The sequence below is a fragment of the Staurois parvus genome, unplaced genomic scaffold (genome assembly GCF_062004578.1).
Source record: "Staurois parvus isolate SC_StPar_1 unplaced genomic scaffold, SC_StPar_1.0 ptg000530l, whole genome shotgun sequence".
NCBI lineage: Eukaryota > Metazoa > Chordata > Amphibia > Anura > Ranidae > Staurois > Staurois parvus.
This window is the reverse complement of record NW_028318326.1, coordinates 4535583-4607671: the sequence shown is the minus strand read 5'-3', so window position 1 is coordinate 4607671 and position 72089 is coordinate 4535583.

Genomic DNA, 72089 nt, shown 5'->3' with positions numbered 1-72089 from the left:
TATATATTTATACCAGGCGGGGGGGGGGGGGTGTTTGTATATCATATATCATCATTGTGTGGAGTAGGGAGCCATCCATTGGGTGTTCACTACAACTGCACCTGTTTTAATTATTCCCTTCAACAAGAACAGGAAGTTTCTCATGTTTGTTAGGAATAAAGATTTCCCATAAAACCACTGCAGCCATTTTAGCTTTTAGAAGAACACCAGTGAAGGTCTCCTTCATTCTCCCTTTGATACGCATATGCTTGTAAGTTCTTTCATTGTATTTGTTAAAGTCACATACATAGCTAGGTCACATTTTAATGTATTCAGTGTGATTAGTATGTAATGTATTCATTGTATGCATTTGTGAGAGACCTGTACAAACCTATTGTGATTTCAGTTTTTATGATTGTATTGCAGATTTACAGAACTAGACACAGAAGTAAATTCAGTTTTGGAATGAAACACAACGCTGCTTCTGTCAGTTTTGTTAGCAAGCTGTCGGCTAACCGCTAGTAGGACAGCATATCTATCATAAGAAGAAAACAGAAGCAATGACCACTTGTTGGGAGAAGTAAAACAAAAGTCTACTGTAGATGCATTCCAATGTATGAAGCTGTGCAGTCCATATAAAAAAAACACTCTCAAGAGTTTAATATTATAGTCAGAGATGTATTTTTTTTACTGGTGTCTGTTTTAAAACTGTTAACAGCTCACTGCCCTTGATGATCAATGGGCTTCCAGCTGGGGAATGCTGTAAAACACAACAAAGAGCTTTTTTCCTGTTAAATTAAATACCGCCTGTTCATTCTGACTTTGTCTCTTCATCAAAACGCAGTACTGCCATGCAGAAAAAAAAAATCTATTTTAGAATCTGTTTATTTCTTTCAAAAAAATCAGATACAAACTAAAATCATATATACCATCTATGAAAATGACATTACCATTGTCCAATTACAAATCTATTTTCTTCAAATCTGCACTGAATATTCAACACAAATAGAACAATTTTCCTGTTAAAATACATTTTGCATAACTGCTGCACACCCAGCATCAAATATTTATTTTTCTTTCTACAACTGTCTGAAGATTTTATAGTGTGAATTTGTAACTGCAAAAATTTTAACCTTCGAATGTTCTATATTAATTCATCATTCCCAACTGCATGAATGTCATCTGACTGCATCATTGGTCCACTTCCATCAAAGAGTAATATAGAAGACCACTGAGCAAAATAATAAGGTTGACCTAGAAATAACACACACATACATATAGAACATACGTATATAAATAAATAAATAACAAGCAAACAGCTTTATAACTGCAGTAGCACAAGGTAATTCAACTTTCCCAAACTAGATCTAAACCTGTCTGGAAATTTCCGTACTCAATGATGCAAACATGTTGGACGGAGATAAATCACTCCTGGTAACGTTTCCCTCTTGGAAAACCACATATGAGACTAAATGAGACGTTTTATATATATAGTAGCAAACAGTCATAGGTACATTTCATTTTGAGCATCCCATCTGTCTTGCTACCAGAACACTTTGTGACAGAGAAGAATGATAGCAGCACTTCATGTTATATTAAAAGGAGAACTCATGTACATGCACCATTCTGACAGCTAAAAATATTGTAATTTTGAAATAAGTCCAGTCTTTATGTGAAGGGGAACAAATGCAATTAACACATCTAATGTATATGGTAAAGCAGAGGAATACACAGTACAAATAATTGAATAAAGATCAAATGAGGGCACAGATAGTCCCTCAGTAGGGGTTTAAAATAAAAAAGAGGCTCCAGCAGCAATATGCACCTCCTCCCTGGTGCTGACCCCCACATTAATTTCTTTCTGCCACTTGATATCCTTAGTATTCCAGGTTGACTGGTGCCCTGCATATTGTATGTTTATCATGTTGTATTGTTATCATGCATTATTTTTTATATACGTCTTAAGGGGAAATGTTGATATTACAGTTAGTCACATACAGTTTGTAGAATACCCATATCTGAAAGTCATAAAAATCTGTAGTCATGGTAAATAGACTAGCACAATAAAACTGCCCAAGAAGGCAAAATTAAATAAGGCAATCGTGTTGTTTACATTTAAACTGACCAGATATCAGAACTTTGAATGCTTTTATAGATAAATTATTATATACAGTAATTGTATCCTGCTAGAACCACACTATAGAATGCTATGCTGGTAATGTTTAGATTACAGATAATAAATAATAATACATTCTGTGATTTAAAAATGCTTACTTCTTTTGGGATAGCAATTTAAAAAAATGTGGTTACATGCTGGAAGATATAACCACTTAAGCTCCGGAAGAATTTACCCCCTTCATGACCAGGTCATTGTTTGCTATTCAGCACTGTACTACTTTAACTGGCAATTGCACAGTCATGGAACACTACACAAATGAAATTTATATCATTTTTTAACAAAAATAGAGCTTTCTTTTGGTGGTATTTAATCACCACTAAAACAATATAAAAATCATGAAATGAATAAAATTTATAAAAGTTCATAAACCAATAAGAACAGTTCATAAAGTGACTTTCAGTGCTCTTAAAGGTGCTTGTAATACTGGTACGTCTGTGCTTGTGCAGTGACATGAGGAGAATTGCGTACTCACCAGACGCGCAATTAATATGCGCCAGTATAAATATATACTGAAGTCATCAAGGTAGGTAAGATGTTAAGGTGACTTCCCTCTGAAGGGCAGGGTGGTGGAACGATCAGATCCTAGAACTTTAGGTGTTGACCGAACACAGCCAGAGTTCCCCTTAAGGGTTAGGTGGATGCTGCTTCCTGGATAGTCAGGAGGATCCCTCTGGGTACTGGGATGGATCGTAATCAAACTTAGGGTATCTGGAAATTAATACTTCACTTGGGAGTTCAAACATAGGAAGATGTCCATAGTGTAGTAAGTAAAATCCCCATTTATTGGAAAATCACATTAAAATAGACATAGTATAGCAGAGTATATTCAGTGAAAGACCAGGACTAACCGTCCTTCAATAAAGATGGCCGCCAGAGCTCCACGTTGCTCTGGCGGCATGACGTCACAGCGTAATTGGCTCCTCCTTACACGTTTCGTGCACCCGCGTGTCATCAGAGGGGATCGCCAGAATTGTTTGCTGAGCTCCAGCAGCTTTTTCCTGCAAATGCACCAATATTTGTACCTGGACCTTCACTTGATCCAGTGCTGTGCCCATCTCTAGTGGCTCTCTCTTCTCTTCCTGCATTCACAGGACAGATAGGCAGCAGCGGGAGCCATTGGCTCCTGCTGTCAATCAAATACTGTGAGCAGAGAGCAGGGGGTGGGGACAAGTCATGCTGTGTGCCAAGGGATGCACAGGAGCAAGCCCGCACAAGTACCCCTATAGGTACACAGAGAAGCGGATGAGCCAGGAGCACTAGTGGAGGACCCCAGAAGAGAAGGTTTGTATAAAATGTCTATTTTAATAAAATAAAAATACTTTAAAACCTGTTTAGTCCAGGTGATGGATTGGTATACTGGCAGTGAGCTGTAGTATTGTTTTCCATATACCAGAAAAAATTGGACTGCTTGTGTTTACATTGCTGAAGAAAGCTCTTTTATTTTTCTGAATTTGAAGGGACAATAAAGACTGTTTACTTATACAAATGGCTGTATAGTATGTGTGTATGTATATGTGTGTGTATATATATATATATATATATATATATACCGTATTTTTCGCCGTATAAGAGGCACCTGACCATAAGACGCACCTAGGTTTTAGAGGCAGAAAACAGGAAAAAATAAATTCTGAACTAATGGACTGCAGACACAGTACAGGAGATGACCAGAGACTGTGGACAGCACAGGGATGACCAGAGACTGCGGACAGCACAGGGATGACCAGAGACTGCGGACAGCGCAGGGATGACCAGAGACTGCGGACAGCACAGGGATGACCAGAGACTGCGGACAGCACAGGGATGACCAGAAACTGCGGACAGTACAGATGACTGCTGACCTTTGGGGAGGTGGGGAGCGGGTACCTGAATTTGACAGCTCTTACTTCCGCAGAGTTTTTGTTTGATCTTACCTGTTCCTCGATCCAGCCGCGCGCTGTCTTCCCGGCTTCTGTAATGGCGCTCGGCATGACAGCCGGGTGCCCAGTGCGCATGAGCGAGAAGCACTTGCGCTTTGTGATTGGTCCGGCGGCTTCTGGGATTGGTCATGCGTCCCAGGTACCGCCTTACCATTCACAAAAAGCACCTATTCTTGCGCATGCGCACTTGGCTGTCATGCCCAGTGCCCGCACTACACAAGCCGGGAAGACAGCGCGCCGCTGGATAGAGGAACAGGTAAGGTCCTGCTGCAGAGCTGAGCGGCCAGCCCAGTATTCTGACACGGCCGCGGTGAAAATACCGGACAGGCCGCTCCATATTCGCTCCATAAGACGCACTGACATTTCCCCCCCAGTTTTGGGGAAGAAAAAGTGCGTCTTATACGGCAAAAAATACGGTAGTATTTCAGTGACAAGGAAGCTGCACTTTAATGAAGGTTGTTACAAAGGGTAGCCGAGTTCATCTAGTAGGATCACAAGCAACCAATTGAGGTGTGATATCTTGGTAGGTGGGATGTCCTCTGGTAGTGAGGGGGCGCTATTCAGGCTGCTTCCCCTGCGGTCCATGTCTTGTAGCAGACCAGTGTCAGAGGTTCCCAGGCTGACCAGAAGATACGGAACAGTAGTTAAATGCAAGGCACGCAATGGAGCCATGCTACATTCTGGCAGGGTTTCATTCTGTTACTGGGAGCTAGGTAGTGGAGGTACACTGGCTGGTGGAGTGGCATGGTTTTGCCCACCACCATTAATGCAAGATATACCAAACACTGAGATCAGAAGAAGGAGCATTAGCTACATATTATTTTCAGTGTCAGCTCATCCCTAATTCGGGAATGTGCCTTATTATTAGACTTTTCACATTACATTGATGAGGATGCCTCTGGCGAGGTACCCCTAGTGCACCGAAGTGTTAGGCCCCTCCCACAATACTGTGTAGTCGGAGTAATTAAAAAGCCTGAAAAAATCAGCACAAGGGACATAACTTACAGTCAGTAGGTCATGTCCCTTTTGCTCAGTGCTGGGATAAGGTCATCCAGCATCCAGGCAAAGATTCCAAACTGCATTCTCCTGTCAGCTTTGTAACAGAAGGAAGGCACCCCCATCCCTACTGTAAACCATTACGCCCAGGCAGCCACCGCTTGTCCTGGCCCTGCTTGTGCATATGCTTTTTTTATTAATTAGGTGAAATCCTCCTCTGTCCATGGCTCTCCCCTCCAAGGTAGGATGGAGTTAGTGAAGTCAGAACATCAGGATGTATCAGGATGAAACTGTGTCCCTCTCATGCTGGCTGTGCGTGCAGCATCCTGACCAGCTCAATGTAGAATTGTAGTACAGAGTGTAAGTGTGCACAGTGAGAAGACACATACAGAAGTCCATCCTGGCAGCACAGGGGGCAGAGAATGAGAATTTAACAGTTCAGCTACAGAAAAATTGCATAAGGAACCTCAGAGGAGGAAATTTTATTGAAAAACATAAAAAGCATATGAGTTATGTTATTTTTATCTGATTTAGGGGAAAAATGACTTTAATGCTACTTTATTGACATTTTCACTAAATACCTGGACTTACAAGATGGAGTTTTTGGACTCCAAGATAGTATTGAGTCAGAATATTAGTGTATGGCGTTGTCATCATCGTCATCATCATCATCATGTGACTGATGATGATACCATCATGTGCGTTCATCTATATTTGTTATAATAATATTATACTTATGCTCTAGGGTGAAATCATAGATATACAAAGGTTATACACAGACCTAGACAAGTGTGCAATATTTATATGTTGTTATTCCCTCTCCTTGTTTCTGTTGTCATTAAGGTAATGTGTGTTTTCTTTATGTCAATGTAATTTGTCATAATTTGTGCACTTAGACAATAGTATTTGATTAGTATTTGCATTTTCATCCAGTATCATCTTTCTCTTTCATTTCGTGCACGGTGAAATGGTGCCATTTACCTAGCATTTAAATTTAACAGCTGGGGTACTTCCCTCACTTGGCTCTACACCATCTGTTGTAGTTTAGGTGAAAGTTTGCACAAAGATGGTCTTGAAGGGTTGCTGTAGAAAAGCGAATACTGCAGTTGATTCATCCTTTCTCAAACTGGGTAACGTCAAGCAGGCAAATCCTAAAGGTAAGGCATACTTTAAGAATCAAAGACAAATTCCAAGCATACATATTATTTACCCTGTATAAGTGGCCCTGTATAATTATTAAATCAGTAGGAGAATGATTTCGTTGAGAAAATGAGTTTAAAAACAAAACTCCAGCATAATCTAAAATTAGTAGAAAGGTACACTTCTTTCAGACATAATCATTATGTATCTATACTGACTCTGAACTCACACCCTAGTGCTGAATAACTAATTTTCAGTCTTCTGCAGTTGGCTGCCAGGTAAATGCTTGTGGTTTGTAGTATCCTCATACTTTGAATGTCCATGACTTAAAGCGGAGTTCCACCCAAAAGGGGAAAGATTTAAAGATTGGTCCCCTGCTCTCCATTAAGGATTGGCACCATTGGGGAGCGGGGGGACAGGTACCCGAATTTGACAGGTACCCGCTCCCACTTCCACTGCGATCACCTAGGTGATCAGAAACGGAAGTTGTCCTCCTACCCTCCCTCCTTGATGTCTTGTGGGACACGTGACAGGTCCCAGAAGACTACAGGACCGTTCATGAAGCGCAGCGCTACTCACGCATGCACAGTGGGCATCCGGCTGTGAAGCCGCAAGCTATCACAGCTGGGTGTCCACACTGAAGATGCCGGCGCCTGGAATACAGGATGGCAGGTGAAACAAGCTGTGGCGGGGGCAACTCGGGATTGTGGGACAGGTGAGTGGCCGTTTTTTAAAAGTCAGCAGCTACAGTTTTTTAGCTGCTGACTTTTATTTTTTAGAGTGAGTGGAACTCCCCTTTAATTACATGATTGAGTGTTCACTGATTCACTTTCTTGCACAGTACCATTCCATTTTAACTTTTTGGAACTTGTTTTGCAGGTTATATAGTCACATAGTTAGGCTGAGAAAAGACACAAGTCAATCTAGTGTAACCAACAGAAAAACGTAACTGAATAGAATGAATAGACAGAAAACCTCTATATACACAATCCTATACCCACAGTTAATCTAGAGCAGTGGTCTCCAAACTACAGCCCTGGGGCCGGATGCAGCTCTTTGCTGGCCTTTATCGGGCCCTAGAGACACTATTCCTGCCACTGACACCAACAATGGGGCATAATTCCTGCCACTGGCACCAACAATGGAGCACTATACCTATCACTGGCACCAACAATGGGGCATAATTCCTTCCGCTGTCAACAAAAATGGTGAACTATTCCTCCCACTGATACTTATACCAGAGATCGGGCATTGTTACTCCCACTGGGCACAGTCTACCCCCCTAAAGTCTGAAGGATGGTAAACTGGCCCTTTCTTTAGAAAGTTTGGAGACCCCTGATCTAGACGAAAGAAAAAAACCCTTTAACCACTTTCCCTCCAGAGGATTTACCCCCCTTCCTGACCAGGCCATTTTTTGTGATACAGCGCTGCGTTACTTTAACAGACAATTGCGCGGTCATGCAACACTACACCCAAATGAAATTTATGCCCTTTTTTCCCACAGATGGAGCTTTCTTTCGGTGGTATTTGATTGCCTCTGCGGTTTTTATTTTTTGCGCTATAAACAACAACAGACCAACAATTTTGAGAAAAAAAACAATATTTTTTACTTTTTGCTATTAAACATGTCCAGTAAAAAATTTTTAAAATAAAATTTTGCCATAAATTTAGGCCAAAATGTATTCTGCTACATGTCTTTGCTAAAAAAAAAATCGCAATATGTGTAAATTAGTTGGTTTGAGTGAAATTTACAGTGTCTACAAATGGCGGTATATATACTGCGGCGGGCATTCTGACACTGGGGGGAACTGACTGTCACTGACATCCCCAGTGACACTAGTACAGTGATCAGTACTAATAAAAAGCGCTGAAACTGTACTAATGACACTGGACAGGAAGGGGTTAACATCTGAGCAGGGGAGGACTGACCATTCGAGCACTGCCCGAGGGCCCAGGGTCAGTAGGGGGCCCCATGAGATGCCCCTGGTACCTTTCATTGGCTTTTTCATAGGCTTTTTTGGGTGTGGGCGAAAACACAGGGGCCCCATGATCCCCTATTGCCCAGGGGCCCCATGAGTTGTCAGTCCGCCTCTGCATCTGGGGCGATCAAAGGGTTAACTCTGTGCTGTTTTACTGTGTGCGTTTTACATTGTATTGCTCTGCTATAGCAGGGGGGAGCTGAAGACCAGTCAGCACTGAATGAGCATCAAGGTGCTCTTTAAATAGCCCACCCAGCGCCAACAGGCGCTTGGGTCCTAGTGCCCGCCTGCCTGTATGCCTTGTCAGGATCCTGCACATGCGCAGATTCATGCGCTGCGGCGATCTTCTTGTTCCCTGACATTGCCCCCCCTATGGGCAGCCTCCGGATGCCCACTAGAGCTCATTTCTCAGGATGACGACGGAGGTAGGCTTGTCCCAACCCCCCACTCTCTCCTCACTGACTGTGATTGACAGTAGTGGGAGCCAATGGCTCCCACTGCTGTGTTTCAGCCATTAAGGAGGGGGAGTCCCAGGACAGCCAAGGCTCTCATGCACATTACTGGATCAAGAGGGGGCTCAGGTATGTATTGGGGGGGCTGCGGGGGGAGCAACACACAGAAGGCTTTCTACCTTCATGCATGAATACATGAAGGTAAAACCCTTCAACCGTTACAAACACTTTAGGGATGGGCTCCAACATTAGCCAGCTTAAATCTGCTAGTTAAAGCACCAGGTACTTTACAGCCATTCCCAGGTGCACCCCTCTCAGGAATATGTACACCCACCCTTTTGAATAGCATATTGCCACGAGTCACTGTGAGAGTTTTCTTTATGCCATTAATGCTTCACGGTTGATGCTGTTTTTGCCAATGCTGTGTATACTAGTTTAATCGGGTTTAGCCTTAATGTGGTGTAAGTCAATGGCAGTGGATGAGGCTAATATTCATTGTCTTGGTTACTGTTCTGATTCATACATTGTTTAACTTACCTTGCCCTAATATATCTATTTTATCTTCCGTCAAGCTGCTTTTGGCTAATTTTTTGTGTACTGTCATAGAATGGTAACATACTAATGCATAAGGTACACAGGTGTGAGCAGCCTACAATTCATAACCAGGTGTGTTGGTGGTGGTTGAGCAGTTTAAAAATCTGTGGCAGAAGAGACGACCAGTTGTTCCAAGCGGCTCTTTCGGGGGTAGTGGTACATCTACATGTTTCTGGACCATCAGAATTTACCCATTGAGGTTATCTTGGGGCTATTTCAATGCCTCCCCCATTATGGACTTGAGCTCCTCTTTTCCTTTGTATACACAGAGCTGAAGAAAGTATTTTATACATTTACCTTCTCTTTATTCACAGTCACAAACGCTAAATGATCTTGTGAAGAGCCTACATGCTCAGATATTACCTTTTTACTATTAAATATTCAAATATTTTTTTTGTGGGGGAAGGGGTTGTCCTACTGCCTTTTGCAACCTGCTGTTTGTTTTGAGTTTTTGCAGCCCTTGTTAGTTTTTTACACATTTTTTGTGTTCTTTGTAACCTTTACTTTAGAAGTTCTACCTTAGTAGTGACTTACTCACTCAAAATACCTTAAGCCGGGTTACGTAAAATCTAAAAATGATTAAAGTTAGCAGGTTTCCCCACTGGGTAGAGCTGCGGCCTCTTGTCAAATGATTTTATGCAAGGCACCCTTCTTGATATGCTCAGTTATGTCCTGGCATGGCATTACACTGAAACACACTGACCTGCAGACTTTAGCAAGGGGAACAGCTGGCAGCACAAAATGAATAATAGGATGAACGCCAGTCTTTCATCAAGTAGTTGGACATCCACTGAGTCAGTTTAATTGCAAAATTATCATTTAAAATTGGAGTGTAGCTTTAATGGCTGGCATTTTGAGATTAGCAAATCAATCAAATTTCCAATCTCTGATTTGTGTAAATTAGACTACACATTTATTTTGCTGGCAAAAATCTGAACCTGTCAGTTGGCAAATCAGCAAATAAAGGTATGAGGCTGCTTGTGTGTGTATGTGGAGGGAAATGCTGGCTAAGGCTCCTTTTTCTTTTCTTTTTTTTTAATTTTAAGTTTTTATTTCACTCTTCACTTTACAGAACAATGATATTAACCTGTCAAGGAGGATCAATGACAGTCAGAGTGTACACAAAAGTAAAAACGAAAGATAAAAGAAGTGTACATCCAGAACCGCAACACTTTGTACAGCTCTCAGACCATTAGAAAAAATGGTTACATGGAAAACATCAATGTAGATAAAGGTATGTATCCATAAATCACATAGTTTCATGACCACCCAATATAGGTGCATATGTGGGTGTCCAACCCAGGCAGGCCTAGGCCAAAAGAGCGTTTTTTGAGGGATATTTAGATATGGGGACTGAGTAAGAAATGGAAAAATGTAGGAAAAAAGTAAAGGGAGGGAAAAAAGGGGGGGGGTAGGGGGTAAAGGGGTTGATGTCCATTCAGAAGCATACCAGAGGCATCTTGTCTAATCAATCACTGTGTCTGAGCCTGTAAGACCTGAGGAGTTATAAACATGGTATTGTTTTGTGAACATTGGATGTCGTACCAGTGAAACCACATTTTGCGAAATTGTTCCTCTTTACATTTTATGGCCGCTGTTAGGCATTCTATGTCATTAATCTCGTTTACCAAAGCTATCCATTAACAGATCGTTGGAGGGTCAGTCTGTCTCCATTTTTGTGGGATGCAAACTTTGACTGCATTAGGTAAGTGGATCAGGAGGGACTTTTTGTACCTACATCTTGAGGGAGGTGTAATGTTTAGAAGGAATATCTCAGGGCGCATCTCCTAAGAAAAATACATGAGCTTGTAAATCAGCCATTCAGTATCTTTCAAAAAATTGGTATTAAGAAAAGCGCCACACCCTCCAAATGATATAGCAGCAACTCTAACTCCACAAAGTATGGAAAAACAAATCAAATCAAATATAAGAGTGCTCTAAATAGACATATGCAATGTCCATACATCAAATATGTGAAAGTCCAAAAACTCATGTGACAAATATAACAAACTTTGTGAACAATCCACCACCAAATCAATCAAATGCACTCACCAGAGCTAAGTGCTGATTTGCAAAAGCGCTAAGGCTGGTCTATAATTTGATCAGCACTTAGCTCTGGTGAGTGCATTTGATTGATTTGGTGGTAGATTGTTCACAAAGTTTGTTATATTTGTCACATTAGTTTTTGGACTTTCACATATTTGATGTATGGACATTGTATATGTTTGTTTAGCGCACTCTTATATTTGATTTAGTATCTTTTCAGAAGGATTGTAAGCAGGAGCACAACCAAAAAATGTGTAACAGCATGCCAGGATTTTGATGACAATGCCAGCATAACAGAGGGACCGCAAGAAAGAACCTATGAAGCACTGGGGTCCTGTACCAGCGAGTCAACAGTTTATAACCTGCCTCCTGGTATCTGCTACAGGGAGGACCGTGCAAAGTAGAGAACCCGGTCTCTCTGCATGGAGGTCAAAGTTTTCTCTAAGTCCCTTTCTCACTTCTGAAGGAGGTCATCCGGAGATTTGGAGATTAGAGCATAAGACATCAATAGTGTGTGACGCAGAGGGGAAGTCTGTGAACAAAGTGGTTCAAATGGGGAGATCCTACTGGTTTTCTCCCTATTCAGTCTGATAGAGGGTAAAAAATGGCATATCTTCATGGCCCTCCATGAGTTTAGAGGGGGGGAGATTCATGGCCCAGTTCTCAGAAATGGACTGCCATCTGCCACCTATCAGAAAATGCTGAACACGGAATTATTTAGTTAAAAGAAAAGGTTGGCATCTTGCGTCCTCTAATCTTGGGATTAATTCCTGAGCACCTGTGATTAAGGGCATCGACGTAACTGTACAAAAAGCAGATCTCATGCAACCCACTTTGGCCAGTATTACCACTGTGGTCCCTATGGTAAGGGTGCGTTCTCACCTCTAACAGGAGAAGTGTGGTTTGCCACAGGAATGTTTGTAAGGGGAGCAGTGACATATATTGCTCCAGTCCTACCCAGCCATTTTCTAACCCATGTTTAATCCAGTCTAAAGTGCAGTACATATGAACTGCATAATAAAATTTAAAGGGATCTGTGAAGCCCATTCCCCCTTTTTTTTTTGACCCCATAAGAAGTTCAGGAATTCCACCTTGGTCACTCATAGGACAGAACGGGGGATAGCTATCGGGAGGGTTTGTAAAAGATATAAAAGTCTTGGCAGGACTTTCATTTTCAGCATGCTGCTATGACCAAACCAGGTAAATGTTTGCTTATGCCACCGATTTAGATCGATCCTGATTGACGCCAGCCACGGGAGAAAAATTTCCTTGAATATATCCGACAGAGTGGGGGTAAGATATATGTCCAGGTATTTAAGTTTCTTCTGTGCCCAGGTAAAAGGAAAATTGTCTCGAAGTCGACAGGTCAACAAAGGGCTTCATGGGTCAGATTAATATTTAAGGCCTCTGGTTTATGGACATTTATTTTGTAATGTGATAATGTTGCATGGTTTTGCAACTTCTGAAGGAGGTTGGGGATAGTTATATCTGGGTATGTAAAATCAAAGAGAAGGCTGTCGGTGTAAGCCTCTACCTTGTGCTGCACTTCTCTGCCCAGTAGACCCTTGATGTCCGGATGGGCCCCAATTCTATACAAAAGGGGTTCCAGGATCAGTACAAAAGTTAAGGGTGACAGGGGACACCCCTGCACCCCTGTCTAGTACCATTACTTAATGAAAATGTGGATGATAAAGTTTTAGTTGCTCTCACAGCCGTGGTTGGATGAGAATAAATTGCATCCACATGTTGGCTGCCAACCCAATACAGTATGTCTCAAGGTTCATTTCAGAAAGAGCCAGTTGACCTGGTTGAAGGCCTTCTCTGCATCCGCTGATATCAGTAAAGTAGGGATATCCCTGGAGCAGGCCAAATTAATCAGGCTGAGGGCTCTACATGTGTCATCCCTGGCCTCTCTGTTCAGGATGAAACCCACTTGGTCATTATGAACAAAGGAGGGCAGAAATGAAAAAAGCAGATTGACTAAAACGTTTGTGAAAATCTTAAGATCCACATTTAGCAAAGAAATGGAACGATAATTTGCACATTCTGAACCATCTTTACCCTCCTTGGGAATTAAGGTTATGTGTGCAGCAAGGGTGGCTGCGGGTAAGGCCTCCCCATCCAACAGGGAGATACAAGAATGCACCAGTCTGGGCACTAGGTTGGCCAAGAAAGTTCAGTAGTACAGTCCATCTGGGCCAGGAGCTTGGTTCGTCTCCATCCCCTGTATCACATTTAGCACTTCCAGTTCTGTTATGGGACTTTCCATTTCTTCTCTATCCTCTGTGGAAAGTTGAGGGAGACCTGAACTGTGAAGATAGTCCTCTATTACTGATGGTTGAGTCTGAAGATCTATTGGGGTGCCAGTGTTAGGTAAGTTGTAGAGTTTCTTGTAATAGTCACATAAGCAGTTTGCAATGTCCTGAGATTTAGGAAGTTTAAGGCCCGTAGGTCTTATGCTTGGTGTCCCATAGAGCCTGGGCCAATAGTTTCCTTGACTTACCTCCAAATTCATAATAATGCCTCCGAGAGTACCTAAATTTTGTTTTTGCCTTCATAAGTAAAATAGAGTTAAGGGCTTCCCTTTTTCATTTTAGTTCGACTGCCATTTCAATTGCTAATGAACGTTTATGGGCTTGTTCCAGAACCCAAATATGTTCCAGAAGTATGGTGATATCCTGATGACACTCCCGTTTAACTCTAGCCCCCAGATTAATAAAAGATCCCCAAAGTGCACATTTGTGCACCTCCCACACTACCCATGACGAGATCTCCTGGGATTCGTTAGAGGTGAAGTATTCTTGAATATCCCTCTCTATGGAGGTCACATATTGTGGTTGTTGGAGCAAACGTTCTTTCAACCGCCACATTCCAGAAAGTCTTCTCCCTTATGGTCGGATACAGTCCAGAGACCAATCTCTGGAGGGCCACATAAGGCCACATGTTAGAAGACCCCCTAAACACATCTAGTAATGGATCCAAGGCTACATTAAGATCACCATCTTTTATCCAGAGACCCTCTGCAAAGGCAGACAGTTTCTCAAGATAGAGTTCAATGAAGCCCACCTGGTTCGTATTAGGAGCATACAGACTAGCCAAGGTGATGGTACGACCATAGACAGTTTGATTAACAAAGAGATATCTACCCTGATCATTAAAACAAAATTGTAGTGAGCGCTCTTAAATACATACAGCAGCTAGAACACTCCAGGTAACCATAATACCTTCAAAATATACAGTATATATATATAAATGTAAACAATAAACAGTGCAGCGCTCAAAAATGAATTAAAGGCAGTATAAAGTCTATGCAATATCCACGGTGTTGTCTGGATTTGATGAAAAAACTTCCAGAATATTTACTGCTTCAAATAATAGCAATGCGCACTCACCAGAAACGCATGGATTATGCGAATGTAGGAATAATCATCCCAGATGTCAGATCCATCGAAGATCAAGTGGTGGGCATCCCTCTCACAATGGGTCATCAAAGACTCCTGTGCATGTACCACGTGTACATGCACAGGAGGCATTGTTCCAAGAAAGGGGGTAGTAACCCCCTCCTGTAATGTCGCAGGGTCCCATCCAGCAGACAAAATATTACAGAACAATATGGTATCTGGCTCTCTTAAGAGTGCTGCATTTACCTGCCTAGATTCAAGGCAGCCAGAAATAGGATATATATCTGCCCCTTGAGATCCTGCTACACCACCTTAAAGGCCCAAATAAAGAATTGTAACTTGCCTAGTAATACACAATAATCAGTGTAGAGTAACTGAAGATGTATACACCAGGGGGGTAACCACCCAGGTCATCAGATTTTTGGGGCTCCTCTCCAATCCGATGCAGGACCCCCGGGATAAACAATATCGTCAACCCAGGACTCGGCACAGGTATCACAGCAATCAACATACATCTGGTCAAACAGTATGAGAGACATGAAAAATGATCTAAGACATTATACATTTTATTTTATGCATTTCAACAACAATACACTCTGTCGTCCTTGAGGTGACCCTGAATTTGACCATCTCTACAAAATTCAGCCCTTCGTAAATCTCCTTAACCAAAAATTTGCAGATGTCTATACTCCCCAGCTAAAAATCTACGTTGATGAGTCCCTAAATAATGTTTCTGGGAGCCTTGCATTCATATAATTTCTCCCCGGCAAGCGTGCCAGATATGGGGTCAAGATGTAGAAGACCTGTGAGAGGAAAACAGGCTATACTTATAAGTTTTGGATTTACAAGGGAAAAGATAGTCACTGTCAGGAATGGACTCAGCACTGGTGGTGGGACTCACCTGCTGTGTGGGCTGCAGTACCAGGGCTGGCCAGCGGGTGCTCTCAGCAGCCAGAAGCTCACTCCTGCAATCAGCCATCACCTGAGGCTGATTGCAGGAGGTGTATTTAAGGAATGGCCAGACCTGCAGTCAGGGTCTTGGTGTATGTTTCCCATGAGCCCCCTGTACCATGTATCCTGTGTTCCTGTTCTGCTGACTATCTGATTTGTTGCCGACCCTGCCTGATCCTGACCTCTGCTGACTTCTCCTGCTTGATCCCTGGCTTGCCTGACCATCCTTCTGCCTGATCCTCTGTACCGCGCTGCCCGTGAGTTACTGAACCTGGCTTGTGACCCTGACTATTCTCTGCCTGCTCCTCCGGTACCTCGCTGCCCGCACATTGCTGACCTGGCCCGCCTGACTACGCCTGATGCTACCCAGACGATCCATCCATCCCAGACGGATCTGTCCCTGTTACCAGGTCTGCTAGCCTCTTCAGGTCAGGCTTTCCCCCGGTACATACCCTCGGCGGACCCCTCTACCACAGTTGGGTGAACTCAGGGGCCGCGACCTGGTCTCAGTCCTGCGCCAAGTCCATCCCCACCATCAGGGGCTCTGGTGAAAAGGCAGACTGGGGCTTAGACTCCGCGCCCTGGGGAATCCTGTTCTGTGGGTACTAGAGATCCTGTCAGGCGGTGCCTGACAGTACCTAACGGCCTGCCTGACCATTCCACCTCTCCAGCCCTGACTACGCCTGTGTTCCCACACATTTCTGGTCATACCCGGATCCTTAACAGTCACGTGGAGCCCCGCGGATGCCCAGACTACATGGGGAGTAGTGGCATGATAGTTTGGGACTTGGTGTCATCCTTTTTCCATATGGGGTACTACTTATACGTGGACAATTTTTATGCAAGTGTGCCACAATTTAGATATTTGTACAATCTTGGAACTGGCGCATGTGGCAAAGTGTGACCTAATGTGTGCCCACCTTTAGAAGTGGGGGGATGCAGGGCGGTATATTTTAATGGTGGGCAAAGCACACATTTTTTTTTTGGCAGAGATTTCTTCTCTTTTTTTCATTCAGTCCACAGGCTGCATAAAAAAAAAAAAAAAGAACATAGCATATATACCCAACAAGGACCAGCGACGTACTGATACATCACTGGACTTTGAATGATTATACCAGGATGATGCCTACAGCTGCAGGCATCATCCTGGTATCATTTTTTTCAGCTAGTGATCAGCTTTCATGTAAAAGCAATCCTAGTGGCTAATTAGCTGAAGGATTGCTTTTACAAGCAGCAGGAGACAATGCCCCCCCTCCCCCACTGCCTTCCACGGCCTTCTCGGGCAGTCCCGTGCCATCGGGGGAACCTGAGAATGCAGCCCGTGTTTCTGCCAGCTGACCATAGAGCTGATTGGAGACCAGAATGGTGCCAATCATCTCTATAGCCTAAGCAATCAGAAGTTACAAGCATTTTATCACTTCAGTTTCGCAGGATATAAGCAGCGCCATTTGTAAATTGGGAAAGCATCTGATCACACCGATCTTGGTTTGATTAGATAATGTAAGGGCAGAGGATATATCTAGAGTCTGACAGAACCCAGATTTATGAAAAAAGAATATATGACAATGCCCATTGAAGTTATAGGGGATATTTGCATTCCCTGTGATAGCATTAAAAGTGATCGAAAAAAAAATTTAAGGGACAGTGTAAAAATAATAAAAAAAATCAAAACAACTTTAAGAATAAAAAAGTACCCTCACCTTCCCCCCCGGGCAGGCGTGCACCTGCATTCGTGAGCCTTGACCCTGTGCCAGTATGGAAACAGCAGTTGCACCATGCATGTGAGGTATCACATGCATGAACATGTGAACATCAGATCAAGGGCAGTAATTCTAATACTAGACCTCCTCTGTAAATCTAAAATGGTAGCTTGTAAAGGCTTTTAAAACGTTTCCTATGGATATTAAAAACATATGCAGTTTGTCGCCATTGCATGGGGCATGCACAGTTTTAAAGCATGTCATGTTTGGTATCTATTTATTTGGCATACCATCATCTTTTAAATTTTACCAAAATAATTGGCCATTATATTGTGTTTTTGTGCATTAAAAGTAAAAAAAGTGTATATTTTTTAAAAAAAATTGAGTTTGAAAAATCGCTGCGCAAGTACTATGTGACATAACAAATTGCAGCACCCACCATTTTATTCACTAGGGTGTTTGCTTTAAAAAAAATATATAATATTTGGGATTTAAATTAATTTCCTAGCAAAAAATACAGATTTTTTTCATGTGAACAAAAAGTATCAGAAAAGGCTTAGTCTTCAGGTGGTTAGAAGAGTGAATGATGTGTGGCATAAACTTCTAATGCTGGGCATAAAATGCCCCCACCCCCCAAAACGACCCTTTTTTTGGAAAGTAGACACCCCAAACTATTTGCTGAGAGGCATGTTGAATCAATAGAAGAATTAATTTTTTTACCACATGTTTTTGGAAAATGAAAAACGAAAAAAAAAATTTTTTTTACAAAAAATTGTCACTTAAATGATTTATTGCTCACACATGCCATGGGTCTATGTGGAATTACTCCCCAAAATACATTCTGCTACTTCCTAGTATGGGGGTACCACATGTGAGAGACGTTTTGGCAGTCTAACCAAGTACAGGACCCCAAAATCCAATAAGCACCTTCAGGCTTTTAAAAAGCTTTATTTCCTCATTACACTTCCAGACTACCTATCACAGTTTCAGAGGCCCTGAAATGCCAGGATAGCCCCAAACCCCCCAAAATGACCACTTGTTGGAAAGTAAGCACCCCAAGGACCACCACAAGTTTTTGGAAAATGAAGAAAAAACCAAAAACATATTTTTCTTTTTTTTTTTGTATTTCAAAACCTTGTGAGAAAAAATGAGACCTGCAAAATACTCCCCATGCCTCTTTTTAAATTCCTTGGGGTGTCTACTTTCCAAAAAGGGGTCATTTGGGGGGGGTTGGTGCTATCCTGGCATTTCAGGGCCTTCGAAACTGTGATAGTTAGTGAGGAAGTGAAATGAGGAAGTTATGCACCTTCAGGCTTTCAAAGTGGTCATTGGATTTCAGGCTCCTGTATGTGGCTAGGCTCCCAAAAAGTCTCACACATGTGGTATCCCCATACTCGGTAGAAGTTGCAGAATGTATTTTAGGGTGTAATTCCACATATGCCCATGGCTTGTGCGAGAAATATATCATTAAATGACAACTTTGTGTGAAAAACAAAAAACGTTTTTGTCAGTTTCCAGAAACTTTTGGAAAAAAATCAATCTTCCATGGACTCAATATGCCTCTCAGCAGATAGCTTAGGGTGTCTACTTTCCAAAAAGGGGTCATTTGGGGATGTTTGTACTGTCCTGGTATTTTAGCACCTCAAGAAATGTGATGAGCAGTCAGAAAGGAAAAGCTGTGTAAATTCCATTATCTATACTAGAGTTTGTAGATGCTATAACTTTCATACAAAGCAATCAATATACACTTATTGGGATTTTTTTAACCAAAAACATGTAGCAGAATAAATTTTGGCCTAAATTTATGACAAAATTTTAATTTTTTTGGATATTCTTTATGATAGAAATGAGAAAATATTGTTTTTTTCAAAGAAACATTTTTCTTCTCAAAACTTTTTTTGTTTATAGTGCCAAAAATAAAACGTGCACAGGTGATCAAATACCACCAAAAGAAAGCTCTATTTGTGTGAAAAAAAAGGACATAAATTTAATTTATGTACCATATTGCATGACTGCGCAATTGTCAGTTAAACTAATGCAGTGCTGTATAGCAAGAAAATGGCGTAAATTGCAGTATCTATAGTTTGTAGACGCTATAACTTTCACACAAAACAATCAATATACACTTATTGAGATTTTTTTTTATCAAAAATATGTAGCAGAATACATTTTGGTCTAAATTTATAACTAACTTTGAGTTTACATATATTTTTTATAGTCGAAAGTAAAAAATATTGTTTTTCTTCAAAATGTTCGGTCTTTTTTTGTTTATAGCGCAAAAAATAAAAAGCGCACAGGTGATGAAATACCACCGAAAGAAATCTCTATTTATGTGAAAAAAAAGGATGTAAATTTCGTTTGGGTACAGCATTGCATGACCGCACAATATCAGTTGAATTAGTGCAGCGTCGAGTAGCAAAAAGAGGCCTGGTCATTAAGGGGGGTAAATCCTCTAGAGGGCAAGTGGTTATAAAGTAAAAGTCCCAACACTGAACCTAGGGGTACACCACTGACAACCCTAGACCATGTAGAGTATAAATCATTAACCACTACTCTCTGAATATGATCTTCTAGCCAGCTTTCTATCCATTCACAAACTGATTTTTCCATGTCTGTAGATTTTACCTTACACATTAGCCGTGTGTGGAGAACTGTGTCAAATGCTTTTGCAAAATCAGAAAGTATACCACGTCCAGCGCCACCCCTCTGTCCAAGGTTTGCTCACCTTCTCATAAAAAGAAATCAGATTTGTTTGACAACTTCTGTCTTTCATGAATCCATGCTGTCTGCTGCTTAAAGTATTTTTTTCCAGCAAGAACTCATCTATGTGGTCTTTTATTAAACACTCCATTATCTTCCCAGCTATAGAATTTAGACTAACAGGTCTATAATTACTTAGTAAAGATTTTGACCCCTTTTTAAATATTGGCACCACATTGGCCTTATGCCAATCCAGTGGTACTATGCCAGCCATTAAAGAGTCCCTAAAAATTAGAAACAATGGCTTTGAAATGACAGAGCTCAATTCTTTAAGGACACATGGGTGTATGCCAACCGATCCAGGTGCTTTATTCACCTTTATTCTGTCTAAATGTTTTTGGATCATATCAATTGTGAGCCAATGTGGATCATCTGGAGCTGTGTCAATACCATGCCCATTATGAGAGCTCCCCCATGCTCCTTTGTATACACAGAGCTGAAGAAGGTATTAAATAAATTTGCCTTCTCTTTGTCCCCAGTCACCCACTCTAGATTATTTTGTAAATGGCCTTCATGCTCGGACCGGACCTTTTTACTATTAATATATTTGAAGAATTTTTGGGGGTTGGTCCTGCTATCTTTTGCAATCTGTCGTTCATTTTCAATTTTTGCGGCTCCTATTTCCTTTTTGCATATTCTGTTATATTCTTTGTACTGTTTAAATGATGATAGTGTTCCTCCATGTTTACATTTAATAAAAACTCTTTTCTTATTATTTATAGCTTTTTTAACTTTGGCCGTAAGCCACATAGGTTTGATTTTTAGCATTTTAAACTTGTTGCCCATGAGAATATATTTTGCAGTGTGTTCACATACAGTCTTTTTGAAGAACTCCCTTTTCTGTGTTGTGTTCATCGATGCCAATATTCCCTCCCAGTCTAAATCTTGGAGAGCAGCTCTCAGCCTTGGAAAATTAGCCCTCTTAAAGTTGAGTGTTTGTATTTTTCCCGTATGTGCTTGTTGTTTACAGCTAACAATAAATGAAATCATATTATAGTCACTGCTACCCAGATGTTCTTTTATATGGACATTAGTAATAAGCTCTGCATGGTTTGAGATTACCAGGTCCACAAGAGCATCATTCCTAGTTGGGGCCTCTATGAACTGCAACATAAAATTTTCCTGTAGTAAGTTTATACATTTTTGACCTTTAACTGTTCCTGCAGTGCCATTACTCCAGTCAATTTCTGGGTAGTTAAAATCTCCCATTATTATCACTGTCGCAGCTCTTGCAGCCCTTTTGATCTGTGCAGGGACTCTCCGTCTCCTCATTAACACTGGGTGGCCTATAACAAACTCCAACAATTACCTTTGTAGTACGCACCCCATGTGTGGTTCCACCCATAATGCTTCAGCCTCATCACAATCTTTATCAACTAGGCCCTCTTTCACACTCACTCTGAGATTACTTCTCACATAGAGAAAGACACCACCATCTTTCCTTTTTACCCTGTCCCTCCGGAAGAGCACATAGCCAGGAATATTAATGGCCCAGTCATGGGAAGAATGAAGCCAAGATTCAGCAATACCAATTAAATCATAATTCTTTTCATGCACCAAAACTTCCAACTCACCAAATTTGCTTGGCAGACGTCTGGTATTGGTGGCAGAACACTTTAATTCATTGACACCTTGTGCACATGTATTTTGCATATTTTTTATTTTCATACAAATGCTTGGTCCTAACATGGGAACCTTCTTATCACCTGCCATAGCCTCCCCCCAACTTTCCCCATTCCACCCACCAATAAGGACTGCGCTCTGTTGGATCTGTCTGCCCCATTATAATCTAATTCTCCATCCCCCTTAAACATTTGTTTACATTTTCATCCAACCATCCCATAAACCTCTCCCTCAGCACAGCAGACTCCCTTCCATTTAGGTACAAACCATCTCTAGCATATAGGTTGCACCCCAATGAAAAGTCAGTCCAGTGCTATGGAAACCCAAATCCTTTCCTCTAACACCAGGTCTTAAGTCATGCATTTAGTTCTTTAATCGCCCCCTGTCTTTCCTGAGTTGCGCGTGGCAGAGGTAATATTTCAGAGAATATCAGCTTGGAGGTTCTTCCCTTCAACTTGTAGCCTAGTTCTTTAAATTGAGTCTCAAGGAGCTTCCACCTTCCATGTATTCTGTCATTGGTTCCACCATAGAGCAAGACAGCTGGGTCATGCCCAGCCCCTCCCATTATTTTATCAAACTGGTCTACCATTTGCCAAACCCCAGCACCAGGGAGACAGCAAACCATTTGGTTGAGGCGGTCCTGGCAACAAATTATTCTATCAGTCCTTCTGATTATAAAATACCCTATTACTACCAACTGTCTAGGCCTGCGTTACCCTCACCACCCCTCCCAGATTGTCTGCCCTTCCGACTGTTAGGGATAGTAGTGACAACCAGGGCTGCCATCCCTGAGTTTGCCACCCCCACATCTTCTCCCAACTTCTCCTTTTCTGTGAGTCCCTACCACTCCCTCTCGCTAGAGCAGGGGTCTGCAACCTTTAAGACATAAAGAGCCACTTGGACCCGTTTCCGAGAGGGAAAAAAAGACTGGGAGCCGCAAAACCATTGCAACATTTAAAACAAATCCGACACTGCATATATTGCAAAAAACGCTCTGGTCATGAAGGGGGTTTAAGGGCCCAGTAAGCAAAGGGTTAATCAGGGCCACAGTGTATCGTCATAATCACAATCATAGCCTTAGGTCAGTGGTGGGCAACCTTTTTTTTCGACTGAGCCAAATCTCGCCAAAACCACGATTGAAATTTATTTTGAGAGAAACATTTTTAAAACTGAAAATACATCCCCCATATAGTAATTCATCCCCCATAGTAATTCATCCCCCATAGTAATTCATCCCCCATAGTAATTCATTCCCCATAGTAATTCATCCCCCATATAGTAATTCATCCCTCATATAGTAATTCATCCCCCATATAGTAATTCATCCCCCATAGTAATTCATCCTCCATATAGTAATTCATCCCCCATAGTAATTCATCCCCCCTATAGTAATTCATCCCCCATATAGTAATTCATCCCCCCTATAGTAATTCATCCCCCCTATAGTAATTCATCCCCCCTATAGTAATTCATCCCCCATATAGTAATTCATCCCTCATATAGTAATTCATCCCCCATAGTAATTCATCCCCCCTATAGTAATTCATCCCCCATATAGTAATTCATCCTCCATATAGTAATTCATCCCCCCTATAGTAATTCATCCCCCATATAGTAATTCATCCCCCGTAGTAATTCATCCCCCATAGTAATTCATCCCCCATAGTAATTCATCCCCCCTATAGTAATTCATCCCCCCTATAGTAATTCATCCCCCATAGTAATTCATTTCCCATATTGTGTGAATTCACTTACCTTTGCTCCGCGCGTTCCTCTCGCTGGGTTCCCGCGCCGTTCTGGTCTTCAGGGCGGACTGTGAGAGGAGAGGAGTTCGTCACGCTGCCCCGCCTACATCCGGGCTGCCCCGCCTACATCCTGACAGCCAATGTTTGCCAGCGGGTGCCCGGCACACAGAAGATCTGCATTAAAAGAGCCGCGGCTTGCCGACCCTATTGCCTGTCACCTGGTGGGCAGTGTGCTCCGGAGCCGCAGGAAAGGTGAAAAAGAGCCGCATGCGGCTCCGGAGCCGTGGGTTGCCGACACCCGCGCTAGAGTAACCCATCTTCCTACCTGATAATCCTCACTAAATCTGTTGGGTGCTGTAGTCTGGGAGGCAGAGTAGTTATAAAGTTCTTTACTAACACGTTCAGGAACCCATAAAACATGTACAGGCTTCTGAGTATGCCATAACAAGAACAGAATGGGAAATAACTTGTACAGAGTATAGAAAGTATTATATATGTAACAACTGTAAATAGGCCAGAAGCATGAACACCACATAATACATCTTGCCAATTTACTATAAAGATTTAACACCTTTGCTATGATATTCACAAAGTGAGTCATGACAGAGAAGTCAGAATTCCAATGCACAAAGAAAACGACAGAAGATTTCCAGAAAAATAAATGAAATTGGGTACCTCAATGTAAAAAACAAAAACAAAAAACAAATAGTAATAAAAAAGAGTAATAAAAGCAAAATAATGCTGTTGATGGTTAAATACTGTGCATGGGGCTTTTGATCAGTAGGGCCAACATGCACGAATGGTATTATTTCACATGCACCAAAGAGGCAGCTTATGAGGTATCTATTACAGTCTCTTTTAAAAAAGTCTCTTTTAAAAATCAAGAATGTAAACAAGTGTCAGCTTTCTTGCTGATTATGGTAAATATTTTTCACTCAAGGTCACTCAAGCCAATAGCCACAGTAGTCCCACTATTGATCCCTTGTGACCAACATAGGCTCTGCCTCAAACATATACACTGCTCAAAAAAATTAAAGGAACACTTTCAAAACACATCAGATCTCAATGGGGTAAAATATCTGCTGGATATCTATACTGATATGGACTGGGTAATGTGTTAGGAAGGTAAGGATGCCCCATCGTTTGATGGAAATGAAATGTATCAACCTACAGAGGACTGAATTAAAAGACACCCCAAAAATCAAAGTGAAAAATTGATGCAGCAGGCTAGTCCATTTTGGTGAAATTTCATTGCAGCAAGTCAAAATGTTACTCAGTAGGTTGTATGGCCTCAACGTGCATGTGATGTGCTTGACAACATCAGGGCATGCTTCTAATGAAAAGACAGATAGTATCCTGGGGTATTGCCTCCCAGATCTGGACCAGGGCACCACTGAGCTCCTGGACAGTCTGAGGTGCAACCTGGCGGAGTTGGATGGACTGAAACATGATATCCCAGAGGTTCTATTGAATTTAGGTCAGGTGAGCGTGGGGGCCATTCAGTTGTATCAATTCTTTCATCCTCCAGGAACTGCCTGCATACTCTCGCCACATGAGGCTGGGCATTGTCATGCACCAGGAGGAACCCAGGGCCCACTGCACCAGCGTAGGGTCTGACAATGGGTACAAGGATTTCATTCCGATACGTAATGGCAGTCAGGGTGCCATTGCCTAGCCTGTAGAGGCCATGGATATGCCTCCCCAGACCATCACTGACGCACCACCAAAATGGTCATGCTGAACAATGTTACAGGCAGCATAATGTTCTCCGGCTTCTCCGGACCCTTACACATCTGTCACATGTGCTCAGGGTGAACCTGCTCTCATCTGTGGAAAGCACAGAGCACCAGTGGCTGACCTGCCAATTCTGGTATTCAATGGCAAATGCCAATAAAGCTCTATGGTGCCAGGCAGTGAGCACAGGGCCCACTAGAGGCCCTCAGGCCATCCTCATGAAGGCTGTTTCTGATTGTTTGGTCAGATACATTCGCACCAGTGGCCTGCTGGAGGTCATTTTGTAGGGCTCTGGCAGTGCTCATCCTGTTCCTCCTTCCACAAAGGAGCAGATACCGATCCTGCTGATGGGTTAATGACCTTCTACGGCCCTGTCCAGCTCTCCTAGAGTAACTGCCTGTCTCCTGGAATCTCCTCCATGCTTTTGAGACTCTGCTGGGAGACACAGCTAACCTTCTGGCAATGGTACGTATTGATGTGCCATCCTGGAGGAGTTGGACTGTCTGTGCAACCTCTGTAGGGTCCAGGTTTTGCCTCATGATGCCATTACTGACACTGACCCTAACCAAATGCAAAACTAGTGAAAAACAGTCAGAAAAAACAAGTGGGGAAAAAAATATCAGTGGTCTCCACCTGTAAATCATTCCTGTTTTGGGGGTTGTCTCATTGTTGCCCATCTAGTGCAGCTGTTGTTAATTTAATTAACACCAAAGCAGCGAAAACTGATTAACAACCCCTTCTGCTACCTAACTGACCAGATCAATATCCCAGGAGTTTAATTGACTTGATGCTATACTCTGATTAAAAAGTGTTCCTTTAATTGTTTTGAGCAGTGTTTAATGGCTTACACATTTTTCCTAATACCATAGAACACCCTGAGAACAGAACCATGGGACCTTGGCTCCATTGTGCCTGGGAACATGTTTTCTGAAGGCACAAAGCTTTCTTGTGTCTAGATTTCATTAGTGGCAGATCATTTGAGGAGAGCTATAACTGGACAAATCTGAATCCTGAATATCTTATGTCAGTATTAACCACACTAAAGGAAAGGACAGACTAGCCCTACAGCTAGAGGCTAACTTTGCAGACACAGTGTATCTTAAGTAATCGTCAACATCACTGTACTAAGTCACTCTTGTTGGCTGACTCAATTAATTCATTGTGAAAACAAGAAAACATTTCAGTGTAAATGGAGATTAAGTTACTTGTTATAAATGCCATTGAACAACAGTGTACCAGTTAAAAAAGTGGCATTCTGCCCATTCTAAGCCTGCCTGTGGAGAGAAATGACACTGTTTATTTTTGTTTTTCTGGATATCCTAGAGCTGAGTACAGCCACCCATAAACATGAATGGGTGAAGGCGGCTGTACACAGGTATTTGATTAAATGAGTGCATGTGTACAAAGGGAATACACTGAATGCACCTCTAGTGTGTTCTGTGCATTATGTCTATGGGCATACACTAATTTGCGCAAATAGCTGCATACCTCTGCCTTCACTCATTCATGTCTATGGGCAGCTGTATGCTGCTCTAGGACATCCAGAAAAACAAAAATAAACAGTGTCATTTCTCTCCACAGGCAAATGCGCCAATGCTCATGTAACCTAACTCAAAGAAATGAATACTGCAGCACCTGTAAGGAATTTAGAAACTTTCATCAAGCTTTGCAAAATGATTAAGTGCATACCTAGAATAGACTCTAACCTTTTGAAATCATCTAAAATCAATTGGAAAAACCTATGCCTTTTAATTGCAGCGCTACAATGATTTACAAAGCAGTTTCTTTCTGTGCTAGGGTATTTGGGTCTTGTATAAGTTTGCCACAGAGGTTTCTTGTGCAAAATGAGGCAAAAAAGCAAAAGAATAGTGGTCAGGATTTGGGGAGGTTGTCAAATATGTAGTGCTTACTTCAATGGTTAGCACAAGTGTTAGGGTTAGTAATACGTTTAGTGTTCAATGTTGTTTGGGAGAAGATATAAGGTCTTATTTTAGGGGTTATGTTTAGAGTTAAATAGGCTCCAATATTTTAGGGTTAATTGATAAGAAGTGCCTAAAGCCCGGTATACACTAAAGGGAAATCCGGGCGAAAATCAGACGAAACGTTGTTGATGTTTCACATCAGGTCAAAACCAAGGATAGTGCTAATCATTCTCGTACAACAAAGGCGTTTTTTTATTGTTTATTGTTTCTGATCATGCAAAGTTTTGCATCTGATTTTTCTCATATGAAAAATCTACAAAAATAGTACACATTAAACAAAAACCATTAGTTCTATTCATGTATGAGAAACATTTTGGAGCTTGTCCCCTTCAGAGGTTTTCATTTGGAAAGTCTGAATCGGATGTTGAAAGTTGTGTACACACTATACGAAAATCAAATGATCGTGCCTCATACGGATTTTTTCTCATACTGTGTACCCCACTTAAAATTGGCCACAGATGGATCGAGCAGCAACCAGACAAATTTCAATCCCTGCTCATCAAATGTTGATTGTTTGATTGACTTCTGTTAAAGGAGAATGTTAGAAAATATTTCTTGATCAGTGGTTGCAGCCAATAGTGTATTATTACAGCAGCAGGAGCCACTGTCAGAATACAATGTTTCAGTGGGGGGATTACTCCATCCACATCATTTGTGTAGATGGAGGAACCTGTTAGTATTTTATTTTATTCAGCCTACTGGCTGAAATAAAATAAAATAAATGAAAAAAAACGTTGTGGAGAGTCTGCCTGGGGCAGGTTTAAGACAGGGTTAATTGTAGAAGGCAGGTGCTTTCCCTTCAGGCCTGATTATTAACCAACTGATCAGAGAGGCTGAGTGATGGCAGTTTTGCTGTCTGCAGTGAAGAGATCTGGATGCAGCCTGGAAGTCTCAATAGTCTGACTTTTACCTGCTCAGTGAGCTTGCTTCTACTGATGAGGACTTTGAAATACCACCCTACCCGTATGCTTCGCTCTTCACAGAACCTCCTTCTATCTTGCTCCCTGGTCTCCTCCTCCCATGCACGACTGCAAGACTTCTCCAGGTCCTCCCCCATCCTCTGGAACTCACTACCCCAATCCATCAGACTGTCACCTTCCCTCCTCACCTTCAGGCGCTCCCTGAAAACCCACCTCTTCAGGGAAGCCTACCCCACCCTCACCTAACAGCCGTTCTCCTTCATTCCTCCTACCACTCCATCCCCCACAGCCACTTTCTCCTGTACCACTACCCCCTCCCTCCTAGATTGTAAGCTCGACAGAGTAGGGCCCTCTAACCCCTCGTGTGCTGTTTGTAGTTGCTGTACTGTTTCATGTATTGTCCCCCCCTCTATTGTACAGCGCTGAGCAAACCCTTTGGCGCTATATAAGCTCGATGTAATGTAATGTAATACTGTGTGTGCTGTGGCTGGAATCTATGCATGTAATACTGTGTATTGTACTGATGGGAATATTTACCTGTCTTGCTTGAGCTGAATCTGAAGACAAAGACTGTCACTTTTCTGTGTGCTGATAAATAAAGCAGATTTTAAGTTTGCTGAACTGTCTGCCTGTTTACTCCTCTGATCCCAACGCAATGTCTATGGCCAGCTTTATTGAGTTAGTTGAGGGTTATGTGTTTGACTGTACCTAAATAAGGTAGAAGATAGTTATGTTCTAGGGTTGTCCTTTCATGTGGTAGTAAAAGCTTAACTGTTAACTGTAAAGGCTTAAAGGTTAACTGTTAGGGGGTGCTTTATCTAGGCAGTCCAGGGGTTAGGGGGACCGTAATAAAGTAGAGCTGTGTTTTGTGCTGGGGGGGCAAAATAGGCAAGCAGAAGATAAATGAGTAGTCAACAATATTGCCGGTAGCATCCCTGCAGCTGATGTTTCTTCATTATTGACTTACCATGGTTTGTTCTGTTCTCTGTAGGGGTAGGCATCTTGGAAGAGGCAGGGCTTTGCTTCCTCATGTCAAAGTATCCAGCAAAGAGAACAGTGAGAAGCATAATACCACCAATCTCCTAAGACTAGAGTCAGAGACAGCAATGGTTTAGATGTCACTCAACAGATATATAGCTAGGAGTGCCTAGGCACACTCAAATACCAGAAACAAATACCTATTCAGTTTTGCATGACAGCTTTTGTCACTATCTGCCTGTCTGTGTTACATAGTTAGTCTGGCTGAAAAAAGACAAAAGTCCATCCGGTTCAACAAAAAAAAAAAGTTATAATCCTATACCCATCATTGATCCAGAGGAAGACAAAAAAAAAACCCCAGCAAAGCTTAATACAATTTGCTCCTGCAGGGGAAAAAAAATTCCTTCCTGATTCCCCGAGAGGCAATCAGATATTCCCTGGATCAACTTTACCTATAAATGTTAGTAACCAGTTATATTATGTATTATGTGCATTTAAGAAAGAATCCAGGCCTTTTTAAAGCAATCCACTGACCTGGTCAGAACCAACTCTATTCCACATTTTCACAGCTCTTACTGTGAAGAAATTTTTCCATAGTCTCTTTTCCTCCAGACGTAAAGAGTGCCCCCTTGTCCTCTGTGATGACCTCAGGGTGAATAACTCTACACTGAGTTCACTATATGAACCACTGATGTATTTATACATGTTGATCATATCCCCCTTAATCTCCTCTCCTCAAGAGAGAATAAATTCAGTTCCTCTAATCTTTCCTCATAGTTGATGTCCTCCATGCCTCTTATCAGTTTGGTTGCCATTCTCTGTACTTTCTCCAGTTCCCCATTGTTCTTTTTGTGAATTGGTGCCCAAAACTGAACTGCATATTCCAGATGAGGTGTTACTAATGATTTGTACAGGGGTTATATGATATCTCTCTCTTTGGAGTCTATACCTCTTTTAATACAAGAGAGGATTTTGCTCGCTTTAGAAGCCGCAGCTTGGCATTGCATGTCATTATTAAGTTTGTGATCTACCAGAACTCCCAGATCCTTCTCCACCATTGATTCCACCAGTTATACTCCCCCTAGTATGTATGATGCAAAGATGGTGTCTCTCACAGTGTTTCTCTATTAGTCTGGACACAGGTATAAACACCCGCAGACACTAGAAGGTAGTTGGATGCTGTACCTGGATAATGATAGATAGGGATTTAGAAACATTTCTATCACATGTAATTTGTTTAAAGCAGAACCTCAAGCACAAAAACTTTTATTTTATCATATTCCTCAATAGCCACCAAAGATATACATCTACTTTCTGTACACCAAATGCCTTTGCAAGCCCAGTAATGATCTTGTAAAAGAAGCAGTGACATTGTAACTGTTTTGCACAGAAGAGTATAGCTGCAGCACCCACCCACAACAGGCTGCCTACAGAAAACTACAGAAGAGGGCAGAGACTGGACCAGTCATCCTGTACAAAGAGAGATAGCAACATTGACTGGTCTTTATTACAGGAAGTCCCTGCACGTTGCTTCACAAGTTCACGTTGGAATACTGTACAGATCTGGAAGAAAGATCCAAAGCACACCAAGGTTCAAGAAAGAAAAAAAATGTTTGACTCCCAAACATTAACCAGTGGTGAATTAATTACTGTAAATGAAAACAAATGTACAAGGAAGCCAGGAAGATTCACCTGCACTGAATGCCTGGTGAATGTTACTCATATTCACTGTTTTATAACTATTTGAATGCCCTTGTGAATTTGAATTACATATTTTCTTTTTTCTTCTATTCACCTTTGTGATAATCCATATGCCATGTATATGTAATTTGTATGTTTCATGGCTGTAAAGAGGTAGAAATATTACAGAGGCAAATAGGTTAAGCTAGCGTTGCTGTTTATGTGAGCCTGTCTGATATATTTTACTGAGAGATATGATTATAGTAAGAGATCACGCTGGCAACGTTCACTCGCTTTTATGAAATACACTTGTTTAGAGCGCGTGAATTAGTGTCTCTGTGATGAGGGTCTACAGAGATATCTGTGCTTTTTCAAACAAGCACAGATATAAATGGTATCTTAGCAGATGAGATGATCTGCTTTATAAAAGTTCAGCATTTATCCATCACTATTTTGCATAAAATATGTGACTCTATTTAAAGAGTAACAAGTAAAACATTGCAGGCAGAGAGCTGTCTCAGTTTTTTCTGTATGATTCAATGTGTTTAAATCCCATCTCCCACTTTTTTTTAAAAAGGCATCCCCCCCCATTAAATAATAAAAAAAACTTTATACATACCTGACTCCTGCATTGTTCTGGCCAGTGCCATCACAAGTTCTTTCTCTTGTTGTCCAGAATCATCCATGAATGGCCCTTATTTAACAGGACTGACTTTATTATTTGCAAGGCTCCAATAAAAAAAAAGTATTAACTTTTTTGATGTGAGCTAATACAAAGTAGTGAGAGGGCGAAAAACATTTGAAGAGCTCACTGGCTCAGGGTAGACTGTTCACAATAGACAGGGCTACCCTCCATTGGATACCCCAGTAGGTTACCAGAAAAAAAAAAACATGTGTACATGGAAACAGCCTCAGACCAAATGAGTTAAGAATCCACATTCATTTATTGGTATTGTGCTACAAAAAAAAAGCAACACGTTTCGGGGGTCAAAGTAACTCCCCCTTCATCAGGGCTTCAGGCAAAATGAGAACCTTGAATGGACTCAAAATAAAGCTTTTCTGTGTGAATCGGTGCAGGGAAGCTAATTGTGGGATCAGAAAAATTACTGGCCACCAGTATCTGCAGCCACCTTTATTTCTGGAAGATCATTACCATCTGTGTCATTTTGGGAAAAAGGACAACAGGTTTAGTGAAACTGAAACTCTATAAGTCTTATGCTGGGTTTAATTTTTTGGTATACATTTTTTTTTTTTTCGTTCAACCTGGCGGGCTGAATGAAGAAAAACTTAAAAGTTTGGGAGGAGCTCGCTGTACGAATTATCCATTATTAGAACAGCAATCTCCTTGCTGAGCTATTGTGTTCTGATAGGAGGACTGCCCCCACCAGAACACACCAGTTACCTCTCAGGTATTGACTGCCAGCACTGATTGAATGCTGATCGGATGCTGGTTTTCTAGCATGCCTGTTCAACTGACATCTGTCAGACAGGCAGGTGTACACACAGGCCTACTGTCGGTCGGTTTCTATTGAACTGGTTGATACCAGCTGATATTCGGCTTGTGTGTAAGGGGCTTTATTCAGTAGATCAGTGAACAATCCAGTGGCGATGGATGAAACACAGGGATCCATTGAAGCCTATAAGATTTAATCTTTCATTTGATCTGACTAGTCTTGGTTTGGATTCCTTTCTATAGGTTACTGCTCAGCTTAACTGAACACTAACATGTGATCTAAAAACAATTTTCTGTAACTAAGCATTTTTTCCATTTCATGAGTCATTGACCTGTGAATTGGATTTGCAGATTAGATAGTATAAGGGAGTGTCACCCTATGGCCCTCTAATTTCCATTGTTCTCTGGGCACAAATGACACAATCAAGCATCCAGGGCTAAACACTAATAAGAGGAAAGGGACATACGGGAAATGGGACTCTTTCCTAAATGATGTGACAGGAAATGACAAGCTGGCCTTATATAACAGCATTCTGTTGGAAAAGGGAAGAGAAATCAGGAGAGAGGGAGGAATAAAGGTCCTTCCTCTATGTTGAGCAGTGCCAGATCTCAGTAGGTGAGGATGATGACATAATAAAGTATTTCCCGTGTGTGTTTTTCATTAGCCTGGTCTTGTTTTTCTTCCAAGTGCCGTGGAAAGAGAACAGAAGCCCCAGCTTCAGCCAGGAGGCAATGGTCCACTCCGATGGGAATAGCAGCTGCAAAAATAGGAGGGAAAAACCTCACAAGGATTGTTTCCAACACCTTTCTAATGGAAATAATGATTTGCAAAGCCCAACTTATACCTTTGCCACATAATTAGTCGTCAAAGTACTGGAGATGAAAAAACATTGCACCGGCTCCCAAATCTGTGAAATCCACAAAGACCTTAATGTTTCACTCTGTCTTCTGATTCTAGAGCTACACGATTATTAAATGGGCAACATTGGTTACAGATTAAAATAGCATTTGAATCAGTCAGCACTTAATATTCACTTCTTTAATGCATTTTAATGGTTATTCCCTTTGGATGCAGATTTTTTTTTCATGTAAAAATGATTGAAACCAGCTGAAAAAAATATGTGATGGGGCAAAGTCGAAAACTGTTTTGTGCTGTGAACAATGTTTAAATTAAAGCAAGGTATTCCAATTATTTCATAGCTCCAACTTGCATGCCCTAAAGCAAATGCATCAATAAATTCTGAGTGATGTTTTTGTTTTTTCAAAGGTAAACAGAAATGCAGTTTGGAAATGATTGCAATAAATTGTCTCTTTTGCCTAAACTTTTTAAAAATAATGTTTAGATAGAGCAGGGAAGGGTTTGAATCTCTTTCAGGTTTTAATTGCTTTCTGTGCCCCTGCTGGGGAGATTCAACCTCTTGATTTGTCCTAGAGACCATTGTCACCAAGACGAAAAGTGATGAGTTATCCAAACCTTTTGCAGTTTTCACCAGAAGAGGACAATATCAGCAACTGTTCTGATGACAACTCTGCAAGAGGGGATTTTCCTTCACTTTGGAGAAATATCCTCTCACTTCCTGTAGTTTCTCTGGGACAGAAAGTGAAGAGAGATTGTTCTAAGTGGACACAGACAGGAAAAAACCTAAATCCCATCTCCAGGCATGTGCAATCCCCCCCCATCCCTACCTCCCAACCCAATCTCACCAATTCACAAGGTTTTTTAAAACAAAAATTCCTTATGAAGATGCTTTTTTACTGACCTTCGTCTATATCCCTTGCCTGTACCACTTCCATGAGTGGAAGATAGTTATCCAGCAATGCAGCTTTTGCCTGCAGTGACCAGTTACCATTTCATAACATTTCAGGAAATAAAACAGAGAAAACCTCAGCACAACCTACCAAAACCACTACCAACCCATGTGTACACCCTAAAGTGTTATTTAAAGCTACACTATGCAAAATATAATTACTCCTATGGGTCTAACACTAGGTTCTCACAAAAAACGATGGCTTAAGTTAAATTAGGGTACTGCTGCTCACACTCATGTTCACACAAGATACAAGCAATACAAAATATATACAATAGTGCCCCGCAGTACTGAATAATAAAGTTCTTTATAAATATGTGCACAAGTGTCATAAACTACAATAAAGAAAGCAAAAACATGAAAAAATTAAAATAATGAAAAAAGCTAATTGTCCGTGTGTGTTCCTTGAAAAATAACCAAACAAAAAAATGCCCATGTGGTTTCCTTTAAAAATAAACAAACAACAAAAATGTTTGTTTATATTCCTTTCAATTAAAAATGATAGTGAACGCTCCAAAATGGTCGTATGTGTCCTTTTAAATCATCATAGTATCTCTTAAAAAGGAGCAACAAAATGTATTCACGTACTCAATATTGTCCATATGTACCACTTGCAACATGCAAGAAGTTGACAATTCTTCAGAAACTCTTCATAATTCCACCGTGCCTTTAGCTATATAGACCATCCAATAGAGCCAAGCCCATAATACATATGTTCTCACATTATAGTTAGACCTAACTGTCATTAGGTCATATGCACCTCCCTCCTTAAATGGGGTTCTCATAAGTTACATAAGTTCTCATAAGTTACAACAGTGATCTCCAGTCCAATGCTTAGTGGCTCCACAATCCACTTCCATACTCCATGGTGTTTGGATCCAGGCTGAAAAAAAGCTCAAAAAGAAGAACATACATTGCTCTCTGCTATGCTTAAAAAGTGCACAAAGAACTGGTGCACTACAGTATACAGTATTTACAATAGGATAGCCTCCCACAAAATGGCCAACTGCACACTTCCTGTGATGTCACCGGCTCCTCCCAACACGTTACATCATCCCATGACCTCATACCCGGGAGTAAAGCAGAATAGCGCCTGGAAGCAGCTGGGCTGTAGATGCAGAGTACTACATGGAAGCATGGCTGGGGATCAAAGAGCTGGAGCAGGGAGTGGTGATAACTGTGACCTTCAACAGGAGCCAGCGTGTACTGTCAGCCTCAGACCAAAAGCAGAGCCAGAGATACACAAATGTGACAGGATAGGAAGGGGGCATGGTAATGCATTTCGGGGACACGCCTCTTTGTCTCATACAAGAGCTGAGCTGTTGGGTGGGCAGAAAATGATGGAGATGTTATAAGACTAGTTAATACACAACACCCCACTCTGATGACTTTGTCCTGTTTCTGTATGACAATTTAGTGCTAGTCATAATTACCTCCAGTTTCATGATCTATGAACTGGCAGTAATACTTTTTGAATTTGTCACAGCCATAATGACACATTATGAAAGCAGTGTAAATGAGGACTACCTGAATCAGTAACATATGTTGGAACTCTTACCAAAACTGTCACAAGGCTTTCATGAATTAGATCACATCTTTTTAGATGGACCATATCACCAGAAAAAAGTTGCCAATACTTTAATGAATTCCTCCAACTGCACCATTTATTGCATTATCATGCACAGCGGAACCGCAAGGAATCTTTCAAGATGAAATGGACTCCATGTGCCCCATGAATGTTGCATATGTTATTGTAACAAACAAAAAGCAGTTATTTTAATGATATCTTATTGTGAAGGACATCTTTACTTGCATGTGGAGAGCACCTCCCATCGCTAGCTCCAAGCACCAGAAATCAAATAGGTTGATTATTAAAAGGAGTGTTGCTGGGAATCTTCTATCTCTCCAGGGTAACAAAACATTTCTTTCTTTGTATGTCGTTGAAGGTTTTATATACTATATGTGGCTTCTTGTTCTGATGACAGCAGCTCCCTTCATTTCTTGCCCTGTAGTCAAAGGCTGTCACATAGAAAAGGAAGTAAGGTGAAATCTTTTCAGCAGTTCATGGACAGCTATGAAAACATGAAATATTTACTTTTCCCACATTTATCCAAGATTTTCTAAAAAATTCAGATAGACTTACCTAATTTTTTATAAACTTGTATTGCCCAGGTCCACCATACCATTAAAAAATCCTTTGACTCTAGCTACTTTGCCTCTAAAAAAATTGGGTGGTGTGAACCTTTGTGTTACTATTCCAAATCTTATTTTCTTAGGACTAAAACAGGTATTACGTAGCATTAAGTTTGCCTTCATCATACTCTATCACTCTCCAGATAATTTGTAGTTGAATTATTTCTTCTATAACATCATAAGACTAAATGACTTAACGGCTTACACAAATAATGATGTGTACAACGCAGTGATAGACATGATACTACAGTTCACCCGTCTTTTCCTGACAGCAAGTAAAAATATACTGCCAGGCCATAATTGGAGAGAGACAATGTTAATTCAAAACATATAGGTTTACTGGAGGTATTTCTTATGCGATTCTCCACTCCACAGTCGACATTGGAAATAAATAACATTCATCCAGACAGAAAAAAAATACTTTGGCTATGTGAGTACACACAGGATTGCAAAGCCCTTAATGAAAGATATAATTCATCACCACCAGTCAATGAGCATACTGTATTTTCATGGAAAAGCCTTTAAAATATGACATGAATATAATTGTGGCCTGCGTTAATGTTTATTACAAGTCTTCATCCAAAAAATGTTCTTTTTTTAGTTTTTTTGGAAATATTCTGTCTTTAAAGTAATTGTAAAATAAATATACAGTACGATTAAACAAACATTTTGTTATGGGTCATTAGAAATAACTACGAATATGATTGGATATTTAATATGGTGTTCTGCATTTTGGTTAGCAGGTAGTGCTATTGTAGTCAGCTTCATGTAGCCTCAGTTTTGTGTAGGTACATGTTAAAGTTGAAGTTAAAGTAGAAGTCCAGGCTATTATTATCTAATTTTCAACCTGCTCCCACCCCCATTCTAATAACTATACTAACTAGTCTGTAAAGGAAAAATGTGTATACTTACCTAACCTAAGGATTCTTCAGTCCAGTCATGTGATCTTCCCAGTGGCTAGCTTCAGGGGAGCAGAGAGAGCAGCGACAATGACTACAGTGCCTGGGCAGTGACATCATCCATAGACTTACTATGGGGCATCCATTGTCCACTGCTCCTCCAGTCCCCTGAAAACAAATATGTGACCAGACCGGAGCACCCTTAGTATGAGGGTGGGAGCAGGTTTAAGCATATGTAACGCTACCCCCTTAGGTGTTGAAAAGAGATTTGGGTACCCCTATAGTCCTGCACAGCCAGGCAGCACGCATTTCCTTCACTCAGACTTGCATTAGGAGACAGTAATCAGTCCTTGAACTTAGTTTTGAAGTTTTATTAGGGGGATTATAACTTGGATAGTGAAAGGGGTGTATGGGATGCACAATGGATTTAGCAAAAGAGGACAAACTCCTTAACAAATATGTACAAGTCTTTACAGAAAATGTTCTCTTCTGGAGAGGTAGCATCTTCTGTAGTACCACCCCAGACCCCAGATGACTCCTCACCTCATCCACCTGTACTGGGTGAAACCCTGGGCAGGGGATACAGTGCCTGCCACTGCAAGAAGTGCTCTGTTCTGCTCACTGGCCCAGGGGGTGCAGGTCTACTCACTTGGTCCCTCTCCTGTGCTGCCGGTGGGTTGGTGGCTGCTACCAGGCCTTCTAGCTCCTTCCCTGCTACACAGATGCTGTTCTCTCAGGGGGCCGGTTAAGCCCCAAGTTTTCAGCCTTCCAAGCTCCTCTACTTGCAGGTGAGCCCCTCTCTATCTGGGCCCCCTCACAGGCTCGTGCCTCCAGCCTCACATCCTTATCTCTCTTCTGCCCAAACTCTCCTGCTGCTGAGCAGGCTCAATCACTCTTAAGGGTTGTCCTGGCCCCTTGCCAAGCCTCCTGTTGGGGATTGGCCAGGCTCCCTCAAAATTACAAATCAGCTACTCCTCAGATGCACCCACTGCTTTTAGACCTTTCTCCAAAGTTCTAGAGCAGGGGAAATTCCAGAGGGACTGGTCTGCAGAGCTCTGACTCAATTTTGACCCCTTTCTAGCTATTATTCCCAGGCTGCTACTCAGCCCTAGCTAACAATTGGAGTCTAGCTCCCCCTAGCTACCTAGGAGGGGGCTACACATGGTACTTTAAGGTTAATTCATATTACTAAGTTTGATGATGTCAATATAAGTAAAAAACCCGCAAACTACCTTCTAAGAAATGCTAGTATGTGGATAGTCACACTGGCTATTGCTGCTGCTGTTATAGTTTGAGGATAAAAAATAAAAGTGTAGCGCCAATCATATAAAATAGAGTATGTATAAAATGGAGCCTGCGTAGTGGACTATATTTAATGAGTAGATATACTGGCTGCTGCTAGCAATACCACAAGTGTAAATGCAAACAAATGTGTGAATACAAATATAAATAATTGCTGTGCTGCCACTAGTAAATTAAAAAGTGCCACAATCCGTTAGTGATAGATGATGCAATACACATGTTGTACATGTAAGTGCAATTTTAAGTGTTTTTTATTCAATAAAAAACAATACTACGCTATGGAAGCTCTTCTTTGATGTTTTTCATGGCGGTGGAGGAGTATTGTGGATGATTTGGAGTGTTTTCACATATAAAGTCTGCAACCAGTGAATAGAGGCATCAAGAATATACAGGCAGCTGATCAGTGTAGAAGCGTGCCGAGGCACCAAATGCGCAGTTTGACCTACCTATGAAGGTGGTCAACATCTTGGGGTGAGTGGGACTCTGGAGGGGGGAAACTAAGTGGAGCACTCAGCTTTCATGGATAAGAAGATGAATCATTGAATCACTTTGTTTCACATGTGTGGATGGAGGAAGTGTTTCACATTGGGACTTTAAATATTTGGATGTAGTGGTGCACGGGGAATCTAATACTTATAACAGATGCACTGGACTTATGTTTATTATAATTATGTTTTGATTGATATTGGTTCAATTTGGGAGTATTGTTATTCATGTTTGATGCACCATTTGCACATTATCTCACTAAAATTAACACAGGTTTAAAACATTGGTTTAAACATGCATGGACTATAGGAATGTTGTAATTTCCCCTTTCATAGGGACACATGGAGGGGTACACTTTAAGACAACCAATATTTTATTTTTATGTTCATTTGTCATACAGAGGTCACATTTATTTAATTGTGGGCCACTATCACTAACGGATTGTGGCACTTTTTATTTCACTAGTGGCAGCGCTGCATTTATTTATATTTATATAAAATAATGTAGCTAATAAAACATATAATCCAAGGACATATGACAAAAACCAAAATTAAAAAAATAAATAAAATAAACGTCCAAAGAATCAAAAGTTCAGTGAAAAAAATTAATGATGTCAATCCACCACCATAAATGTGCTCTTGCTTGCAGTATAGCAATTCACAAATGCCATCATCGTCTCCCTGTGAATTCAAAACTCACCAACACTGATGGCTACCACTACAACAGCATGAACGCCTTTGTGTTTAAACAGAAATTCCAAAGGTGCACGTGGCCGGAAAATTACTGTATCACTCTGTCTGGATGGGCTGTGATGACATAAAGCTCACAAGAAGCAAATATGTCTCCAGTAGTGTAGTATTTATTAAAAATCCATAAAAATACATCAAGTGCAACAAAGAAATGTCAGCTTACATAGATGGCTGCTTCTGACCCAGAATCGTGCAGCGGCATGACGTTAGCACTGTAAACTCTTAACTGACGCGTTTCGTCCGACTGCAAGCAAGAGCACTTTTATGGTGGATTGACATCATTAAGTTTTGTCACTGAACGTTTGTTTTTATGGATGTTTATTTTATTTGTTTTTTTAATTTTGTTTTTTGTTATATGTCCTTGGATTATATGTTTTATTAGCTACACAATTTTATATGATTGGCACTATACTTTTATTTTTTATGCACATTCATTTAGGTTTGGCATACTACCTATTGGTGTCAGCTGCCTCACACTTTTAAATTCAGTGCGGATATTGTTTATTTTATTGTACTTATAGTTTGAGCATAATTGATGGTTGCTAAGCTTCTGCATTTTACTGATACTATGCATTATCGTAAAACAAATTATGTATTAATCCATGGTGTGATGTATTGCACAATGGTTTTAAAGAGATCATGTCACTTTGCCCTGAATGGTCTGTGTAATGCCCACCCCTGGTCACTTTACGGTCACTTCTCCAGCTTTCCCCTGCTGCTCCCTCTTCTGTCACAGGTGCCACCAAAATACCCATTGTTTGCTAGTATCAAATCTAAGAGGGAACTGTGAAATCACTTCTTTATCATGTGACAATATTTTGTCCTAAAGTATTGGCCCCTAGGCTTAAACAGCGCCTAATGGGAAGAGCATTCTCATCCATACCTTGAAGCACTGGGTATTTTACAGTGGTGGCCTCAAAAGCAGGAGCAGCAGGGGACCACTCCATACAGACTGTCACTTTGCATTGAACAGGCAAGGTATAAGACTTTTTAATGAGTATACAGAACTTTTCACATTATTTTCTTCCCTACAGGAGCTTACAGACTAACACATTCATGCAGATATGCACCTACACACACAAAAACTAACTATAGTGGATGACCAATATCAATATTCAGGGAAACATCTGTTAAGTGTCTGTAGGACACTGTTCTTCTTCTGCATCTTGTGAGACTTGCCCAACAGCTTGAACTGGCCCGTTTCAACACCCTACTTACAATCTGGCCAATTCCTTCCAGTGCTCAAATGCAAAAAAGGAATGATCTCACTATGCCATTTACCAGGACGAACATCTAGTTAATTGAAGGATGTAGTGAGTAAGTAAAAAGGTTGCAATTGCTGACTTATGAACATACTAGCTCTCTTCACTGTAACTTTCCTTATCTGCCAGGGTGTTCAAGGTCAGTATTCAAAAATACTAATGCTAGAGAGAGCCAGCTAGTATTTGTTGGTCTGAAATGGCACTATCCAAATTTCCCATAAAGAAGGATTTTTTTAAAATTCTGCCTGGGGTCTTTTGTACTTCCTATTCATTCCAGGCGTGATAGTGATGCTATTTCTCAGATAACATAGCTCGTTAAATTGATGTATCCTTAAAGAAAGCCTTTAAGTCAGGCATATTAAAATCAAGTGAAAGAGTGACTACCTAACATTTTAATTATAACTTACTAATTGACCCACTTCAGGTTGTTAAATGTATCCATGCACTGGCCAAAATCCTTACATTTCCCCCCACTCCATGCGTTAAATGTTTGCATTTGCTAGGGGGGAAGAAATGAGATCAAATACTTACCTTATTCCTTGCTCCCATAGGCTTTCTTCTCTTCATGCAAATGGTCCCCCAAAGCCGATTCACTTCACTGCCCAGCTAGTTACAACTCTCAGGTGTCATCATTTACAGTGCAGAACCAGCAGTTTTTAACCAATTTTCTACCAAACACATTAAGTACACTAAGGGGCAAATTTATAAAGCAGTGAATCTTACATTGAACGAACATTTACTGCAGGTCAATCTTCCTGTGTGTTTTAAATGCCAATGATTGATTAAAGTGGCAAAAGGTAGTGCATATTATTTATACAACTGACCATTTAATTGTCCTGTCTTACAATAGAAATTATGCTAGAAACAGTGAAGATATGCTGAGTTGTAATAAAACATGCCCTTGACTCTTTCCCTTTAAGGAAATGAAATTGCTTCTTTGGTGAAAAAGTTGTCTTAGTGCCTTTAGGCAAACATTCCAGTACAAATAAAACATTGTAAATTGGTGATCCCTTCATATGAACATCCACTTAAACTTTACAGTCTGATTTATTTTCAAACCCTACAGTTCACCAGAAGGCAATGAAGTTCACCGCTTGTGACACCTAAAATGTAATACATTTAAACATGTGTTCCTCTTCTAAGTTTTCATCTGAAAACATGCTATGATAGACTTCATTTGTATGGCATACTTACTGGAAATAAATACGTAATAAAAGTCTGAAAACACTTCCAAACTTTTGTTTCATAGTTCCCGTAAATTGCTTTGTGGGTCGTTATGCTATTTAACGGCCCAGTATATCAATCTTACGATGTATTCCACAGCATAAGCTTTCAAACCTAAACAGGCTTCTTCATCATCTTATTTTTACAACCACATTGTAACACATTTGCAAGTTCAAGTGTCTTTGTAGCACCACTAGTTTTCAAGAAAGGACTGAACTTTTTAAAATGTATTTGAACTGAAAGGTGAAGTTTTTGATCTCCAGCCATGTAAGGCCTTTTCAAATGAATCATCCTTTGGGCTAAATATATACTTAGATTCATATTTCAAATATATATGAATTACCAAGTAAACTTATTGACCTCCTGTAGTGTATTTCACAGATGCTCCGTATCAAACTCTCTGTTATCTAAATTTTAGCTTTAAAATATACTGTATATACTGCATCGTTAGGAATTCACTGTCTTTGTCTACCCTGGCTTTGCTAAACTGGTGATTAATCAGTAAAGGGAACACAAATGTGGGTGAAATTTGTACTGATGGACAAGCTTTGCACTGCAAGTTGTAAGAACATAGCCAGGGTAAAGAAAAAGCAAGCTGTGTAAATTTCTTCTGATCTGCAGTAATTAATATATTGGGTACAGATGAGGGAGGTTAATAAGTTCAGCGTCATTCAGATTTATCACTCAGTCACAGTTAGGAGTGATTTTGAAAGACAAAAAGTGGTTGTAAACCTCAGACATGAAATATGAACACAGCAAATCCCTCTATAGTGTGTACTTGTCTCTATACAGAGCACTGAGTGCCATTTCTGTCTGCTGCTTCACTCCTCTGCTATTAGCATGAATCATTTCTGACAAGTTTTCCTGACACCAAGAGAAAAATGGTGACAGGGGAGAGACCGCCAGCAGATTGACAGCCTCCCCTCTGTTGCTGTGTGCTGTGTGAAGGGGGGTGTGTCTCTTCCCTCCAATCAGCTGTCAGAGCTCTCCTCATTGAGCTCTGCAGTGCAATCTCAGTTCTCTGTTCTATTTTTTTCTGAACCCTTGGACAAGCTTTATAAATTCCAGATTTTGAATGGCTGTAGAGAAGAGAAGAGTGCATATAAAACAGGTAAAACTTATGGGGGAGGATTTGTTTCTTCTCTGTATATCATATGTGGCCATTCACTTCACGGGGTATATGTAAGGGTTCACAACCACTTTAAGAACTAAAGAGTCATGGGACATGTAGTCCTAACTGCACATAAAAAACCTAATGGATTGATTTGATTCTTAACCACTTCCCATCTGGCCCATGTACATAAAAGGCTGGACGGGAGCAGTGCCGAAGCTGGTGGCCATTTATAAACATCCCCCCACATTCACTGCCTGTGCGCGCTTCTCCAGACACAGCGGAACACCAATCGCTGTACGGGACCTCTGTGTGAGGTCCCGATTCATATGATTCCTGATTGGCCAATCGGGGATCACATGAATAGTAGTAAGCAAGATGTCACTTGCTGACATCATTGCTTACTACTAGTGAAATCTATGAGTGATCACAGACGTCACATGGTACAAGGCTATTTACAACAGCCTTGTACCATGTGACAAGCTGTGACCAATCACAGCTCTCACAGTATTTCTCAATAACTGCAGGAATGCAGCCAGAGAGAAGGAGAAATGATTGTTTTTACAGCCTTTATGGGTGTAAAAGCAATCAGTGTAAAAAAAGAAAAAAAATCTTCATCACCCCCCACAAGTAGTACAGTGTCACTATGGTGATTATAATTATAATTTTTGGTTATAAACTAATCTGGGTTTTCTTTTATTTTACTAAAAAGATAGCTGAATACATTTTGGCCAAGATTTATGAAGAAAGATTATTTATTTGCTAAATTTTATAAGAAAAACACTTTTTTTTTCAAAATGTTTGGACTTTTTCATTTATATAGAAAAACAATACAAATCCTAGTGGTGAATAAATACCACCAAAATAAAGTTTTATCTGTCTCAAAAAAATGCTAAAAAATCATATGGGTAGAGTGTTGCATGACCATGCAATTGTCATTCAAAGTGTGATAGCACTGAAAGCTGAACACTGGCCTGGACAGGAAGGGGGTGAAAGTGTCCGGACTTGAATTGGTTACATAAAGCTCATTCTAAATAATAAAAAACAATGCTTGCTTTTAATATTTTTGTTTTAACTCTTTCCCTACAAGATTAACAAAGTATTCTGAACCTGAATCTGGAAATGTATGTGATAGATTTATGTTGTCATCAAAGCAAGATATGAGGGAAAATATTCCAATGAGGACAAATGTTCTGGTGACAACAACAAAAGATGAGAGCTCCCCTCACTTTGGGGATAGTTCCTCTCATTTTCAGTTGTATCTCCAGGACAGGAAGTGAAGGTAAACCTCCCTAGCAGGACAGCCTACAATAAAAATGCACAACATGGGCTTTAACCCTTCTCTTCCCTATCCGGAATTTTACAAAGTTTCTGGTATACATTTACTTTATTAAAATGAAATGTTGCGCTATGTCTTTAAATTATTATACTTTTGTGTCACTATGAACCAGAGTAATATAATTAAACCGTAACTTAAATATTCAACAAAAGAATTTCCGTGTTTCAAATGCAATATTACCACAATATATGTGACTTGGTGAGTGACACCACTATTTCAAAAGTGCAGATACATGCATAATCATTACATTCATAATAAATGAACATCAGTCAGTGATAAAAAGTCCACCACCTTCACGTTAATGTACAAACAAAAATTATATGTGAGAGGGTCCCACCACCATTGCAAATGTAGCCATTTTCTTCCATTTATGGATAGCAATAATGACCGCTGTGAAACACACCACCTCCACCATATCCACTTGACCTCTGGAAGATTCAACCCCCTTTCTGACCAGGCTTTTTGTGCTATACTGAACTGCGTTATTTTAACTGACAATTGCACGGTCATGCAATACTGTACATAAATGAATTTATGTCATTTCTTCTCACAAATAGAGCTTTCTTTTTAGTGGTATCTGAACACTACTGTTTTTTTTTATTTTGCACTATAAACATAAAAAGACAATTTTGAAAAAAATATATATATATTTTTCACTTTATGCTGTAAAACATATCAATAAAAACATCTAAAAAAACTAATTTCTTCATAAATTTATGCCAATATATATTGTGCTAAGTATTTTTGGTAAAAAAAAATTGGTTTGTGCAAAACATACAGAACATACAAACTATGTGATACAGTATATACTGGAGTTTTTTTTTTTTAAACTAGATATGGTGGGGATCAGAAATGATCTTGCCAGAAATCTTATGAGCCGATAACTTGCTGTGTTCTTTGCCTGTGCTGCATTGGAATAAGTTACACTATTTTCTCAGGGCTACATAGCCTCATCTGTCTATGGTATATAGAATGGGAGTAGAGAGGTGTTCTGCAGTCCTATTCTGTTTCTGTTGTCCTGATACAGTAAACTAAGTGAGCATTGTCATTCTCGGACTGGAAGTGAGTTCCTAGGAGAATTACTGTGTAAAATCAAAGGAAAAAAAACCATGAAAAAGAGTGGATCTGACATATCTAACACTATTGTTGGAGCAACTGTTCAAAAAACACATGGCTTCCCAGCTTGGTCCCATGCCCCTACCCTACCCTAAACCCTTTTCCCTCCCATCCTTCCACTTGATGAACTTTGGCTTCTTCTTGCCCTACTTTAACTTTTCTTTGCCCTACAACTCCCTACACACTTTCCCATCACTGCTCTCCTCCATATCTCCTTTTTTCTCTTTCCGTGCTTTCTTTAGCCCCAACAAAAGAAAGGTACCCTATACGCTACATCAGGGCTTAAAATTTCAAGTCTAGACCTACTAGCCAGGCACAAACCTTACTCTCCAACAGTTGCCCCTCCCAACCTTGCCCAGGTGTGCCTCCAACCGCACCCCCAGCCCGCCCCCCAACCCCGCCCCCCAGCCCTGCCCCAACCACGCCCCTTAAAGCTTATGAAATTACATTTTTCTTTAGAATAAAGAGTCCAAAATATAAAACTCTATACAGTAATGTATATCCCACCTCCTGGAGTACAGGGGACCTGGGACATACATTACTGCATACATGTCATATCACTATAATGGAGTACAGGGGATCTGGGATATACATTACTGTATACATGTCATATCACTATAATGGAGTACAGGGGAGCTGGGATATACATTACTGTATAAATGTCATATCACTATAATGGAGTACAGGGGAGCTGGGATATACATACTGTCTACATGTCATATCACTATAATGGAGTACAGGGGAGCTGGGATATACATACTGTATACATGTCATATCACTATAATGGAGTACAGGGGAGCTGGGATATACATTACTGTATAAATGTCATATCACTATAATGGAGTACAGGGGAGCTGTGATATACATACTGTATACATGTCATATCACTATAATGGGGTACAGGGGAGCTGGGATATACATTACTGTATACATGTCATATCACTATAATGGAGTACAGGGGAGCTGGGATATACATTACTGTATACATGTCATATCACTATAATGGAGTACAGGGGAGCTGAGCTATACATACTGTGTACATGTCATATCACTATAATGGAGTACAGGGGAGCTGGGATATACATACTGTGTACATGTCATATCACTATAATGGAGTACAGGGGAGCTGGGATATACATTACACTGTATACACGTCATATCACTATAATGGAGTACAGGAGAGCTGGGATATACATTACTGTATACATGTCATATCACTATAATGGAGTACAGGGGAGCTGGGATATACATTACTGTATACATGTCACATCACTATAATGGAGTACAGGGGAGCTGGGATATACATTACTGTATACATGTCACATCACTATAATGGAGTACAGGGGAGCTGAGATATACATACTGTGTACATGTCACATCACTATAATGGAGTACAGGGGAGGGGGGATATACATTACTGTATACATGTCATATCACTATAATGGAGTACAGGGGAGGGGGATATACATTACTGTATACATGTCATATCACTATAATGGAGCACAGGGGAGCTGGGATATACATTACTGTATACATGTCATATCACTATAATGGAGTACAGGGGAGGGGGATATACATTACTGTATACACGTCATATCACTATAATGGAGTACAGGGGAGGGGGATATACATTACTGTATACATGTCATATCACTATAATGGAGTACAGGGGAGGGGGGATATACATTACTGTATACATGTCATATCACTATAATGGAGTACAGGGGAGGGGGGATATACATTACTGTATACATGTCATATCACTATAATGGAGTACAGGGGAGCTGGGATATACATTACTGTATACATGTCATATCACTTTAATGGAATACAGGGGAGCTGGGATATACATTAATGAGTAATGTATACCCCAGCTCCCCTGTACTCCATTATAGTGATATGACATGTATACAGTAATGTATATCCCAGCTCCCCTGTACTCCATTATAGTGATATGACATGTATACAGTACTTACTCCTCGAGTCCCCCACGGCGGTGGAGAGGGTGTCTCCTCTCAGCGGAGAAGAGCAGACCTCTAAGGCACCTGTCCCCTCAGCGGTGGTGCCGAAGAAGCCGGAAAGCGGAGGTTGGAAACCAAAACTCGGCTTCACAATGAGGCTTGGAGAGCAGCCGCTCCATCATCTGTGCGCGCCGCTAAAGAATTTCTCCTCGCATTTGGCGAGCAGCTTTTTCAAGCCCTACACTACATCCTACTGTGCCCTGACATGCTCAACATGTCCCATTTCACTCTCTACACTCAATGCACATTTTCTAATTACTTATCAGACCGTATCTCAATGCTAACAATTCCTTGTACTTCTGTGATTTATTCACTTCAAGCCTTGTTGAACATCCCATTTTCTTCAGTGTAGCACCCTCTAGTGTGCTACTAGAGTAGTGTAGGATAATCTATTGTGTAGTATTCCATGGTAACTGTGCGAGTCTGTAAATTAGGTTGGGTCCTGCAGGTTAGGCTGAATGGCTTAACAAGTTGGGACTCTATTACCTCCACTTGGTTCTGGAGGACCATGGAACCTTCCAGAAGCCAGTGGGCAGAAGAGGTGAAGACCTAATCTGCATGTTTATGGGAGTTTAACCAATCCCAGGTTTGGAAGCCCTGGTAGAGTGGTGAGACCAACCTTTATATATGGGAGAATCAGGCTGGCATGGGAGTTAGGTGGAAGATGGAGTGCTGAGGAAACTGTTGGTGGCCTGGGAGGGGTCCCCAATGTCTAGGGGGCTGGCCTCCAGGCTGAGCTTGGGCTGGCTCAGGAAGGTCCATTCCACATTGCAGCATGAATAGAATCAAGGCCTGGGGGCAGTGGGAGCAAGGAGGACAGAGTGAGTATATCAGCACACCCAGGGATATACAGGGGAAGAGACTGCCACATGTAGCAAGCTTTCAAAGGACAGACTTGTACTTAATCCTTTATCCTTGTCCTGGCTGTAGAGCTGGGAGCAGTTCTACAGGGGAGAGGAGACATCTCTGCATGTAGATTACAACAAGCTAAGCTAACTTTTAAAGGGGCCTGCAAGTCTCTAGCCCGTAAGGGGCAGTTGCTACTGATCCATAATAACTGGCCGCTTTCAAGGAAAAGAACAGTCCAGGATCTGTTTCTGTAAATAGGAAGGAAGTTGTCCCTTTGCATTGATCCAGTAAAGTTAGGCATCCCAAATCCCTATTACCCCATCCAAGTTGTATCCCCTAATAAATAAAATACAATAAGTGTTCACTAACTGTGGATCCAAGTGTGGAAAAAGTGTGTTGCCTGGCTGTGCGAAGCTTAGAGGGATCCTGAAACACAGCGACCCTCAAGAGGGTAGCGCTACATCAGGCATCTCTCACAGATGATTTTCTATTTGTTAACCCTGTAAATATTATATATTTTGTAATTCCTATGCATTTCATTAAAAGAAAGTGAATGCTGCCACCACATATATGGACTGGTAAACTGCAACATATTTTTTTTTTAGTTTTGGTTTTAGATACAATTTAATACATAGAGAAGTGGTCCAATGCAAAGCGAAGATTCAATCCAGATTAGAAATTGCTTTAACATTGTTCATACTCTCTTACCTTAAAGATAAGAAAACAAATCTGTCTCTGTTTACATATAAATGACACCTTTCTGTCCCTCATTACTGTTACACAGAGACCTTTGATGGCAAATGAATATGTACTGTTTACAAGAGTAATATGATTTTAATTAAAAACAATTTAAACCCCCATCTTGTCTAAGCAGACAAGGCAGCATGATCAGATGGACTTCATGATATATACTCACAGCTATCAATTCTAATACATGCAAACTTTCTAGGATACATTTCTGATATATCCTGACATTTTAAAATATGTCCTTTTCTGTTCTGCCGACTAAACGCAGATTGTTCAGTCTTATATCACTGTCACAGCAGTATTAGAACAGATGGCTGCTTCATCACAAAATCAAGAATTAGGATAATTTATGCTGTTCACTCTTACAAGAATGTAGATATGTAAAGCACTTGTAATCTGCATACTGAACATAAGAAGGAATGTAAGCCTGCTGAAGTTAGCTGGATGGAATTCTTTATAGAAGGTGTAAAGAGGGCTATAGGGAGCAGGAACCACTCCTAGTACATTGCTACAGGAAAACCCCAGGGGCATTTCTTGGCTTGGGCAATATAGGCAGTTGCCTCTCTGGGTTGGGCTACATTGTATCCTCCTCCTGCTCCAATCAAACACTGTATAGGAGACGTGTCAAACACAAGGCCTACTGGCCATTTTATGTTGTCCTCACACCTCCCACAGTTGCGGAACCCCCCTCGTTTGCACTCCCACCTTGTCTCATCAGTCAGCAACAGACAGGAAGACATACCTCCTCCACCAGATCCTGCGCTTCTCCGTGCAGCTGCAGAGAGGCTTGTCTCTGCCTTCTGCACCCATCTCAGCAGTCAGCAGCAGAGAGGAGGACAGAATGCCTTGTACAGATCCTGCGCCTCTGTGTGCAGCCGCATCACCCTCTCATTTCTGCTTCCCCTGGTCTCAGAATTCAGCAGCTGACTTCAGCCCTTCTCTGGTCTTTCTCCAGACCCTGCACTTTCTGTTCCCCAGCTCCAACCCCAGCAGCACAAAGTAAGGGGAGCAACTGTGATGCATGGTAGGGTGTAAGTGGGGTGGGGTGCTCTGGAAATCTTTTCTTACGGATACAACCAGCCCTTTGAGGGCAACCATCATGCTGATGTGACCCATGCTGAAATTTAGTTTGACACTCTGGTGTAGGAGCTGAGACTTGGCCAAGTCAAGTGTGTGCACCTTTTGGCCCAGGAAGTGATGGGGAAACAGTGGAGACACAACATTTTTTTCAGTAAAATGAGAGAGAACATCTGCTCCCCTTATTTGCTCTCCTCCAGGCACATTTTTCCAACAAATTTCCCCAACAAGGTCATATATGGCAACACAACTAGACAGTAGTTTTTACTTATCCTGGGTCTATCCAAAACAAAAAGAAAAGTTTTTTGACTGGAGTTGCTTATAACATGTGTAACCTTGTAAGTTTAACAAAGTGTTATATCTTTTTCAGTGGGTGTGGTATTTTACCAGGACGGGTAACCAGCCGAATTATCAGATGGATGGTAAATGTAACTTGCAGTTTACTAAGCATTTGCAAAGTTAGAAGCAATAATGCAAAACAGGTTTAGGGTGGCAAAACATGCATACCCTGAAGAATAATGAAAAACAGGTTGATGATGACAGAGAACATGCAAACAATGGAGTCTGATTATGAAAGCTGCATAAACATGGACTCTGTACAGCTATGTATGTGACTTAATCAGTGAAACATGTGGCTACATACCACAGTCTTTATAAGACTCTATACCAACAGAAAGTCAATCTGAGAATCACTAGCTCAGTAAAACAGTACAGAACACAGTTACTCGTGATTATACTCAGCATCCCTCACAGTGAAATCCAAGGTAGTCTTACTAACACAAGTGAACAGCTGGAGGGATCAAAGGAGCAGGGTCACCCCACTGCAACTAGAGTATTTTGATACCAATCGGGGTTCTGCTTCCAACCTTCTCCCAATTGCTACTAGAGAATTGTGGTTCCAGTGAGGTGGAACTTCTCGTTTGGGCCTTGGATCCCTCCAGCTGTTCCCCTGTGTTACCAGAGCTATGCTGGACTTCACTGTAAGGGACAAATTTTATGTCCCATTTTTATCTGGTTAGTAAACTTCAAGTTAAGCTGGTTAAACACTAGTAGAATTTTGTTCCAAATTTTTTGTTTTAAGAATGTTCGTTTGAATTTCTAATCATTAGCGGGGTCAAATTATTGTTTTTTTAACTACAGTGACAAGAAGGAGCAGAGTGGAAAATGTTTCTAGAACAAATGTGGTTTTCATTCATAAATTATATTCATTGCAAAATTGAATGTTAAAAGCATACAAAATTTTTAAGGACTTTCAAAATGACGTTCATCGAGTCATCAAATGTAGAATTTTTTTTACAAATGTACATATGAATATTTGCATAGCTTTACAGTTACTCCCTGTCTGATGATTCAGCTCATTACCCTTCATGTTTCGAGAGTATTAGGCCTCATGTACACTGGAACATTTATTTTACTGCCAGCAGAAAAACGCTAATATGCACGTAAATGCAGTACCACGATTAGCTGTGTTTACCCACATTTTGCACTTGAATGACAGGGTCCCTAACATTTAGCGGGACCACATGAGATTGCTCAAAGGGACTTGGTCTCTCTCTCCCTCCTTCCCGCTCTTTTTCAGGTTGCCAGAGGAATCTGTGTGGCAACAGTTGCTGATTGGCCCATGCTTTCCCCCCATAAAAGCTGCTACTCACAAGCTCCAGCAGCTGCTGAGGGACCGGGCCGCGGCTCATTGAAGACCAGGAACCTGTGTCATGGAGAGCCTTCTTTGCCGCCTCATTGAGAAGGCACAGCTCCGGTGGTGAGGAGTGGCTTAAGAACTGCTTAGAGGACGATTCCACCCCTCCTCTTCCTTACGTTCAAGAGCAGGAGATGTCTGGAAAAATGGCAGCCGAAACTATAGGCATGCGCAGCGCAATCCGACAACCCAAGAGGAAAAGGCAGAGGAAGGATTGTCCAACTCCTTCGCTCATCAGTAACAGTGCTCCCTCATTTTCAGCCAGTGAGATTACTCCGTGTACATATGAAGATGCCACTCAGCCTGCTGTTATAGCTGCATCTAGTGGACAAATGAAAAATTCTTGTTATGGTGAGAATTTGTCTTATTATAAAGTTAATGAATTAAGGTGTCTTTTTATAAAACAGAGATCAGCGTCGATCCTAAGGATCGTTGCTGATCTCAGATCACTAGTGGCTTAGGAAAGATAGATGATCAGCGGAGAACATGTTCTCCGCTGATCATTTTAGCACACAGACTGCCAGTGTATGAAGGAGCGATGTCAGCCCTTCACTGGCGATCTGTGTTCTCCCTCCAGATTCTCCAGCCCAGAGCTGGAGAATCGGGGGAACCGCAAACAAAGCAGCGATAATTTACCTCTGCTTAGTAAATGGTGTTTGACTGATCTCTTACTGTAATCTCGTGAGATTCCGTTAAAAGCAGCTGTTTTCTAGTGTTCAAAGAGTTTGTAGATCACTTCTCTCTTCATCTGGAGAAGCGATCTACACCACTTCATAAAAAGCAATTCAGAGGAGAACCGTCTCCTCTGAAAATGCCGGAGAATTGAGCAGCAGTCATTTACCGCTGCATGATAAAAGGACACCTAAGTGTTATAGTTAATTATATTGCAAATATTTTGGATGGTATAATAAAAAAAAGTAATTTGGATATATCACAAGAAATGCAAGATTTAGGGGCACAGGGTTCTGGTGCATTAAATAATAGTTCTACTTAAATTTCTCGTTCTGACCTTAATGCATCAATGGCATCTTTAAAAAAAATATGTTGGATGTTAGTGCAAATATGAATGAAAATATGCCTATTGTACCTCATAATAAGCCATCTATGCCTGTCAGCGCTTCTTCACTCTTTTCGGTTAATCCGTCATTACTTCCAATAAATCTTAAGCCATTGTTAGCAGAAACATGCCTTAAAGAAGCACTTCCATGTGAAATAATTCCCTTAGGTTTTCACCTGGCCCCATCAGTAAAGGAAAAAATTTGGAATGGAGATTTTGTGGATATTTTATCTTTATTGCCAGCATCCAAGGAATTTTTGGTTAAAACAGAAAAAAAGGGGAAGACAGAACAGAAGAAGATAGGAGAAGGGCTAAAACATTTCAAAACTGGCTTCAGGCATTTTGCATATACGCTGCTGTTTTGGGTGAACATTTCCCGGAGAGATGCTCAGGCTTGTTTCAACATTAGGATATTGTCGCGGAGGCTTTCTGACATTTTGGTGGCACAGCCTGGTATACTTATGATGAAAATTTTAGACAAAAGCTTTCAGTCCATTCCACTTTACATTGGGGAATTAAAGATGTTGGCTTATGGTTGAATTTAATGTTACCACAAAGATCTTTAATCTCACAAAAGACCAACGTCAATCAGAATTCCTTTTCGTAAAGGATTGCATTTAACAAAAGCGAATGTCGATTCCTATCTAACTGTAGATACAAACATGAGTGTTCATACTGTAATGGGTCACAGCCAGCCTTTAGATGCTTTCGTAAATCCTCCGCTCCATCATTTCAGCTTCAAAATTGGGATCCAAATATTAAAAATGAAGACGCCAGTGATATTGTCAAAAATGTTACCATGGTTCGATCACTACCCAAACAGCAGGATGACAAATCTATTGCGTAGACGGTTCAGAGAAGGTTTCCTAGTTCCTTCTTTCGACGGTAAAGGTTGTTTTCCAGTTAAAAATTTACGTTCAAGCTTTTTGCATTCAGACATTGTGGAAGATAAAATTAAAAAAGAACTCAGATAGGATAGCTGGCCGCTTTTTTGACACCTCTTTTTTTCAATTTTAGACTATCTCAATTAAGTTTGGTTCCTAAAAAAGAACCTGGAACCTTTTGTTTGATCCATCATTTATCTTTCCCCCCTGATAGTTCTCTTAACGATGAGGTTTCAGATTTTGATGCTTCAGTTTCTTATGCATCCTTTGATGAGGCCATGATTTTACTAAGACGCTTTGGTAGATCAGCGCTATTAGCAAAAGCTGACATCAAATCTGTCTTCCGTTTGCTACCTGTACACCCTCAAGGTTTCAATTCATTGGGTTTTTATGTTAATGGTTCCTTCTATTTTGATAAATGTATGCCGATGGGTTTTTCCTTGTCATGCTTCTATTTTGAAGCCTTCTCTACCTTTTTACAATGGGTTCTATCCGAATTATAGCCAGAAGGTGGTTTTCTTCATTATTTAGATGATTTTCTTTTCATTGGCCCTCCTGATTCCAACGTTTGTTATGAGTCTTGAGTTTGTTTCTTTAATATCTAAAAATGTTTTGGCATTCCTCTTGCTCAAGAAGAAATGGTATTCCCAACTACAGTCATTGAATTCCTAGGCATTATCATAGATTCATTGTATATGGAATTTAGGCTGCCTTTAAATAAATTGACTCAATCGAAAGTTATAATTTCATCTTTCCTAGGTAGATGGAAAGCATTGTTAAAAAAAGTGAAGTGCAATCCCTGCTTGGTCTTCTTGCCTTTGCGGCTAGGATTTTTCCAGTTGCTAGAATATTTTCTCAGTGATTGGCTCTAGCCACAAAGGGCTAAAAAAATCCTTATGCACATATTACCATTTCCAAACAAACTAAGGATGACTTGAAAATTTGGGATAGTTTTTTGTGTAACTTTAATGGCTCCACAATTTGGCAAGAAGAATGTATTGATGATTTCGACTTGGGTTTCTTCACGGATGCTTCTGGATCTATCGGCTTCAGTGCCTTTTTACAAGGCCATTAGTGTGTATGGCATAGTAGCTGGAAGATTCCAGAAATTCAGCAGAATATAGTTCTATTAGAATTATTCCCTGTAGCAGTTACAGTTGTCATCTGGGGTAATACATTTAAGAATCGTCGTATTCTATTACACACAGATATTAATGGCGTCCAGTTTGCTATCAATTATTTATCCTCTAAATCTGAATTGGTGATTAAGTTACTCCATTTTCTTGTATCACATTGCATGAGATACAACGTATTTCTAAAAGCTAAACACAATCTGGGAATGGAGAATAACATAGCAGTTTCTTTATCTAGTTTACAGTTTTGCAGGTTCTGAGAACTGGTTCCAGAAGCAGATCTGATCGGTTTCCGTTGCCCAGATTTCCTTTGGGGCTTGATCTGGGATTAATTGCTTCTTCCCTCAAGAACTCTGTTTCAGGCAAAACTTGGGAGGATTATCTTGACTCTTGGTATAAATGTGGTTCTTTTTGTTCTAATATGAATATTAATCCATTGGAGATAAATGCTTATGTGGCATTGTCTTTTGTTTCTAATTTAATTCATTCCAATTTCAGTCCTGCTTCAATACATAGAATTTTGGCAGGAGTTTCCTTTTTCTTAAAAATGCAAGTCTTCCAGGCTTAACTTCCTTTTATCAAGTTTCTCAGGTTTTAAAAGTTTTAAAAAAATCCAGGCTAAGTTGCTATAATAAACTGCCTTTTTCCATAGATTTATTGGGTAAACTTGCTTCAGTTCTTAAAATAGTTTGTTTTTCCTCTTTTGAAGTTCTACTATTTCGATCTGCTTTTACACTAGCCTTTTTTGGTGCTTTGAGACTGGGTGAATTCACAGCTCCATATAAATCCTCACTTAGTTTTCTGTTATTTTCAGGACAATTCCCTTAGAATATTAATTAGTAGATCTAAGACAGATCCCCTTGGCAAAGGCAAGTATATTACTTTATTTTGTTCTCCCAATCCAACTATTTGTCCCGTTTTCAATACATCCCGTTATATGTCCATCAGACATTGTGACATCCACTTTAACAAGATATCAGTTTTCAGAAATTCTCTCTGCTTGTGTCAAGAAATTGAATCTTTAAGGTCTTCGTTTTTCTCCTCATTCCTTTAGGATAGGTGCTACCACAACTGCCAATGGTTTGGGTTTTTCTCCATGGGTAGGACGTTGGGATAGTGATAGATACAAAATTTATGTTCGCCCGCACTTATTAATCAGTTAATTGTGTCTTTTCAGGTCTGACTAAAATAATTATTTGGATAGTTGGTCATTCTTTTATCTATTAGGCCACAAAGCAAGCCGAGACCAGGAATTATTCCACTAATTTAGGTTTAAACTCTAATACATTTCAGGTTTTTTGGTGGGGTGTTAGAGGTCTCCATTGGAGGAATATTAGAGAACAACTGATCTAATTATCCAGTATTTGGCCTTTGCCCAACATACTAATTATACATGCCAGGGCTAATGACATTGGAAGGATTAGGACTTGGGATCTGCTTTGCGAAATGAAAAGAGACTTACGTTTTTGTAATCTTTTACTTCCTCATACTGTCTTGGCATATTCTGAGATGGCAACCAGGCTTTTCTGGTCTCCTTGGGTAAGCTTCATTATATTGATAGAATTGGTAGACATCTTAATAGGACGATTCCTAATTTCTTGATTCCTTCTGGCGGAGTTTCATGCTGTCATGTTGAACTTGAAGGTTTTTTGCCTGGCCTCTTCTGTAACGACTTAGTTTACCTGTCAGACGTCGGCCTTGACATATTCAATACTGGCTCACAAAACATCATTGATTTGGCTATGGTGTTGGTGTGTCCTCAGCCAGCTGGTTCCTCACTGGCTGAGGTTGGCGGGGTTTAGTTGTCCAGTTTATCTGGATGGACATTGTGACTGAATTTTTGTTTATTCTTGATGGTTTAGCCAAAAAAGTATATATATATATATATATATATATATATATATATATATATATATATATATATGTTAGGTAATTTGTTTAATTGAGGTTAGCCTTTAAATAGCACCATGGCCAAATATTTTCCAGTAAAGAGCATTGTATTTGAATATTATTGTATTGTGTCTTTATTATTGTATATAAGACTCCTTTGGGCTATCCCAGGACAGGGTCCCAAGCATTTAGCGGGACCCACAAGACATTGCACAAAGGGTCATGGTCTCTCTCCCTCCTACTCTCTCTTTCAGGTTGCTGTGGCAATGGTTGCTGATTGGCCAGTTTGGGCGGGTGTCCGCAGCGCCTGCGCTTTTCCCCCATAAAAGCTGCTGCTCACAAGCTCAAGCAGCTGCTGAGGGACCGGATTGTGCCCCCCCCTTTTTTGTTTTAGTTTTAATTTTTGTCATGGTGCCTGTTTAGTTAGAGTTTAGTAGTCCAGTTTATCTGGACGAACATCGTGACTGAATTTTTGTTTATTCTTGATGGTTTAGCCAAAAAAGGGCTATGCAGTATATATATATAAAAAAACATGTGTTAAGTAATTTGTTTAATTGAGGTTACCCTTTAAATAGCACCATGGCCAAATATTTTCCAATAAAGTGCGTTGTATTTGAATATTATTGTATTGTGTCTTTATTATTGTATATAGAACTCCTTTAGGCTATCCCATGTTTATTCATTTCATTGGCCAGAGTACTTGCCATTGAAATGAATAAACACCCAAGCGCTAAATGCAGTTTGCACTTAGGCATGTTTACGCATGTTTTTACTGCACATGGTGTTTTTTTACCAAAATGTTCCTCTCATGAACATGATTCTTAGGAGTTCAGGAGAGGGACGTTTAATTGCCCCTAAACTCCGCTGCTGCTAAACTCTGATAAAAGCCTATGTGTGCATGGACACATAGGCTTTTATTGAGTTGAGTTCAGGTGTTTTGGCTAAAAAAAAAAAAACACTCCTGAACTCATGTTTAGGAGCAGCAATGTGCACGAGGCCTAAAACTGTACATAGTGTAGGCATTAAAGCGGAGCTCCGCCCAAAAGGGGAAGTTCCTCTTTAAGGCTTTGACCCCCGCTCCCCATTAAGGATTGGCATCTTTGGGGAGTGGGTACCCGAATTTGACAGATACCCGTTCCCTCTTCCGTTGCGATCACCTAGGCGATCGGAAGAGGAAGTTGTCCTCCCCCCTCCCTCCCCGTAGTCTTCTGGGACACGTGACAGGTCACAGAAGACTACGGGGTCATTCACAAAGTGCAGCGGTTTTCACGCATGCGCAGTGGGCATCCGGCTGTACAGCCGCAAGCTGTCACAGCTGGGTGCCCACACTGAAGATGCTGGCACCAGGGAGAGAACACGGCCGGTGAAACCAGCCGTGGTGAGGACACCGCTGGACCAAGGGACAGGTAAGTGGCTGTATTTTAAAAGTCAGCAGCTACAGTTTTTGTAGCTGCTGACTTTTATTTTTGTTTTTCAGGTGGAACTCCGCTTTAACCTACGCTAGACAATAGGCTTGGAAATATATATTGTTAGAGAGACTTTGGCTGGATTTACACTACATGCATTGGTTTTCATACGCATTACATGCACTTGTGTAGATGCATGCTTTCTTTTGCCCATTGTGTTGCTGTGGATTATTTATTTTTCACAGGAAGAGCCAATATGGTTTATTTTTTATTTCCTGAATGTGTTGCTGGGCCCATTGAAAACAATATATTTTTACTTGTTTTTGTGCTGGGCCTGCATTGTGCAGAGCAGCCCATAGTGCACAGTGTGAATGAGTCCTAAATAAGTAAAGCTATTTTAATTATTTATTTTATAACCAGCATCTAAATTTAAAAGTATTTTCAGCTTTAGCCTTAACTAAGCACTTTCTTCCTAACACACTTTGTTAACTTTCAATACTCATATTTTTGTGGCTGCCTATTTTTACAAAGTTCATCAGCATGGCAGATAGTTGTTATGCAGAAGCAGTAATTCAAATAATGTGAGATGCCATTTTTCTCCAAGTCTTGCTGCTCTGCTGCCTCTAATAGCAACCTAGAGCTCAATTTCCTTCTCGAGAACATTGCATTTCTTGTGGAATGTCAATTATTAAAAAGCATTGCCCCGTGTCTTACTCTCCACCAGATGAATTAACTTGCAAAACTTGCTAATTTAATTAAGTAATCTATGACTTTTTATGCAATATGCTCAAGGCCCTATGCCAGGATTTTTATAATTATCAACAGCTACATATTTTACTATATATTGTATACTGCATGGTAAATTAAGGGCAAAAAATCATATACATGCCTTTTGAATGTTGGGTGTGCATCTGTATTCCAACTGATTTTATAATACCTGTAATTAACTTTGATCACCTTTCACTAGGCAAGTTTAAATCAGCACTACAAAGAGTTTCCAATAAATCTGCTAATGCTAGTAATTTGCATCAGCCTTCAATATACATAGTGAACACAGATCATGAGTAGTTTATAAATCAGTGCACAAGGAATCAGCAATAACATAGTTCTTTGTAGCTCTTGTAACTTGTTCCACCCCATGCTCCAGCTGCAGGAAAAATTCAATAAATCTAAATATACACAGAAGTTCAGGGGGACATTGAATCCTCTTTTCTCTGTGCTACAATAAACATAGACAGAGATACCCCTGCTCATTATTACTTTGGTTTAATCTTCCCCGCCAAGGAAAAATGTTGGTGAACAACTTAACTTACACAGCTGATTCTACATTAGATGTTCTCCAGGTTTCAGTGCATGTCATATGTCATATGCTCTCAAAAATTCTGTTGAATACGACCTTATATAATACCTTCCAACTTTATGAAATGAGAAGGGGGCACCTTTTAGAACAAAGATTGTGAAGAAAACATGGACCACAAAGAACTATAACAATAAAAATGATTGGTTAAATCCACAAAGGCTTTACCTCAAAACTACTCTTAATTGGCACTGGCTTTTTAAGAAAATCAATGCACTAATGTAAAGGTCAGATAAAAGATCTAATAAAGTATAAAACTTTTGGCAGTTTAAAAGTGGATTTTATTAATAGAGGTCTATACATCCAACTAAAATGAGGGACAACTATAGAAGAAATAAGTCAGATGGATAGCCTTCCAAATGAAAGACAGTTGGGAGCTATGTTATATTGTTATATTACACTTCTAAATCATGGATAATTACTGGATACTGAAAGCCACAGATACAACACAATCAGATAAATTGATATGCCAGTAAATGACAGGAGCCACTGTTGGAATGGCATGTATTGGGGAACAGATGAAGTGGTTTGCCTGACTGAGGGGAGGGGTACATAGTACCTGCAGCTTTTGGTATCCATCAATTTTTCAAAATCTGAAAATATAATATAAGATCTTATTAAATTATTTTTATGAGTAGAATTGCACTGTTTTTAAACAAATGTTGCGCTGCCCCCGCAGGAGCCACTTGGTAGATTGAGTTCTCTGTTCTTTTGCCATGACTCTGAGAACAACCTCAGCCCCACTGACACACCAGGTTAAGCAAATGGACACTGCACTGCTACTGGGACCACAAATATAGATACCATGCAAACAGCTAAGGTTCAGTATCAAAAAGCAAACATCAAACTGGTTAGTGACCGAAGTACTAGCCAATCTAAAACCGTGCTGCCACTTGCGTAACAATGACACTCTCAGCTGCACCCTGCACAAAGATTTTCCAGCTCTCTGGACCCCAATCTAGGTGCCAACAGCCTGAGAGTGATTGTTACTGGGTTAGGTTAATTACGCAATTAACCCTTCACACTGCCACCACCACCTTTTTACAGAGAAGGAGGCAACTCACAAATCTTAGCAGTAACACTATGATGTTTGAATAATCGTCTGTATACAAACTGTCACCACAGACAGATGTATCCAGAGTTTTTAAAACACACAGTAGCACTCTTCAGAGACAGGGAGTTTTAGTTTGCATTAAAGAGCTTTAGAAACAATTCAGCACTTTTCAGAAAATAGGATTTATTACTAAAAAGGTCAAAATGGTGCAATAAAAATATCTACAGAAAAGATGTAACCAACATATATTTATATAAATAAAGAGAGCAATAACACAACAGAGAGATAAAAGAAAGAAGTTTAAGAAGATAGAATACTTGCAGAAGTCCTGGTTTAAGCAGAGTTCAGGTGTCCTGAACAAAAGGGTACCTTTTCTCCAGAAGTTGGTTCCTGATGTTAAAAGGGAAAATCTCTTCATACCTCTCTCTCCAGGCATGACAGCTTTTCTAGTGTCCCAGCAGGGGGTGTCTACTGAAGCCAAGGGCCAATCGCCTCATTTGGGGAGGGGGGGTTAGGCAGAGACCCAGGCTGTGACCCAAATCCCTCCCAAGTTTATACCATGGTCAATAACCTTCCATAGGTGCATGCAGCAGCCTAGCCACTGGCAGGTTAATATGCAGAATGATATTCTGAACGTCCAGACACCAAATATGACATATCCAGCTGTGACGGATAACAAGATATTGCTTTCTACTCTCTGGTAGACGTTATCTAGGGGTGTAAGATATCAGGTGACTCGTATTAAACTGACCTATCTGAATATATGCTTTGTTTTATTGTACTTTGTTCCTGCCAGGATTTATTAAATTGTATGAAAAAGTGGTTTCAAGTGGGATGTCTGTTTTATTGCAACTCTGGAATGCTTTCATGTCCAGTGACTGACTGGTTTATAGCTTTACGATCAGGCCAAAGCAAGAGTCTGACAGACATCATTGAACCAGCTAATTGGGTTTACAACCATGAAGCGTATCCAGCTGTGCCCGGTGATCTTGTGACCCCAGCATACACACACACCACATGCCATTCAAAAAAAAAGGGAGGGGGAAGACTGATTTGGAGTGAGAATGACATTTGCAGAGTATGATCCAAATTATGGTTGTCATTGTCCATATATGTGCACACAATTATCACAGTGGTAAATGAACCCAATATATTGCCACAGGTTGTAATAAATAGCAGTATGCTGGGTCAATCACAGTTCACTAGGCTATAACAGCATAGAATAGAGCTGAAAGTTAAAGTGAAAGATAAGCCTCCATATAGAGATACCTCTTACTATGTACCATAGGCAAAGTTCTTGTGAAGTAGATATCTGAGTGAGCAGTCTTTGGCCCTAGTTCTTCAGCCGGCTAGAATTGGGGCCCAGTTTTCACGGTGGTGTACATGAGTACAATCCCAATAAAGTCTCTTTGCAGTAAATAATGCCTCTAGTTAGATAGCCAGTTCATATGTGCTCAGTCTCTGCTGCAACAGGTTAATTGCAGCAGTGTTCTCTCACCCAGTACCAGCGATACAGCAACAGGAGTTCCACTGTTCAGATGTCAGCTCACTTCTGGATTTGCCTGCAGCAAATGGCTGCAGGCTGGTAGCAGGTTGATGTGCACACAGGAGCAGCAATCTGCACACCTTGGTCTCCTTGCAGAAAAGAGAATGTTCCTCAGTATTCAGCCTGAGAAAATACTCTCTCTCCCTTAAACCTGTCTCACATTGGACCATAGACTACAATAGTGAAGGTTCCTTCCCAAACTTCCTCTCCCATGATTCAGTACTGCCAACCATCAAGTCTCTTGGGCTCCTTCTGCTTGTCAGCTCCCCTGGTGGATGGAGGTGAGGTAGTGTTAACCCATTCCACTGAGGCCCATTGAGAGCACAGAGAGCACTGCAGCAATGTCCTAAATCACTCTCTGTCTCTAGCCAAGCACTTGACTACACACATAAAGTGTGAGACTTTTTTACAACACCTGGCTGCTCTGGTTTTTTGTTCTTGTGTTACAGTTCTACGCCATGTCATCCCCAAAAGCTGCAAAAAGTGATCCTTAAATATTACCCTGACCTGTCCTACCTGTTTGGATTATAATGCATATTATGAATATACAGTATGCAGCACTGGTGGGCTTATAATTGTAGCATCCTATACATAAATAAATATAGAAACACTAGTGTACTACTGTATGTAATGTACATAAATACTTTAAACAAAAACACACCTTAACAAAAGATATTCAAAGGACAAAAAAACAAATAATAATTGTCAGAACACATAATAACAATGTGTAAAAAGACATGTAAATCAAGCTAAATAAAGCATGTAACAATAGTCTGTATCTCAATGTGCAATCTTGAATAATAAATAAGGTGATAAGGTAACACCCAGTACCCCAAATATAATCCCGCTACCTACTTGACTAGAACCCACCACATCAGAATGACCACCTGTTTAAAGGTTTGTCACATGCTCTCTTTAATCTCTCTTATTGGAATCACACTTGTTTCTCTGTATAGTATTGGACTCTGTATAGATGGATAATCTACTAACCTCTCAGCACACTCTTGCACCGGCACATACTGTAGGTTTGCAAGAGGCTTCTCATAATGTAATTGACTTATTATCCATAGCTAGGTTAAAACCAGCAGGGGACACTCAAGTGATATAGGTGCTTCTAGAACTATCTGGTAATCTCATGAAGGACTGCTGCTATCTGTGTGTGAACAGTGGTCTCTCTGCAGTGGTCTGATGTGCTCCCCAATAAGTCAAAGCTAGAGCTAGGCAGTCAATAAAGCTCATGCTTCTTGATTGGAGAAAAATTATTAGATTGTATGTAAACTAAATCATATAACCTCATACAAGCTATACCATGTAATGTAATTTCAAAACCAATATTTATTATTTTTAAATCTGCATTTTTTAATAAAAATAATACTTGACGATTGTGCCTGTTATAGGGTCCCTTTATTTTTGTGTTGTCAGAAGGGATTCCAAATGTAACTTTAAATGGTGATTTCAGCCCCAGGGATGCACTGATGCTGGTATTGGTATCAGTGCCGATACCGAGTATCGTACTAGTGAAGATACTACCGATACCCTAACCGATACTTTGCGGTGCGATTTGCTTTAATGGACACAAACTTCACCGCAAAGATTTCAAATCCCCGCCACTTTCTCTCCTCTTCTACCACTGACCCTCAGCCTGGGATGCCTGCAGGGAGGTTTCCTACACTGCTCCTGTGTGAACTCGGGCTATGGCAAGCTTGGAGAAAGTGGAGAAACTGCATGCGATTTGGACAGGAATCGCATTCCTGTTCAAATCGCATGCTACTTTTCCATTAACACAAATCGCACCACAAAGAATCGGTACTTGGTATCGGCAAGTACTTGACCAAAAGTATTGGTACTAGTACTCGCAGATCAAAAAAACGGTATCGGTAGATCCCTATTCAGCACACATTACACAGGCATTGTGCACAGTTGTCACCATTAGAAAATCCTGAGCAATGTAATGCAGCCATTACTGGAGCACATGTAGATGGGAAGGAGCTGCAAAGAAGCTACAATAAACCCTAGTATTCAAACTCACCTTACTCGTTGTTTTGGAGGATAAATATAGTTTGTTCAAGTTGATAGAATTAATATAGAAAATAATTAATTCTCCCATTTAACAGAATATTTTGTTAATTCAGCTGGATCTTTGAAAATCAGGGATGCATGTAGAAACATGGCTTTCTACTGACAAATATTCAGGGAGAATTGTCATATCTACTGCTTACTATCCAACCTGAACATAAGCCTTGTGCACTATAACTAGACATGATTCATCCAAATATTCAAATGATGCACAAGTCTGACTCAAGAATAGAAGAAATACAGCAGAGCTGAACTCATGTGCATCTCACCATATGATTGATATCAAGCATTTTCATAATTAAACACTTGTTTCAACCTTGCTGTCGCTCCTGACCTTGCTAAAGGTATTAATCTTTCCAGTAATTCAGTACATTTGTTTCTGCCACATTACTACCCCAAGATTTAAATTTTCCATTGTGTTCAGCAGCTAAAGATCTATGTGCAAACAATGTACTGAGTCAATAGATAAAATAATTCTTATGAAGATTATTGTGCCATAAGTATGTTTTCTTTTTTGTAACATATCAATAGCTCTTTTCCAAGCCTTGTCTGTTTTTTAGGAAGTGTAACTGAATCTACAACACATAAAGCAAGGTTATATACAATGTAAATCTATTGGAATGTACTTATTTTTATGTATTATGTAGTATGTAGATCTAAAGCCAATAATCAAAATCTCATGTAATCTTTACCAAGTTAACATAATTTTGAAGGTTGTTTTTAATTCTATAAATCTATAGCTTTCATTAAGGAACCACTGAGCTTTTGGTACAAGTTGCCCTTTCAGGCATGCCCCTAACCTCTGATTGCAGCCCACCTGGTCCTGTCCATACTTCTGTCCCTATTCCAGCGATCTTTACTGTGCAGCCCTGCCAAGAAATGCAAAGCCTTTTTTTCCTAAAGCATCCCTTCTAGGTCCACATACCCCTCAAGCATAAACAAAACATCCAAAAGGATGTTACTAATTGGACCATGCAACATATGTAGTATAAGGCTTTATTGAAAAACATACAAAAATGTAAATATAGTCATACACAAAAGAGCAGAAAAAATCACTAACCACCACCACACTTAAAATAAAAAGACAACATTGCTTAGTCACCACAGCAGCTGCTCAGCTGGCCCACACATGCACCCATCTCACACTGTCCACGTGTGAGATGGGTGGACAGTGATCTAGTAAGCTATTAATGTCTTACAGGACCAGGTGCAGGCAGCCAGGCTACTAGGGCAAAGTACAGGTGGAATCCTCCAATTGCGTAGCATAACAAAGTAACAATGCTCCCGTGCCAGGCAGTCTCCAGTCACCTAATACCCAACTAGTATATTGCAGGCAGACTGTAAAAGACGTCTCATTAAAACCTGGTGGCCGAGACACACAGTCCAATCAACTATAGCAGTAGACTAGCCCAATATGATGGAGGATTGTTCAAAACAATATACCTTCTACAGAACTCATACTCCTCAGGACCACTGAGGCTGCCGTGAGTACAGTTCCCATAAGAATGAATGGGTCCATGTGAGAGGAATGAGGAGGATCCAGCTGGGATGCTTCTGAAAGAAAAGCTGTGCAGCTCAGGTTAGGGCTGCTCAGTGAAAATTGTTGGAACTGAGACAGAAGTGAATATTGGACAAAGTGAGATGCACTTGGGAAGGAGGGGGGCATACCTTAAAAGGCAACATGTATCAAAGGTACAGTTGCCCTTTAACCACTTCACGTCCTGTGACGTACCCATACATTGCAAGACTTTCAGTGGTTATACCGGGATGATGCCTGCAACTGCGTATAGTTTTTTTTTTCAGCCAGTGGTTGGCTTTCTTGTTAAAACAATTCTAACAGCTAATTAGCCACTGGATTGTTTTTACAAGCAGTGGGAGTAGTCATCCATCCCCTTCCGCTGCCTTCCCAAGCTCTCCAATCCCACTTAATTTTCCAACCCCCGCCTTGCTGCTCAGATCCACCTGTGTTCTCCCCACCTAGCTCTCCTCTTCTCCCTCTTGCCGGCTGAATCTGCTGTGAGGCACAGGAAGATTGGGTTCAGGATGGAGAGTAGGGAGCTGGCTCTCTTCTTTCCTGAATAAAAACAGTGAGAGATCAGTACCAGTTGCTGCTGTGCTTATTCATAACTGAAGCATAGTAAACTGTGTTAACTATGCTTCAATTTGTTAATGAACAGGAAACTGCTTTGTACAGAGCACTTCCCATTCATTTACTGTCCTGTGCAGCTGAGGCTGCAGAGAAAGGGACTTTCTCTATTGGCTCCACCCGTGTGACGTCATTGCGATGATGTGTTGCCTTCTTTTCTCCATATGTTCTTCTACCATTTGATGGGAGATTCTGCTGTTTGAAAGTTAACCACCTCCCGTTCGGCCCATGTATATAAACGGCCAGACGGTGGCAGTGCAGGGTTGGGTGGCCATTTATAAACAGCCTCCCCGTACCCTGCTTGTGCCTGCTCCCTGGGAGCTCGCAGCACCGCGATCCAGTGTCCGCTGTGTCCTCCGGACACAGTGGAACACCGATCGTCATACGGGACCTCTGTGCGAGGTCCCAATCATGTGATCACTGATTGGCCAATCACCCCCCATAAGTAGTACAGTGTCACCATGGTGACACTGTACTGCTAGGGTGTCAGGAATGGACTGGCCAGCAATGGTGGGACTCACCTGCCTTATGGGCTGCAGTACCAGGGCTGGCCAGCGGGTGCTCCCAGCAATCAGAGACTCAACCTTGCAGCCAGCCAAACACCTGAAACTGCTTATACTGGTGTATTTAAGGGATGGCCAGACCTGCAGACTCTGCCTTGGTGTGTGTTTTTCCTGGGCCCTGTATCCTGTTCCTGCATCCTGTTCCTGTTCCTGTCTTGTTGCTGACCCTGCCTGATCTGGACCTCTGCTGACTTCTCCTGCTCTGACCCCGGCTCGTTCCTGACCATCCCTCTGCCTGACCCTCTGTACCATGCTGCCCGCTAGCTGCTGAACCTGGCTTGTGACCCCGACCATTCTCCGCTTGCTCCCCCTGTACCTACCTGCCCGATTGATATTGACCCGGCCTGCCTGACGACGCTTGCATTGTATGTACTGTTATCTGTGGGTGGTTGGTTTGGTTTGTTTGCACTGTGTTATGTTTTAGTATTGCACTGCGTTTATGTTTGTATTGTTAGTGTTAACAAATTATATTGTTTATAACATATCTGAAGTCTGCGTTTCCCTGCGTCAGTCACACACCTCTGGTCATACCCGGGAGCCCTGACATTACACCAAGGCCAATCCTGACCAGAAGTGGCTGCACAGGGAAGCCATCTTGGTTTGTTGATGGGAAGGATGGATCTTGATGAGGTTGTGTATTTATATCTGCTAGTGTTTGATGACAGAAAGTATGCTTATCAAACTCTGAAGGAGTATCCCCGGGATGAACTGCTAGAATGTATACGGCTCGCTCATGTTCTAGTAGATCAGGGCACAGAATTCTCTGAGGTGCAGCCATTGATTCAGGTTTGTGCGGAGTTGGTTTCATCTGGTACCCCCGAATGCAGGGATGAATTTGTGCCGCCATTTAGTGCCGACCAGGTAGAGTCCCTGGTATGGTTATTAGAGGATGATATGGATTACTTTCTGGAACGTTATTCTGCATGTTCACCACAGGTATTAAGGGATTGTATAAACGCAGTGCAGTCTTTGGTCAGACAGGCTTTGTGTAAGCTGAGCTTTGTTCAACCCATACTGCAGACATGGACAGATTTGTTGCACCCAGCCTCAGTCAGCTTACAAAAACCCAGTCCTGCTTCTAATCTATTTCCTCAAAGCTCTATTCCTGCATTCCCAACAGCTCCTCCTGCCCTGCTATCAAACGCATGTCTGTACCCTGTTCCCACTCGCTGCACCTATCCTGCCTTTAACCCTGTAAAAAAGCCCTCTGTAGCAACTGCTCCCTCCTCTGTTCCATCCTCCAGCTCTTCTCTGTCTCCAGCTGCTCCATTCGTTTGCAGACCTGCGTTTACTTGCAGTGCTCCAGTAGTTAAAACCAGAAAAAAGCCAAAATTCTTTCCAACCAATACCATCCTGCCAGTATCCAAACCGGTGAGCCTGCCGTCTGAGAACCTGCCTTCCGTGGTTCAGCCTGGTGCCTCGGCACCCGCACTTCAGCTTGAGGTCTGTACCCAGCCTGATGCCTGTACCCAGCCTGATGCCTGTATTCAGCCTGATGCCTGTATTCAGCCGGATGCCTCTACTCAGCCTGATGCCTCTACTCAGCATGATGCCTCTACGCATCCTGATGCCTCTATTCAGCCTGATGCCTCTACTCAGCCTGATGCCTGTACCCAGCCTGATGCCTGTACCCAGCCTGATGCCTCTACTCAGCCTGATGCCTCTACTCAGCCTGATGCCTCTACTCAGCCTGATGCCTCTACTCAGCCTGATGCCTCCATTCAGCCTGATGCCTCCATTCAGCCTGATGCCTCTACCCAGCCTGATGAACTGATCCAGCCTGATGATCCTATTAGGCCAGTTGACTCGATGCCCACTGTTGATCCAGACGATCCGGTACCTGATCCGGTGCCCGCTGTCGTGCCAATTGACTCAGAGCCCGCTGTCGTGCCTGGTGACTCGGTGCCCACTGCCTTGCCAGATGACGCGGTGCCCGCTGGCGAGCCAAATGACCTGATGCCTGGTGACCCAGTGCCCGCAGTCATGCCAGTTGACTCGGAGCCCACTGCCTTGCCAGATGACGCGGTGCCCGCTGTTGAGCCAAATGACCTGATGCCTGGTGACCCGATGCCCGCTGTCCAGCCAGACGATCCAATGTCTGACCCAGTGCCCGCAGTCATGCCAGTTGACTCAGAGCCCACTGCCTTACCAGATGACGCGGTGCACGCTGTCGAGCCAAATGACCTGATGCCTGGTGACCCGATGCCCGCTGTCCAGCCAGACGATCCAATGTCTGACCCAGTGCCAGCGGTCATGCCAGTTGACTCGGAGCCCACTGTTGTGCCTGGTGACTCGGTGCCTGTCGCTCCGCCTGGGGGTCCGGCGCCCGCCGCTCCGCCTGGGGGCCCGAGACCTGTCGCTCCGCCTGGGGGTCCGGCGCCCGCCGCTCCGCCTGGGGGCCCGAGACCTGTCGCTCCGCCTGGGGGTCCGGCGCCCGCCGCTCCGCCTGGGGGCCCGAGACCTGTCGCTCCGCCTGGGGGTCCGGCGCCCGCCGCTCCGCCTGGGGGCCCGATCCCTGTCGCCCCTCCTGGGGGCCCGGCGCCCGCCGCTCCGCCTGGGGGCCCGGCGCCCGCCGCTCCACCTGGGGGCCCGATGCCTGTCGCCCCGCCTGGGGGCCCGGTGCCTGTCGCCCCGCCTGGGGGCCCGGTGCCTGTCGCCCCACCTGGGGGCCCGGTGCCTGCTGCTCCACCTGGGGGCCCGCTGCCTGCTGCTCCGCCTGGTGGCCCGGTGCCTGCTGCTTCGCCTGGGGGCCCGAGACCTGTCGCTCCGCCTGGGGGTCCGGCGCCCGCCACTCCGCCTGGGGGCCCGAGACCTGTCGCTCCGCCTGGGGGTCCGGCACCCGCCGCTCCGCCTGGGGGCCCGAGACCTGTCGCTCCGCCTGGGGGTCCGGCGCCCGCCGCTCCGCCTGGGGGCCCGATGCCTGTCGCCCCTCCTGGGGGCCTGGCGCCCGCCGCTGCGCCTGGGGGCCCGGCGCCCGCCGCTCCGCCTGGGGGCCCGATGCCTGTCGCCCCGCCTGGGGGCCCGGTGCCTGTCGCCCCGCCTGGGGGCCCGGTGCCTGTCACCCCACCTGGGGGCCCGGTGCCTGCTGCTCCGCCTGGGGGCCCGGTGCCTGCTGCTCCACCTGGGGGCCCGCTGCCTGCTGCTCCGCCTGGTGGCCCGCTGCCTGCTGCTCCGCCTGGTGGCCCGGTGCCTGCTGCTTCGCCTGGTGATCCGATGTGCCTCTGCCCGGAGCCCAGCCCGATGTGCCTCTTCCCGGAGTCCAGCCCGATGTGCCACTGCCCGGAGTCCAGCCCGATGTGCCTCTGCCCAGTGTGCCTCTGCCTGGTGTGCCGCTGCCCGATGGGCCTCTGCCCGGAGTCCTGCCCGGTGATCCGCTGCCCGGAGTCCTGCCCGGTGTGCCAGTCTTTGATATCCCGCCAGTTACCAGACCTGGGCGGTGAAACATTTTGCCCAGCTAGGACTGTTTGGAGCGTCCTGAGGCCGCTCCTTGAGGGGGGGTACTGTCAGGAATGGACTGGCCAGCAATGGTGGGACTCACCTGCCTTATGGGCTGCAGTACCAGGGCTGGCCAGCGGGTGCTCCCAGCAATCAGAGACTCAACCTTGCAGCCAGCCAAACACCTGAAACTGCTTATACTGGTGTATTTAAGGGATGGCCAGACCTGCAGACTCTGCCTTGGTGTGTGTTTTTCCTGGGCCCTGTATCCTGTTCCTGCATCCTGTTCCTGTTCCTGTCTTGTTGCTGACCCTGCCTGATCTGGACCTCTGCTGACTTCTCCTGCTCTGACCCCGGCTCGTTCCTGACCATCCCTCTGCCTGACCCTCTGTACCATGCTGCCCGCTACCTGCTGAACCTGGCTTGTGACCCCGACCATTCTCCGCTTGCTCCCCCTGTACCTACCTGCCCGATTGATATTGACCCGGCCTGCCTGACGACGCTTGCATTGTATGTACTGTTATCTGTGGGTGGTTGGTTTGGTTTGTTTGCACTGTGTTATGTTTTAGTATTGCACTGCGTTTATGTTTGTATTGTTAGTGTTAATAAATTATATTGTTTATAACATATCTGAAGTCTGCGTTTCCCTGCGTCAGTCACACACCTCTGGTCATACCCGGGAGCCCTGACATAGGGTGACAGTATGTAAAAACAAAAACAATAATAATAATATAAAAGAATAAAAAAAATGTAAAAAAAAAGTTTAAAAATGATAATTTTTGGTTATAAACTAATTTGGGTTATTTTTTTTTTTACTAAAAAGATAATGGAATAAATGTTGGCCAAGATGTATGATGAAATACTATTTATTTGCAAAATTTTATAAGAAAAACACTTTTTTTCAACATTTTTGGACTTTTTCATTTACATAGCAAAAAAAAAATAAAAATCCCAGTGGTGAATAAATACCACCAAAATAAAACTTTATCTGTCTAAAAAAAATGTTAAAAAATTCAAAAGGGTACAGTGTTGCATGACTGCTCAATTGTCATTCAAAGTGTCATAGCACTGAAAGCTGAAAATTGGCCTGGACAGGAAGGGGGTAAAAGTGTCCGGAATGGAAGTGGTTAATTGAAGTTGGAGAAGCATTTTTATTGTTCTGGAGGGGATTTCTATTGATGATCCACTGTTACACTACATTATATATCATACTGCTCATGTTGACTATGCCTTTGGGCGGTCAAAAGTTCCGGTAAGAGTCCAATCTATTGGGTGGATGGTGACGGTTTTTGGATTGGATCTTTTCTCTCATGCACCAACTTCTATCTATTTGGGAATCTATGTAGACTTTATCACAATTATTGTGTTATAAGATCTTTGTGTAATTAGCGCTGCATTTATCTATACTTCATCATTATTGTCTTCAAATGTGCAAGCTGCTTTTCTATTAGT